Source organism: Panicum virgatum, chromosome 2K (assembly GCF_016808335.1).
Source record: "Panicum virgatum strain AP13 chromosome 2K, P.virgatum_v5, whole genome shotgun sequence".
Classification (NCBI taxonomy): Eukaryota; Viridiplantae; Streptophyta; class Magnoliopsida; order Poales; family Poaceae; genus Panicum; species Panicum virgatum.
In genome coordinates, this window is record NC_053137.1 from 1,264,412 (window position 1) to 1,334,881 (window position 70,470).

The window sequence follows — 70,470 nt, forward strand, 5'->3', positions numbered from 1 at the left end:
ACTCTACTCTTGTGCGGGTTGCTTCTAGTTTGAATTTCGTTGGCTCTTGGATATTTATAGAAGTCTGATGCGTTGTCATCGGCTTTTTGGAAAGTAAACAGATGTACACGGAATTAGAGAAAATTCGATTTCATTAATAAAAGGTCATTACAAGGAAAGCCGATTGTTACAAAGGAATTAATCTTTCGGCTTTGTGATTCTACCCCTACGATGCTACCTACATCTACCAATAGTAGGTATCTGAGTGCCTACGGCGCTTGGGGCTTCGTGCTGATGCTTCCCCGCCATCGTCATCGTCGTCGTCGCTGCCGCTGTTGCCGCCGTCATCGGCACTGCTGCTGCTTCGTCTGCCGCCGCCGCTGCTTCCTTCTTCGCTCCCCTCCATGGGGGTTTGAGGAATTGGTGGGGGTTTCCTCCTGCCGCCGTGTCGTCGCTGGAAGAGGAGTCGATCTCTTCGGAGGAGTCGGCTCCCTCCCAGGAGAAGGCGTCGTCTTCGTTGCTCTCCAGTTCCTCTTGGAACAGGAACTGGAGGTCTTCTTCTCCTTCAGTTTCGGGCTCGTCCTCCTCAGAGGCAAACCCGAAGTCGAACTCCTCTGCATCCTAGTGCAGAGGAGCCAGTGCCTCGTAGGCTGTTGTTGGGTCCCATTCAAGAGTCGGCTCTCGGCTCTCTGAAATAGGATCAATGGAGGAGGCGGAAAGGGAAGAAGAAGAAGAGGGGGAAGAGGAAGAAGAGGAATCTCCGAAGGAGTTGGAGCCAGAGGAAGAAGAGATTGCCATGGCTGGCAGAGGAGTGGGGTTTTCTGCACTACTTGCTTTGGGAGGAAGAAGGAGTTTTGCCGTGAAGAAGAGCCGATTCGGGGTGAGATTAAATAGTGAAAAGATGGAAGACCGATCGGCAGTTTCACATTCTACGAGGAGCCAGTTGCAGAGACATTGCGTCTTCCTTGGTGGTTGCAGTGTGTTTACTGAGTATTAACGGGAAGATGAAGTGACGGAGTGATTTTGGAACTATCATTGTCAAAACCAAGGGGGCATGTGTTATCGCCATAAATTAACAGGATTAATTTATGGGCCGAAAGCAAGATGGGCTCAAAGCAGAAGATTAAGAAGGCTTGTAAATCGGCTCCTGCGTGAGCATCTGGGCCACATGGGCCGTGTATCCTTAGATTTAGTTCAAGATTAGAGATAGAGTCCGATCGGGACAAGATTAGTTTAGATTGTTTCCCAAGTCTCCGGACTATAAATATGTACCCTATGTTATTCATAAAGAAGAACGTCATCACGTCTCACAAACAACAATCTCGGCGCATCGCCACCCCTAATCCTAGGGTTTCATCCAAGTAAGCGCCATGCTGCCCTGATCGCTTCTTGCGATCAGGGCAGCGTTGTTCTTGCTTTTACCTTGGTATTACTCGTACTGAAGCGTTTTTGATGGAGAGTAATGCTAGTTATCCTGATGTTCGTAGCATGGCTTTTAGTAGATTTTTTGTGCTTTTGTTGCTAATTGTCTACGAATATCATGTTGCCTTTACGCGATCATGTTATCATCTTATACTAGCTCTCGTTGCATAGAGTTAGCTGCGTGAAGGCAACACCCTGCTTTTTTTATGTTTAGTAGATCTAATCTATTATGGTTTGCTCTTACCCTTAGGAGTTGGTGTAATATCTGTTAGATTAGGCCTTGCAAACGGGTTAGATGATCCGGTGGCGTACTAGATGCTTTATTTTAGCCTTGATAGGGATTGTTCCGGGAATCGGCTCTTGCTAGTTCTTAGGCCTCTGTTTTGGGTTATGGTTTAGCTATCTGCTACGTTCATTAGGCCCAATCACGTGTAGGATGTTCCGATCTAACAGTGAAGCTTTTACCGTCGTGGATTAGATTAGTTAGATTTAATTGAAGCAGCTTTATAGTTATTTGCTTTATTCAACAATATCCGGATGCAAACAGATCCAATCTGACACCGGGACTCGATCGGCTCTTTAAATCCGATGCAAGAGTCGTCTCGGGGAGCCGACCACGGCTCGGACTTTTGTTTACACGTGTCTTTGTACGCAGGAAACTGTTTGGAGCACGTTCGCACCCTCCTGATCGGGTATAGGTCAGGTGGCACGCTCGGCTTTCTATGAAATCTCCGGGCGCGTGACGGAATTGCGGGCCGTCGACGAGGGAGCAGTGCCTGCCAGCGCCCCGGCGACCTCCCGGCTCTTCGTGTTGCCTGTCGCTGCTCGTTTCGACCGACAACAGTAACACATTGCGCCGCCGCACAGTTCCCGGCATCCCGTCCTCCCGTCGAGACGGTGGTCGCTACTAATCCGCGCTCCGTCCACTGCCTGATGTCGCCACGACGCGCCGCCACGTTGCGCCATCGCGTTGCCGCGCAGTTCCGGCATCCCGTCATCACATTGTGTTGGAGGACCGCCGGACCCGATTGCCAGCACAACGTCACCCTCTGAGGTAACATCCACGGCCAGTTCTACGACCTCATCGAGCTCCTCTGCATCGGCGGCGACACGCCTGACACCAACTACGTTGGTCAGTCCCCCCTGCCTCTTCTAGCTTCCTGCGACCTGTGCTGGGTTCTCGTCAATCTATTAATTTGTCAGGTGGTTCGATCTAGTTCTCGTCAATCTATTGATCCTGCTGGGGAACTGAGGCACTCGGGCTTTGGGGCTGGGAGCACCTGCGATGAGCTTACTGACCCTAAATGGATTGTTGAAGCTGATTATTTCTTTGTTACTATTGCTTCATAGATCAATAACTGTTTCATGTTGTTATTATGCTTTGGATTAGTCGATTTGACGGCATATTGTATTTTACATCCATAGCCATCATTTGAGCTCATACTGAACTTCAATAATTGCAGCTAATGTTTATCATGGTGACTTGAAGCCCAAGAATATTTTAGCCAACTCTAACTACAAACTAAAAATATGTGACTTTGGACTAGCACGAGTTGCATTCATAGATACCCCAATAACAGTATTTGGGATGGTATGTAGGGGGAAAATCTGTTCTTTTGTTTATTGGATTGAATTATAATGGATATCAAATTTGATACATATGCCCTGCAGGATTATATTGCAACAAGATGATACAAAGATCCCGAGCTTTTTGAATCCTCCTCCATGGTGAGCCCTATAGTTATATCATACAAATGCTCACTATATTGACAGAGGAATTCAGTTAGCAATTACGATTCTTTGAGCATATTATTCACCCCCCCTCCCCCCCCCCCCCCCGGACAATGAGTTCTATAGTGGCATGTTACTACATTTCACCATTGTCTTGTTAAACTATGTATATATTTAGGTGGAGATATAAATGCTTGTCTTTGTTGTTCTGTATTTAATTTTTTAATTCCTTTTCAAATTCGGAATGAGAAAAGCAAGAAGATACTTGAGCAGCATGAGAAAGAAAGACCCAGTTCCATTTTCTCGGAAGATTCCCAATGCAGATCCTTTGGCACTTAAACTATTGGAAAAGCTATTAGCGTTTGACCCAAAGGACGTCCAAGTGCAAAAGAGGTAATCCTCTCTGCTACATTAATTTTTTCTGCTGCCTCAGTTCATTTTCCTCTATGAAATTGGGCATGTGATGTTGCTTGCAACCGTACTTAGTAATCCTAAGTGTTTGTGAGGTTCTTTAAATACCTTTTTGTGTCAGGCATTGCGTGATCCATACTTCAAAGGTCTTGCCAGGGTTGAAAGAGAGCCATCCTGTCAGCCAATCAAAAAAGTGGAATTTGACTTTGAGCACAAAAGAATGTCAAAGGAAGAGATAAGGGAGTTGATATTCCGTAGAAACTAGAATATCTCACCCACAATTGCTGAATAGCTACATGAACGGCAGAGAGAGGACAACCTTTCTCTACCCAAGGTTTTAGCTTTTCTGTATTTGCACATGTATGGTGCTTTCTGCATGCATGTATTTACTCATGTATTCCTTCGTTTCAACTATCTCATGGGATATGGGAATACTCACAGGCTATGTTACACAGTGCTGTTGAACAATTTAAGAAGCAGTTTTCTGATCTTGAAGAAACGTGATGCTGAATCCCACAAGATAGCAGCAGGCTACTACCGCATTTGGAAAAAAAAGGGTGATGGCTTGTCCCAAAAAAGAGGCCCCTCGAAGGTACAAAATCTTTCTGGCCGCAATGCCTTTTCCCGCTGCTCTCTTGAGCTGTTCAGTTTAGTTGATCGAGACTAGACCTCCATGTTTTGAATACACACTTATTTGTTGCCTACAGCTATCCAATGCTAGCTGAAATGCTTCTCGATTCGTGATCCTCTTTCTTATTTGGTGATGTGATTCTGCTGGTCAACTGGATTAGTGTTGGGTATTTTAGTGTCACGAATAAATCCGCAAGCGCACGAATACTGTTGTAGCTTTCACCTTAGAGTATTACAAGAGTTATCGAATCCACAGGGGACATGTGTGCACTTTCTTCTATTCTAATCGGTCCAAGAACACACCAAGATAGGTAGAAGGGTAGAGAGGATTCATAAGATAGTGCTACTATTGAGTTAAAGGTCGATCTCTCGGGCACAATACTCGCTTCGGGCACCGGCTTACAACTGGTCTGCCAGTCGACTTCAGCCAACAGCTCTACGCTATATCCGAACGTGGAGGATTACGAAGGACCAATAGGGCTGTCACCACCTATGGCCTACCTCTACTAAACCGTGGGATATAAGGCAAACGAAGGATAACCCCTAGCCTAGACACCACATCTATGCTATTGATTGCTACTACAGTCTAACTACGTATGTCGTCCCGTAGCAAACTACAGCACTCTGTATGAATACAGAGCGACGAAACCGCGAGTAAGAGAACTGATCTCACTCAACTACAAGCATTACTAGCATACACTAAACCAAGTATAATACTAGAGATAGGAATCACGAATACTTACTAAACACTGAAGAATGTAACAGCATTCGTAGAGGTACAAGTTGGGAGCAGAGAGCCGACACCCCGGCACTTCTCCTGAACTACTCTCTTACTCTCGTAGAGGTACAAAATGGAGAAGAGCACCGAAGACCAGCGCCCCTCCTGAGTACCTCTACCCTCTCCCTAAGCTAACACAACTCTAAACGCAAGAGGAGGCTTGAAGTTGAGCACTTCGTGAATGTGAAACTCCACTTGGTGGTGTGAACTCCAACTTGGTGGTGTGTACTCCAACTTGATGGTGTGTCCTCATTTGGAACCCCTCCCACCATATATATATAGGAGGGAGCCACAGGCAGCACGGCGTCCTTCAGCAGCTAATCCTCCAAGAACCGACCTAGGAGACCTATGAGGAGGCGACACGTGGCTTGGATGAGGCGGTGGGGTCCACGGGCCAGGTCGGCCGACCTGTAGGTCGGTCGGCTTGCCCGAGGCTCCAACCGCCCCCAGCTTCGTCCAGCAGGCTGTCCTGGGCCTCCTTGTCCTAACCCCATGGGTCTTGGCCTATCCTAAGCTGGTTTGCTTGGGTGCATGGCCTTGTTTTGATCCAATTGAGCCTGACTCGTGTTCTCTGATTGGTTGCGCATTTTGCCTTGATCTGTGGAGTGTGTTTCCATGCTCTTGAAGTGTGTTTTCACCCTTATTTTCACCTGCATACAAATATTTACCAACACTCGTGGAAATGGTTAGTAATAAACCCCTACCACTATGTTGATGCTTATATTTTATGTATTTATACAGGAGTTGACGACCTAGATTTGGTACTTAAGAGCCGTCAACAACTCCCCCACACTTAGCCTTTGCTCGTCCTCGAGTAAAGCAGAAAGGACTAAGGTGGAACATGACTTCCAAAGGTATGAAGCGAGCATAAGAGATATTCCAACTCATACCTTGCACTTGTGAACTTTGAAGTGTCTATCATGCCATCTTGAATAGTTGAGGAATGGAATTGTATTGAATCAAGTCACTTCTGCTCGTCATGTCAAGTAGCTTCGGGTTTTTTAATAAGTTTTCAAAAGAAACCTTGCTTAGCTCCTCATTTGATTCTCTCAGATCACTCAATGTGTATATGTCCTTACCAAGGCATTTGACTTGCCTTTTCTTCATCCTACTTCTAGTGATGGCTATATGTGGAGCTCAAGGTAGGGTATGAGGGATAAGGCATACTTGTATTACATATATTGCAAAGTCAAAGACCGGACCCAAAGAGAAAAACAAGTCATACAATCAGATCAAGATATGCATGTGCATGGATTGTGATGGATAGAATGGAAACTCCTTCTGTATGATCTCTCTCCCTATATAAATTCTCTTGAGAGCATGGCTATCTTTTTTTTATGGACCTTCATGTGCCCATATTTTTTTTTCAATACTTGGACCTTCATGTGTCCATTTTTTTTCTTGATAGCCCATGCCTCTCTTTTTTTTAACAAAAACTAGAGAGAGAGACCAGCACATATAGTGGAGCGTTTATTTTGTGGAAGGAGTGGATGGTACAATGCTAACTTCTCAAAGAAGCATAGCAAGGGGGTATATAGTGTGCACGTGAATCTTGATCATGAAAGCATGAAAAGAATTCTCTAAGGGTCACAACAATTTGATAAAGCTCAATACAAAAACAAGCAGCATATGTGTATGTGGTTTTCAAGAAGTATCATCATATGGTTTTGGTAGGACTTTGGCATATCAAAGAGGAGCTTTGCAAAGGTTTTACAAATTTTTAAATAAATTTTCCAAGAACTTAAACAATAAAGAGCGAAGATCATATCATTCCAACCATATCTCAAACATCAACTACTTAGATAAGCATGTTTTCCTAAGGATTTTTGTTCACAAGCATCAAGGTGATAAGCAAGGAATAAAACATATGCAAGCCAACCATAGGAAACATGTAGAGCAGGTGCAAAACACTAATTCACTTTGAGTTTGATTTTAGTGAGTCAGAATTAAAAACCATTCAAACTCATGAATCAAGATAGTTGAGAGAAAGAGGATGCACATACTATCGCTCTTCAAGAAGGTGGGGATCAAGACAGCGGTAATTCAGCCAAACCACCAGGTGGCTGACTGACTTTGGTGTCCTTACCCTGTCCCTTGTCATGTTAGTACAGTCGATGTTGTGCGATAACTCTGTGGGAGATCTCGAATGTGTAGGGCATTGATGAACTTGCGAGATCTCCCTCACACTTGTGCTTGTACCTGGTGCTGTATTCAACGAGATAGTGGAAACAAAATAATAACTCTACTGGTTTTAAGAATCAAAGAGCTCCTAAAATTTATTCAAACTAAATATTAATCTCACCATGAGACTTACTCTGGTGATCCTCGGGAGACCTCCCGGCAGGGCTTTGTTTAATGTTAAAAGCAGGATATTGAGAGTACTTACCATAGTATTTTGTTGATGAAGACTTCAATGTTGCCGCCATGTCAATTCCTCTCAATTTTTTTTAATTATATATATATATATATATTAAGGAGCAAGATGCAAGGACTAGCACCAATTCAAAGACAAGATATGGATTGAGAAAGAACTTACTTCGGGGCATTCACATACCTCCCCCACACTTGGAGTTTGCAAAACTTCAAGTGTATGGAGTTCAAGTCTCCTTCTGTAGTTGTTCCTTCATCAAGGCCTATCGAGGGGTTGTAGTTGGTGTAGCTCTCATGTTCGTAGGTGTTGCTTTTCCGTCATTCTTCTTGATCTTCCCCTGGAAAGGTTAGCGACCAAAAATACCCGAAGAAAAAATACATCCTAGAACATGCTCTTGCTTTTATTGAAGGAAAATAAATAAGTAAATAAATAAATGATAATCCGGGCTATCTCCCGGCAGTGCTTTGTTTTGGTCATAAGCTCGACCATGGGAACATCCTCTTGCAGCTATTGTTGATGTGTTCCCCTTTTCATCACCAATTGTTGATGTGTCATGAAAGTTTAGCTGCAAGGTCAGCACCACAGAGCATCCACGAAATTTGCAATGTTCACGGTAAACATATGGATCTACAACTAGTCTTCTAAAGGTTTTGCAAGAGAGGACCTTAAGCCAGTTATAGTCTTCGTGTGTGCTCTGAGCACAATGCGCGCCTGACTCTGGAGAGGCATTGAAAGAGCATGGTTTTTGAGGTATCACTAGAATGAAGCTTCCATGCTCATATATGGAATCCTTTTCTACAGATTCTAGAGTCGGTGTCTCATAACATTCCGTGGCCCGTCGGTTCATCATATCAAGAGATTCATCGTGGGAAATCATAGTTGAATCTCGATCGTGGTCAAGAACAACTTCGTTGGGGCCAGAGGAAAGAGGCTCAAACTCGATCAAGAGGGATGATGATCGTTCATTTTCACAAAAGCGAAGGATTTCTTCCGAGTTGTTCTCTTCGGAAGTGGCCGATTTTGCAACTTCGGAGAGAATGGACTCGGGTGGTATGAACGGAGATTCATGCATCATTTCCTTGAGCGGGTTTGACTCGGGAAAATGCTTCGCCTTAGAATTTTCTAAGCAAAAGATAGTGGCAGAAGCGGTTTTTCTAAGCTTTTTATCTAGACTCCCTTGAGATGTGAGAAGTTTTTTCAAACGGGGAGCCTAGGAGAAGATCAAAATCAAGGATATCGAAGATATGGAAATCTAAGTTGACCTCAAATTTGTCTATTATGAGCGGCATGGCACTTGCAACCCCCCGACATTTAAGGATGTGTCCCGAGGGACAACTCTTTAAGAGCGTGTCGGATGGTGTTAGCGTAACATTGCCCAAAAAGTGTGTACGCTAAGTGTCATGGCAAAACATTAACCTCCATAATGGGGTTAATGTGGGCCTCTACGGTAGTTCCCCTTATAGAACAAGGAGTGATCATGGAGGGTGAACTAATCCGAACTGCTTCAGAAAAGTATTTCTCTCCATCTGACCGTTCCTCTTTCTTGGCTTCCTCGAGAATTGCTTTGTTAAGGATATCGAGAGGAGAAAGAGGTACCATAGGCCTAAAGGAAGGTTCTGTCAATAGATCACTAGATTGATCGGTGTGGACAGAGGAGGGTTACTTCCCTGAATGGGCATCTATGAGATTCGAGGTGTTTCTATGGTTTCCCTTTGATTCATCCTAGAATCTAGAAGAGAACTTCGGGGGGTGAATCTTTTCTCCCTCCGATGTTCCTGGTTCGGGCGAGGTTTCTACAGCTGAATCTGAGGATATGGGAAATGAAGGATTGGGTTCAGCAGCTAGAAGATCCTCATGGGTCAACTTGCACTCCCCTTGGAGAGGATCGGACTCGGCTGACAAGGAGGTATACTCGGCAATATAATCTAGGATTTTATTAGCCTTAGCCGGGAACATATGGAGGGGTACTCCTCCGGTGATTGAGTTGAGATGATCGGCGGATTCCTTATCGAGACTCCTCTTAAATTTCCAAAGGACTAAAAGATTGAGTGTCGACATGGTAGGGTCGGACTTCACTAGGAGCGAAAATCTGACCCAGATTGCGCCTAAAGTTTCCTTCTCATTCTGCTGGAAGAACATGATAGAGAATGTCTTCTTCAAGGCGTCCCAGCTGCCCTTTCCGGTATATGTATAGGACGTGTACCATTGCTCTGCCCTCCCTTTAAGAGAGAAGGGAAACAACATCCACCGGAGGACATCTTGTTTCATGCTTGCAGAGGCAAAGCGTGAACAAAGCTACTCGAACTCCCGCATATGGTAGTCTGGGTTCTCGCTACTTAACCCAGAGAAGGAAAGCTCTCGAACCATAGCGATAAGGTTGGGAGAAGGTTCATAGCCGGATGTGGAAGAGGATGGTGGCTCATTGAACTCGCCCCTTGAGGCAGAGAGGCTGTGAAAGGATGGCTTCTCCATGGGTAGTGGGGGTAAAGATAGCAGGAAGAAAACTAAAAATGATACGGGATAAATCCTGTGGGGTAGAGAAACTGTTAAAGGATAGCTCCTCTATGGGTAGTGGGGGTCAAGGTAGAAGAAAAGAAAAGCAAAGATACGAGGATGACTAGGTTCGAAGAAAGATACAGCAACCGTTCCCCGGCAATGGCACCAGAAAGCTTGTTGGGTATTTTAGCGTCACGAATAAATCCGCAAGCACACGGATACCGTTGTAGCTTTCACCTCAGAGTATTCCAAAGGTTATCGAATCCACAGGGAACGTGTGTGCACTTTCTTCTATTCTAATCGGTCCAAGGACACACCAAGATAGGTAGAAGGGTAAAGAGGATTCATAAGACAGTGCTGCTATTGAGTTAAAGGTCAATCTCTTGGGCACAATACTTGCTTCGGGCACCGGCTTACAACTGGTCTGCCAGTCGACTCCGGCCAACAGCTCTACGCTATATCCGAATGTGGAGGATTACGAAGGACCAATAGGGCTGTCGCCACCTACGGCCTACCTCTACTAAACCGTGGGATATAAGGCAAACTAAGGATAACCCCTAGCCTAGACACCACGTCTATGCTATTGATTACTACTGCAGTCTAACTACGTATTTCGTCCCGTAGCAAACTACAGCACTCTGTATGAATACAAAGCGACGAACCCGCGAGTAAGAGAATTGATCTCACTCAACTACAAGCACTACTAGCATACACTAAACCAAGTATAATACTAGAGATAGGAACCACGAATACTTACTAAACACTGAAGAATGTAGCAGCATCCGTAGAGGTACAAGCTGGGAGCAGAGAGCCGACACCCCGGCACTTCTCCCGAACTACTCTCTCACTCTCGTAGAGGTACAAAATGGAGAAGAGCGCCGAAGACCGGCGCCCCTCCTGAGTACCTCTACCCTCTCCCTAAGCTAACACAACTCTAAACACAAGAGGAGGCTTGAAGTTGAGCACTTCATGGATGTGAAACTCCACTTGGTGGTGTGAACTCCAACTTGGTGGTGTGTACTCCAACTTGATGGTGTGTCCTCATTTGGAACCCCTCCCTTCATATATATAGGAGGGAGCCACGGGCAGCACGGCGTCCTTCAGCAGCTAATCCTCCAAGAACCGACCTAGGGGACCTATGAGGAGGCGACACGTGGCTTGGATGAGGAGGTGGGGCCCACGGACTAGGTCGGCCGACCTGTAGGTCGGTCGGCCTGCCCGAGGCTCCAACCGCCCCCAGCTTCGTCTAGCAGGCTGTGCTGGGCCTCCTTGTCCTAACCCCATGGGTCTTGGCCTGTCCTAAGCTGGTTTGCTTGGGTGCATGGCCTTGTTTTGGTCCAATTGAGCCTAACTCGTATTCTCTGATTTGTTGCGCTTTTTGCCTTGATCTGTGGAGTGTGTTTCCATGCTCTTGAAGTGTGTTTTCACCTGCATACAAATATTTACCAACACTCATGAAAATAGTTAGTAATAAACCCCTACCACTATGTTGATGCTTACATTTTATGTATTTATGCAGGAGTTGACGGCCTAGATTTGGTACTTAAGAGCCGTCAACAACTAGATAAGTGGTTTCATATTTTTTTACTTTAATTTGGAGCAATCACTTGAAACAATCTGTATCTTCGGATTAATTATGTCTGGTTGAACAGGTATTGCTTTTCCTTCAATCCAGGCAGTTTCACAACTGATAAATGCTAAAAGCATCTTTGTTTTTTTTCTGGAAGATAAAAAGGTGCTCTGTATACAAACAGTCCACTGATAGGATCATTGGCACATTATTTCTGATCTCAATGAATAAATGCCAAAGCAAATACAAGGAGAATAGTTTGGCGAATCCAGCATAATTCTTAGGAGGGGCTTATTTCCACCTATAGATAACTTTAGCCTCGCAGTGCATCTATGACAAAAAATCGTAGAAGGGGCTTAGGAGGAGCTCCATGAGTCCAATGGCGGTAGGAGAGGCTGGAGCAGCTGTTTAAGTAGACTTAGCTGAAATTGTTAGGTACCAGACAAAAGAAATTTTGTATGGGGATGAAATAGTTTCAATTAAGCGTCCTGTACAAATTATGTACAATGGAGAAACTATATTTATGGCACCGTTTTAATTATGCGTTTGTGTTATTTGTTCATGCTTGGTTGACAATGTTACATAACATTGCTATTTTGGTGAATGATCTTTGTGCTGCAGTTATAATTTTTTTCCACCCGTAGCAATGCACGGGCATGAACCTAGTTAAGTATAGTTATGTAGATGTTTTAATTTAGTTGACTGTTGGCTCAATTTGTGGCAAAACGTGGTACAAATTGCTCTTGAAAGATAAACCATCGTAGGCGTATCGCTTACCACTTACTTTTGCACGGCACATTGCGCTTGCCAACTGCTATCGCTGGGTATTCATGATCCTACACTATGCCAAGAGCCCCAGTCTATTGTTTCGCACAGGGTCCCAGATTTGCCGGTATGGCCTTGAACCCACACACATACTAGAAGAGTAGATCTAGTTATCCTTTTTTGGAAAGATATCTAGCATGGTTCTAAATAGCGGGCTAAGGGGTTTAGCTGCTGAACTTGAAAAACAGCTAATAGCGGGTTAAATGAGGCTATAGCGGGCTATAGCGGCTAAATTATACATAAGTTCAAATAACGGAACATGTCTCAAATAGCTATAGCGGGCTATAGCGGGAGATTTAAAACCTTGATATCTAGTCATCTTGCATCATTAAATTGGAATTATTAGGTTACAATTGATATGAGTTTGCTAGACGCCCACCCATAGGCCACAGAAGCGAGAAGGCCGCGACAATTGTTGGCGGGCCTCTCCGCTTGCCCCCCCCCCCCAGGCGGCTCCAGCGGCCAACCCGGGCCGCCGCCGCTCCTCCCTTCCCCCTCCCTCCTCCACCTCGCCGTTGCCGGAGGGGCCGCCGGAAGTCCGTGCGGGCCTCGAGGAGGGCGGCGGCGAGGCTTCCCCCCATGGTGGCGCGCATGATCTCACATGGGCGGCGAGATCTCGTGGGCACCTCGGCTCGTCGGCGCGGGCAGCCCCCGCGGCGGCGGTGGTGCTGAGCCTCAGATCTGGCGCCGCCCTGGCCGGATCTGGGGGGCCTGCGTGGCGGGGGCCACCGGAAGTGGGTGGTGGAAGGCGGCGATCGGTGCAAGGCGGCGGCGGCTTCGGCGAGCACAGGATACGGCCGGTGCGGGGCGCGGGGTGCCGGTTGCGGACGGCGCCATGGAGACAGCATTGGCTGTGGACGGGACGCCGGTCTCTGCCTTCTCGGCCATGTTGGCCGGGAGATGGTAGGGCCGGGGGTGTGCGGTGCGCAGGCGACGGTTACTGCTGTGAGAGGATTGTGTTCCCCTTCTCCTTTCCTCGTCGGCGATGCTAGTCCGGCGCCACCTTGGTGGTGGGGCTGGGGGCTGGCTGGTGCTTGCTGGTGGCGTCGAGGTGGTGCTTTCGGGCTGCGCCGGGCTTCTTCTGGTACAGGCGGTGCAGAAGTGACGGGAAGCAGGCTACTGCCATGGCCATGTGTTTGCGGCAGGCATGGTGCTGAGTCGGGCGAAAGCCTTCACTGACATGTTGTCGGTGGGCATGGTGGCGGCGCCATTGGGGCGTCGTTTCCCTGCTGGGGGCACCATGGCGAGGCATCATGTTCTCTATAGCGTGGGGCTCTCAGGGTGAAAACCCTGTCCATCTATGGACGTGTGATGGCGGCGCCTTGGCGTCGTGCCCTCGTTGGAGGCACCGCATCTGGAGACCCGGAACGGCTTCTGGTAGTGGTGGTGGCGTTTTGGTTGGTGGTTTCGCCTGTGTGCTGCAGGATGTGCGCACGGTCCATGTTGGCAGGAAGGTGCAGAGGGCCCATGGGTGCTGGAGGACTTGAGCTGGAAAGCAAGGTGCAGTGGTGAGCTCGGTGATGGCTGGGCGGAGGTGGTGCTCTCTTTGCGGCTTCATATATCTGAGTCCTTGGTAGAGGAGTGTGAGGCGGTGGGAGAGGCGAGGCCCCCACGCAGAGTGGCCAGGATCAGTGGTGTTCACTGATGCTGTGACGGGAGTGTTTTACTGATGCACCACTCAAGCAGAGAGATCGACGATTGTGTTCGTGCGGCTTGAGGGTGATAGTCCCATGGTGGAGAAGTTCGGGTAACTGCTCGGGCTTGCAGCGGGCTGCAACTCTTGGTGTGGCAAGCATTAGCGATGACGGCACAGTTCGCGGCGGCTTCTTTCGCTTCCTCTCCCAGGTTGTGGTGATGTAGTGTTTTGTTGGGTGCATTATTTGTGTAGTGGTGGTGTTCGCTTCGGCGTGTTATGTACGAATATTTCTTCTTCTTATATGACTAGTTGAATGCCCGTGCGTTGCTACGGGAGTTACTTTTTTTTAACACGAACAAAATGAGTATACGGAGACAAATTGAGATGCAAATCAAACAACCCAAGTGGATATCCACATCAAAATTTCCAACCAAAATACAACATAGACATTCAGATTTGTGCTAGGACCATATCCAAAGTCGAGTCAGTTTTAAAGCAGTACAATGAGTACCTCTAAAGAGCAATTAAAAAATCATTGGCTATATTACATGTTAGACTGTCAGAGAATATAAATGCAGACATACAAATATATTATAATAGGCTGTCAGTAAATTATCATATTATCTACTACTAAGGAGAGCAATGGAAGCATATACATTGTACAAATTGTTTCAGTTTTTATTGGTTCTTTCTGAATAATAGAGATTACTTGCTAATCACATCAGGTTCTAATAAAAATAGGGTACTTGATCGGACATCATAGGGATTGGAGCAAGTATAGCTTGCTAATTCACAATTGACTAACAAAACCGAGTATTGCTAGCACCAGTATGAAGCCTTGTGAGACGATGGCAGGCTTGATTGTATGCAAAACACAAACCATACAACTTAGTTTTGCAAAAAAAAAAAAAAAAATCTGAAGTTGAGTATCCGTACCTGATACACAGAGCTACATCCTGCTGGCAGCTTGGCAGTAGACTCACGAATAACCTCATCTTTACTGAAATAGAATAATCAGCAAGCTTGGCAGAACAATGGCCCACAAAATCTCATTGGTAGAACCCCTTCCGTGGCTAACTGCACCCAAAACTCCCAACCAAAACTTCCAAAGGTATAAAGAAGCGTCATATATCACAGAACCACTATGAAAATAATGAATTGTTGATCATATGATACAAAACATAATGAGAAGATTACTGGAAACCCATTAAAACACATAACCAGTTAACTAATATCAGCAGGCGATAGCTTACTCACCATGCTTACCATTGGAGATGTGTTACAATGGTCACCATGACTTGCGCACCATTGGAGACTCGAACTACCCGAACTATCAGGACATAAAAGACGTGGACATTATGAGTGAATATCCTACCATTAATCTATTTGGTCAATCAGAAATTAGAAATTAGGAATGTGATGCCAACCATAATATCCGTTCATAAATGCAGATTTCAAACTAAAATTCAATTAATGTTATTGCATCATAGCACTTATATTCTTACCACTGCACTGTTGACTGAGTCTCTTTACCCTGGACTCTGCATGAATCAGTTGGATGAAACACATTCAGGAGCAAGGATAACATTAAAACAATCACATATATGCAGAAAATTAATAATTTATCCAACTAGTCTATCAACCCGTGCTCCCGCACGGGCTAGTTAGAGATATCTAATAATTATCTATCTCACACTCTCTTTAACTAATTAAATATTCTAATCTAGTACTGCAAAGATACATATTTATCATTATATAATTGTAATAAATGTGATAGGTTTAGTTACTAACAATTTTTCTCACTTTGCACACACCTCCATATATGTTTGATATGTGTTTAATTGAACACTTTGTTTGAGCTATGTGAACAACATGAAAATTGGTATTCTTATCTCTTCTCTTGTACATGAATATATGGTGACAGACACCTTATGGTTAGTATTTATGTTTATATAAATAATAACATAAATAATGTATTATAATGGTAGGAATAGTAATTTAGAATTTTATATTGATGCGCTTTAAGATTTTATTACAATAACATAATTTTGTTTCAGATTTGGGGTTGATTTTACTTTTATTATCTTATCATTGGATAATATATATGAAAATTTAGGAGTTATTTGATATTATTTTATAATGGTATAAGTGGGTAATTTACATGAAGATTAGGGGGTTACTTTAGATTATTTTTTGTAATGGCAGAGGTGGGTAATTTAGATACATATTTAGGGGGTTACTTTAGTCTATTTTCATAATGGCAAATGTGGGTAATTTATTAAAAAAAAGGTAACAGATCCAATGACTATTATGATTAGAGTTTCCGAATTGATGGCCAGATGTTTCTGATTTTTGTGAGAATTTGTAGGATTTCTCTATTTTTTTTTAGACTGTCCACCTAGGATCCTATGTGGCTTCACCTGGAGGCTTCAAAAGGAGTCTCCAATTAGTAATAGTAAGATTTAAACACACATCATGTGATGGGTCAGTCCTTCTCGAGAGCTGGAAATATCTGGCTATGATGTGAATACGTGATGGGTCAGTCCTTCCCAAGAGCTGCAAATATCATACATCTCATTTTCATGGAAAATTCACAGATTGTAGCAAATATCAAAGGAATACTTAAACCATGACAATTCATCGAGCCGCAAGCCGCATAAGCCACGAATTAAACAAATCAGATAAGCTCTGAATCAAATAACTAAGCACAAAGATCAATGTTGGCATACTCTGTAACTTGGTTAATTGCTGCTAATTGAATTAACAAAACTTGCACACAAGATCAAGTGCGTATCACAGTTAATTTTGCACCTTTGAATTCTTATCAGAATGAGGTTCATGTATGAAGGGAGTGTCGACAACAGTTAATTTTGCACCTTTGTTAGCAGCAGATGCTGCCAATGTCTTGTATCACTACACGTATGAGGGGAGCGTCGACATAGATGCAGTACGCGGTCCCACCATGAAGGCTTAAATACTGGCAGAAATCAACCATTTTGGTCAGACCCCAAAGCAGTTATTCCAAAAACTACACCCAAAGAGACAGATCCTATCCTACAACGATAAGATCCTAATTGTTGCAGATAACAGCTAGCTCCCGCCAGTAACTTACAGGGAATACATTTTCTGGGGATCCCCTGCCCTGCCTCATGTTCTAGTTATCTAAATCCCTGGTATTGCTCTCCTTGATAGGATGCAGTGTAAAAGGCCCTCACGAACTACTGCAACGCCAGATCATTTCCGGCAAGATCAGCCCTGATTACCAAACCTAGACGCAGGAGAAACAAAATTCGATATAATACCTGCCCGTTTCCGTGGAACCGGTACCTGCTAGGCAATGTTTAGGGACGACGACCGCGCGCACGGCGCGTGGTGGATCCGCGCCGGGAGCCCCTCCGCGCGGCGAGGTCGTCGAGCGCAGCGGAGATCGTAACCTCCTGCAGGGGCGGAGTCGAGGGACGGCAGCCGCGCACACCGCGCCTCGCGTGGTGGATCCGCGCTGGGAGGCGGTCTTCGAGCGCGGCGGCGACGGCGGCAGGCGGGGGCGAGGTGAGGGAGCGGCAAGAGCGTCTGCGTGAGGGCGAGGGAGCGGAGGAGGCAGGGGCGCGCAGAGGCGGAGGTCCGGTGCTCCGGTCCTGCAGTAACGCCGCCTGCGCTGAGAATCGGAGGACAGCGGAGTGGAGGGCCGGCGCTGCCCGAACGGCGAGACGGAGGTGGGTGGAGCGCGAGAGGGACGCAACTGGAGGAGCGTGCGGCGTGGAGGAGGTAGGGGCGCGCAAGGGGGAGGGAGGTGAGACACGAAGCGGATCGGGGACGATTGGAGGATCCGACGACTGAGATGCGATGTTGGCAGACCCAAATCCTCAAGTGCAACATTAGCACAAGGGAAATGCATATGATTCGCCTACCGCCTGCTTGCTGCTCAGACCGGCGCATTGTGCTCATGGCTATGCAAGACGGTGGCCTGGGATTCGCCACCGTGTCTGGTTCCAATCTCTGCCTGTGGTCGAGAGAGGGCGCTTCTGACAAAGATGCAGGATGGGTACAGAAGACAGCAATTGACCTGAAAACACTGCTCCCTGGTCGAGCCCTCGTAACGCCACCTGATGTCGCTGGCTTCGCGGAGGGCATTGGTTTCATTTTTGTGGAGACAAATTCTGGACACTTCAGAATTGATCTAAAGTCCAGCTATGTGAAGAAAGTCCGCCCTGTCAGTGGTGGCTCCATCATTTTCCCCTACATGAGCTTCCACACCCCAGGTACTACTACTAGCTAGCCTCATATCCCATGTCTATCTACTATCTTTAATTTAGCCCAGCACAGCTGTGTGCTTATTTGTGATCAAAATCAATGAGTTTATGAAACCAGAGTATCGCAATTTCAACAAAAACTGTGTTGCTCTGACCTAGATGATTTTTTGCTCCATATATATCAGCCTCCTGACAATCTTTAACCCTTTACATTCCTTCTCTTCGATTTATCGTTTTCACTTAACAAAAAAGGATTTTGATGCTTATATTTAACACAAACAGAAAGGTGTTAATGATCAGGTGTAGTTGTTACCAGTAGGAGAGATCTCTTTTCCTTTTTAAAGTCATAACCTACATGTGCTTCTACAGTACTGTATATATTAGCATCCATGATCTGTCATTGCCACTAGATAATATGGAAATATAGATAATTGTATTTGTACCGAACAGAGAGAGATGTTTGTTTCTTGAGTTCAGTCCAAATTCTCTTATTGATAAGTGTGGCTGCTGCCTGACAGCTTTGGATAATAAATTTTGTTTGCCTGTTCTGTAAGCCAATAATTCATTTGTACTGTATCTAGTTAGAATTTTGAAGCAAATATTCATTGAGGAGAAATTGGTTCCCAACAAGATAATGTCAAGTTCAAAATTTCTGTATTCCTGCAGTGCTGGGAGCAGCAGCAGCAGCCTCTACAGGTGAGGGACCAAGTACGGGTGCTTCAAGTGAAGAAAAAGCTTAAAGTGCTGATCTAGGCTTCTCAGTCCAAGCGGAACTTGGGTTGTGGACTTGTGGTAATGGCTACTAGTGTAAGCTTTATGATGTCAGAGTTATTTAACATCAGTAAAACTAGTTCAAGTCTTGGCCTTTTAGGGTTATATCTTTTCTTTAAGAAACTGGTATCTCCCAATCTTGTTAGCCTGTCCATTAGCTTTGCCAGTAAGCTGGCTATCCCAGCCCTGCGTGTACCTAATCTACGTGCATTTTCTGAACTTAATGAAAACCATATTGTTGCCTAGTGAGAAACATGTTGGTGCATTTATCAAAGAGGGGCAATCATCATTCAACATGCAGGTATAACTCTACCAAGCACAACTACATGATGTAAAAAAGAACGAAATAACCATTTCACATTCAGAAACCGCAATGAAGCTCCATTCCTAAAACCCAAATACTACTAGTGAGACATCAATTGCAAAAGGAGAGCAACTAGATGGTTGCAGTACAACCAGAAGCTCGAACAGACACATAGTGCATATACAAAAGCAAATTAGGACATAGACAAAGGCAAATAAGAACGCATACAAAGGCATTTTATAAAAAAAAAGCTGCAGCTTCAGATTTACTGATTTTCTACATAGATTAACAGAGGCTACAGCCCTATAACTTTCTCTTAGCTTGTGTAAACACCAGCGCTAATTGGCATATCCGGTTATTTTAAAACATTGGTGCATTCCAGTTTCAATTCAGCATCATATCATTCAGTATTGCAAGAAAAAAGACACGATCAGAACACAAAAGATATGAACTTAGTCAACACTGAACAATTTGGCAAACTCATATGAAACTCATATAGTACAAGTGCTATTGCGCAAAAAAAAACACCTCAAATGAAACTCAAAACAGACTGGAGTAGGTATTTCTATGCATGCAAAAGATTCTACAAACCCAAAACAGCAAAACTAAAGCTGGCATGGGTCCTATTGCAGGACCATGTATTCATAGGACACATCCTGTTGTTGATTCGTAGCCCCCCACCCACCCCCACACACAAAAACATTTCCCTGCTCATACAGAATTCTACAAACCAAAACACCAAAAACTAGAATTGAAGCAGGGCACCGGTACTACTGCAGGGCAATACACACAACCCCCCCCCCCCCCCCCCCCAATAATTCAGACCTGCACGTACATATTTCTGCAACCAGGCAGCAACCAGAAGAAAATGCTATCTTAATGGAGCACAAAAAATTCAGAGGGACGAGCAACTGCAAAAACAGAGGGCATGCACGGGAGTGGGTGAACTCACCTGATCCAGTATGCACCTTTCATTTCCCCTCCATCGGGACCAACGGATCCCTCGCCGGATTCCGAAATTGCACACCCATGACCTCTGCCAAACACAAAACACGAAACGAAATCAGGAATTGGTGAGAGAAAAATGTGCGGCACGCTGAAGGCTGAACGCATGGAGATTCATCTCACCTTGGCCTGGTTTCTGCGCTTCCACCCTCATCCCTTCCTCTCCGCTTCAATCCTGCAGATGCTTTCTCCAACCCTCGATGAGATCCAGGAATCGTTGGTGGATGCGAGATGAGAGATAGAACCCTAGAGAGAGAGTGAGGAGGGAAACGTGAAACGAAATCAGGAATCAGCGAGAGAAAATTGTGCAGCACCCTGAATGCATGGGGATTCATCTCACCTTGGCCTGGTTTCTACGCTCCCCCATCCCCTTCTCCCCCGGCCCCCTTCTTGAATCCCACATATCCTTCCTCCAACCCTCAACTGGATCCAGAAATCGCCGGTGGATGCGAATGAGAGAGGAACCTAGAGAGAGATAGGAGGGTATCGCGATGAAGAGGAACTCACCGTGCAAAATCCCGATGAAAATATGGAGGAGCGCCTGCGGGTGGAATGCGAGAGGGTAGAGAGAACCCTAGAGAGAGAGGGGGGAGATGAAATGAACAAACGGGAGGGAGAAGCAGCAGAAATTTTACTTCAATAAAAAAGAAGCAGCAGAAATCTAGAGAGAGAAAAGGGGAAGATGAAGTGAACCAATGGGAGGAGGGCAGTGCGCCTGTGCGGTGTGGTAGGAGGCGCGCCCTCTAATTAATGATGGAACACGAGATGGCCGTTTCAGCGAATAAAATTACGGCCGGCTGAAAAGAAGTCATTACCTTTCTATATATGTACTCAGGAGAATCAGTATATAGGAAACTAAAACATTTCAGTGCTTCAAAAAAGTATTTATCATACTGTGTGCATCTCTGGTGCTGCCACCACCATACCCTGAATTTAATTTTGCCATGTGTTCAAAAACTACAATTTTTTAAAAAAAAATTGGCAAATTTTACAGGAAATTAAAGAAAGTAATTTTCTCTTGATCAGAAGTCAGAGAAGCAAACCGTAGCCGATTCCAAATTCGAACCGCTGATGGACCCACCCACCCACATGGCCTCAAGCTGGTTCAACCGCCGCCGGCTGCGATCACCTCGACTGCCACCGGAGCTCCTTCCTGGTCGTCTTCATCGGCATCGTCCGACGACCTGACAGGATGTACGCCTGCATCTACGCGTCCGGCGATCGGGCAGCTACGGCGGCGTGGCGCGAGGTGGCCTCCGCCGCGCACCGCCACCTCTACGACCACTTCGACTCGGCGCCCGGCGTCCTCCTCGGCAACACACTCCACTTCCTGGTTCGTTACAGCATTGGCATCATCAAGTTCGACCTGATCACGCAGGCACTGTCTGTGGTTGACCTGCCATACACATTAAGATGTCAAGACAGCGCGCTCATCACCACGGACGAAGGTGGTATAGGGCTCGCCACCATGGATAGTAAGTACAAGCTCTACCTGTGGTCAAGTGAGGCTGCTGGTTCCATCAGGGATGCGGGATTCGTTCTCACCAGAGTCATTGATCTTGAGAAGCTGCTCCCCGCCGCCGCGCTCCGCGCCTCGCCTCATGTGACCTGTTTTGCGGATGGTGCCAGAGTCGTTTTCATGTGGACGTTTGACGGGTTGTACAGTATAGGTATGAAGACTGAGCAGATCAGAAGGGTGCCCGGCTGCTACGCTTTCGATGTTGTTCCTTACTCGAGCTTCTACATTCCAGGTAGGCAGGTACAGTCTGTCACTTTTGCTCCTTTATTTCAGCTCATGAGTGCTGTGCTAAACAAAGAGAGATGTTTAATTTGCCTGCAACAATTTAACTGTATCATATACTCCCTCCATTCACTTTTGATAGCTATATTTTAAAAACTCAAATGTTCACAAATGATAGCTATATTTGCTAATGGCATGGGCTGTGGCAATAAATAGCACTAGTAACGAGGAGTTTCCAGTTAAAGTATTGGAGGACCAATAAAAAAGTCCGTGTTGTATTTATTATATGATAAGTAAAGTTATTTTTCTTGGTCTTTGTGTCAAGATAAAATATAGCTATCAAAAATGAACGGAGGGAGTATGTTAGTGATTTTGATTAAAGTTTGTTAAAACTGGAGGAGCTGTGGGTAATTAATTAGTTGGTGTTTAATGGTGTAACTACGGCGGTTGTCGCAAATTTGTTGGTCACTGTTTGTTGCTGAGCAATGAATTTTCGTAGGGAAAATAAATTCCTCCAGACTGATATGTTCTTCAAAATTTCTGTTCTCGCAGCAATGGGAGCTGCCTCGTCTACAGGTGACGACGGACCAACCAACCAAGGGCTAGTTCTTCATACTGCTGCCACTCAAAAGCTGCAAATCTTCCAAATCAGAATGTAAAGTCAGTGTTGATCCTAGATGGGGTTGTGGTGGCTTAGTGATTTGGCTGCCGCCCTATGCACACGCTTTCCAGATCTTTAATTTGTGTTAGTAGGGATAGTTAGTTGTTTTTCTTATTAGATCTAAAGGAAGTAAGCAGATGGCCATGGAAGTAATCACTCTATTCTGCTGGCTGCGGCTGGTGGTTGGTGCTGGTTTGTTGTGAGAGAAAATTACTGCCGGCTGGTGCTAGTTTGGTGTGAGAGAAAAATATTGTTCGTTGACTATTTCAATTATGTACCTGCCCGGCGGCCCCCCAACAAGTACCCTCTTCTTGGCCCAGCTGATCTTTAATTCAACCGTGATGATCGATGTAACTTATCGAAATTAATGGCGTAAAGCACCGTGCCAGGACCAAGGCAGTTATCTACTTAAGCACCCGACGAAACTAAACGTCTGAACTTAACTGAAGAAACTGAGGAAAGGCCATATTCAGACTCTCTCTCTCTCTCTCTCTCTCTCTCTCTCTCTCTCTCGATAGGATATTCAGACTTTGTCAGAGGAGGAGGAGCAGAGTTCTGAAGTGAATACGTTCTCGTAGCAAAGTGACGTGTTCACGAGAAGCGATCTGTACCGTCCAATAGGACCAACACTGTTCAAGTGCGGGTGTTTATTACTTACATTTTAGATTTTACTGTGTAGTAGTGGTTAAGGACTTGAATCAGCTGTAACTTGGTTGTAAGGCTTCTTGCCGTGTTCTGAATAAAAAGGTCACGTCTACAGAGTTCTCTGTATATACTGGACATGCATGGAGTTTGTAACACGAATATAAATACTACACGAACTAGTAGTGTAATCTGAAACTTGCTGCCTGAATAAAAAGTCCAAACCACGCCGAATTCATGAGTTGGGAGACGAGACGACGGCGTGGAATTCGGCCTGGCCCAACAATAATTCGAATCAGAATCTCTGGGCCCACCTGGCAGTGGCAGCTGTTCGAACTTGAACCGGACCAGGAGGCAAGCAGATGCATCGCAACTCGTCCTTGTCCTTGTCGACCAAACCGGCAAACCCCTTGCTCCGCCGCCGCCGCCGGCCGGGGTCCGTCCGACCAAGTAGCCATGGAGCCGTCGCCGCCGGAGCTGTTGGAGGAGATCGTGGAAGAGGTCCTGCTCCGCTTCCCGCCGGACGACCCCGCGAGCCTGGTCCGCGCCGCCCTCGTCTGCCGGCTCTGGCGCCGCCTCGTCTCCGCGGCCACCTTCCGGCGCAGGTTCCGCGAGTTCCACTTCCACCGCACGGCACCCCTGCTGGGCGCCCTATGCCCCGGCAGAGCTGGCGCCGGAGACCTCCGGCCAACGTCGCGCTTCGTACCCACGTCCTCCTTCCGCCCGCCCCACGCCGCCCGCTACGGCTGGAACGCCGTCGACGCCCGCCGCGGCCGCGTCCTGCTGGAGCGCTGGCCCTGGGGCAGCGGCCCTCTCAGGACCGAGCTCGCCGTCTGGGACCCCGCCACCGGCGAGCAGCGAGAACTGCCCAGCTTGCCGATGGAGCTCAACGTGTACCCGCGCAGCTGGGCCGCGGCCGTGCTCTGCGCCGCCGCCGGCAACTGCGACCACCTCGACTGCCGCTGGGGATCCTTCCTGGTTGTCTTCGTGGAAATCGAGCACGACTCAAACAAGATCTGCTCGCGCATCTACTCGTCCGAGCTCGCCGCGTGGGGCGAGCAAACCTTTAGTGACCTTCGCTGTCGCCATGACCATGACCACTGCTTCAAGCCGGAGCCCGGTGTCCTCATGGGGAATGCGCTCTACTTCCTGTTCAATTCAAACCATGGAATCGTGAGGTACGACCTGACCACCCGGGAAGCATCTACGATCGACATGCGACCGGCATTCCATCCGCAGCATATTGTGCTCATGACCATGGATGATGGTAGGCTAGGATTCGCCGCCATGGAGGACAACAATTGCGGACTCAAACTCAACCTATGGTCGAGGGTGGTTGGTGGAGACGACGACAAAGATGCAAGATTTGTTCGATGCAGAGTCATTGATCTTCCCAAGGCGCTCAATGCACCCAAGGTCTCGCCTCATGCGAGCGGCTTTGCGCATGGTGCCGGGGTTCTTTTCATCTGGACGTTTGATGGTTTATACAGCATGGACATAAAGTCTGAAGAGCTCAGGGAGGTGCCGGGTACCAGGTACTGCCATGGCTTCGCAAACGTTGTTCCGTACTTGAGCTTCCACACTCCAGCAGGTACAGCTTTGCTCCTTTATGATAGATAGATTTTCCTTACACTCACAATTAACATACCGTGTTATTATTTCAGCTCTTGACATGAAAACATGGACAGTGAATAGATGTGATCCTACCTAATCTTTAATTTTGATGAACCATGGTTGAAAGTTGAAACGATCACAGGTCTTTGATTTAACAATTTATCTGAATCTAGGATGAGGTAGGAAGGTACCGATGGAGATGTGGATGATGGAAACTTTTCTAAACTAAAAGAGATGTGTCTCAGTAGTTTAAGGAGACATCTGTCAATGATTTATTTTGCTTACGTTTCTTAAGTGGGAGAGCTTCATTTGGGGAATAACTGGGTGTTTTATGATCAACTGTTAACAGCAAAATAGTGGTCTCAGTTATTGCTGACAACCAATAATAATTCCTCAAGGCTAGTATGTTTTTTCAAAATTTCTGTGTTTTCGCAGCACTGGGAGCAACCTCTAGAGTTGATGGACCAAGATCTAGTTCTTCAATTGCGTGCAAGACTCAAAACTTGCAAGTCTTCCAAACCAAGAATAAGTAATAATGTCAGGCTGTGTTTAGTTTGCGAAAAAGTTATTTTTGGTACTGTAGCATATTTCATTGTTATTTGACAATTATTAATGTCTAATTATAGACTAATTAAGCTTAAAAGATTCATCTCATATAAAATAGTTATACAGTGTAATTAGTTATTTTTTCATCTGCATTTAATGCTTTATGCATGTGTCCGAAGATTCAATGTGACGAATACTGTAGCGACATTTCTAGAAACTCAACTGCATTTAATGTTTCTTGCATTTAATCAATTCAGTCAGCATCCACCCCCACTCCGCTGACAAGCGCACCATCAGGGGCTTGGGAAACTCTGCTCCCACAACTTCAGCTCTTTTTTGTCTCGCCTTCTCAGGTCAGTCTCGGTGGCAGTGTTATAGAAGTGATGAACATTAAATTTGCTAACATGTACCAATAGTATGAGGAGAGAGAAGAGAAGAGTGTCATAAAATATAAGAGGAGTGTCATCACCATGACACTCCACTAGCACAGTTCTCAAGTTTTCAGTCTTGATAACTGTGTCGATGACACCCCACTGAAACTGGCCTCACACCTCCCGGACGATGCTTTCACAGTTAACATTTGGAACATTGCTGCTCCTCCTCGCTGCAAGTCATTCCTCTGGTTGGTACACCACAACAAAATCAACACAAATGCTCGCCTAAACTCTCGTGGTGCAGATAATGATGGACGCTGCCCCTTTTGTGGACTCCTTGACCTTGAGGATGTTCCTCATCTCTTCCTGGGCTGTTTTCGCGTTCAAGCTTTCGGGAGCTCTTTTGGTATCAGAGGCGGAGCTAGCAAAAAGTTCTAGGTGGGGCAGGCCGGCAAGGGGCCGCCGGCGGGGCGCGGCAGGTGAGTTCCCGGCGGCTAGCTGGGGCATATGCCCCACCCTGCGTGACGGGTGGCTCCGCCACTGTTTGGTATTACCTCCTCTTTCACTCAGGTTGAACAGCTGTGGAATGCTGATTTACCGGGCCCAGGACGCACCTCGGCAAGGATGCGCCTAATGTTGTGCCGAAACGCAAAGGTGTTTGATCTCGTCGATGAGCCTAATGTTGTGACTCTACGACGCTGCTCTTTGGATCTGCTACTTTGGAGAAGCCGAGCTTCTTCTCCTGTTGATAGTCTTTGCTTAGAACTCTGGAGCTCCTTTATCCTATGTAATCTTTAGACCTTGCGGAACGGTGTTGTTTTCCTTTTGGCCCTGTGCGGCTCCTGCAGGCTTCCTCTTTCTCTGCCCTCTTTGTAATTTGTGCTGGTTCGTGTCCCATCTGTAAACGCTTCCTTATATTCTTTAATTCGATGTTCAGGCTGGCTCCAAGGAGTCCGCCATAATTTGCGTCAAAAAAAAATTCTGGTCTGCTGAAACGTGGATATTGAATTTGTTTCAAGATTACTGCAAATCCATACATGCCAGCAAACTAAAAACCACTAAAAATTCGAGATTCTTTAAATATTTTTTTTTTCAAAAAACAATAAAACATGCACTGTTTTTCTTTGAACCCTCGATAAATCTGGTAGGAGCCAGATCCTTGCATTGTTCAATTCCAAATCCCTTCAAATCTTTTCTGAATCCTCACTCCAAAATATTTTGTGCCGTACGGTGTCTCCTCTGGTAGCTCCTCTCCAAAATATATATTTGGATGACCTAGACCACCACGCCCAAATAAACCCTTTTGCCATGGCGGCACACCCGCGCGCGCCGCCGCCGGAGCTCATCGGCGACGCCGTCGCGCAGATCCTCGTCCGCATCCCCCCGGACGAGTCCGCGCACCTCGCCCGCGCCTCCCTCGTATGCAAGCTCTGGCGCCGCATCATCTCGGACCCCGGCTTCACCCGCCTCTACCGCGAGTTCCACCACCGGACGCCTCCCCTCCTCGGCTTCCTCCACAACACCGAGCGGGGCAGCCTGTTCTTCCCCACCGCGGCGGCCTGCCCGTTCCCCCGGTCGCCGTGCGGCCGCTGGCGGGACCTTGACTACCGCCGGTGGTGGGCCTTGGACTGCCGGCACGGCCGCGTCCTCTTCCAGGATGCAGCAGACACGCGCAAGCTCATCGTCTGGGACCCCATCGGCGGCGGACAGGAGGAGCTGGACAAGCCCCACCACTTCCAGCACACGATGATGTGCACCGCCGCCAAGGTGCTCTGCGCGGCGGCCGCCGGCTGCGACCACGTCGGCTGCCCGTTCCTCGTCGCCTTGGTGGGCATCTACGGCGGATCGGCGCACGGCTGCGTGTACTCGTCCGAGGCCCGCGCGTGGGGCGAGCCTGCCGTCTCTCTTCACTTGGGCACAGCAGGTCGTCGGATTCTGAATTTGAGACGCGGTGCTCTCGTCGGAGACGACGCCTACTTCATCGCGTGCGACGGCGACGCCATCCTCAAGTACGATCTGCGCAGGAACCGCTTGTCTGCGATCAACCCGCCGGGCAGGCACGGCACTAACATCATCCTCATGCCGGCAGGGGATGATGGTGCTTCGCTGGGGCTCGCCGGCATTAAGGACACAAAGCTTCATCTCTGGTCCAGGAAGCAGGTGGATGATGAGGGAACAAGAAGAGTAGCAGTAGCAAGGTGGTGGGTGCAGTGCAGGGTTGTGGAGCTCGAGAGATTGCTCCACGTCGACTGTCGCAGAGCCATGGTGATCGGTTTTGCTGAGGGTGTCGGTGTACTGTTTGTGAGGGTAGATGCTAGCACCTTCATGATTGAGTTGAAATCAGGGCAGGTGAGCAAGGTGAGCGATTCTGGAGTATTTTACAGCGCCTTGCCCTTCATGAGCTTCCATGCTTCTGCTGCAGGTACGTACGTATATCAGCCATCTTATCTGCCAATCTTTTCGTTTAGAGGGCACATTTTTTATTAAGAGGCTCTTATATATCTGCCAATCTGAAACTGACATTACAAAACACGAGCCCTTTAAACTTAGGCCAGTCTCAATGGGGATTTCATGGAGAATTTCATGGCATTAAATATCATCAATTTTGCTGATGTGGCAAGGAGAGAGAATGATGGAGTTTCATGGGATGTGAGGAGAGTTTCATCACCATGAAATTCATCTGGCACGGTTACCTAGTTCTCAGTCTAGGTATCTGTGTCCATAAAACTCCCACTGAGACCGGCCTTAGGCTTTGTTTAGTTTCTAAAAAAATTCCTATAGTATTCGTCACATCGAATCTTTAAACACATGCATGAAGTATTAAATGCAATTAAAAAAATAACTAATTACACAGTCTAACTGATTAACATGACACGAATTTTTTAAGCTTAATTAGTTTATGATTTGACATTATTTGTCAAGTAACAACAAAATGTACTACAGTATCAAAACTCAAATTTTTTCACCAACGAAATGTGCTACAATACCAAAACCCAAATTTGAAAAAGTTCACTGCGATCGAGATGATTTGCTTGTGGCGCGGCCCCTTGTGTTGTAAACATTACCCAGCAGTCAGGCACTAATTAATTAATTATGCCTTCAACTATTCATCAGGTTTTGCTAGCAGTACCGTATCGGCATCGCCATTGCCAGCGGAGGGAAAGTAACCACACCTGAGCCCAAGTACGCTAGTTCATGGCCATTTGCAAATCCAACAAGTTGAATCTGCTGCTGACATGTTGCAGGCCTGATGCTTTGGGTGTCTATTAGTATTCTGTTGGAGAGTTGGTAGTTAAATTTCTTTGCCGTTTATGCCGCCGTGATCAGACACCAGTTATGGACCGGACCTTTTGTTCTTCCTCAGTAGTTGGTTATATATGATGATAATGACTATGAAGATTGAAGAGTGTGTTTGAGGTTTATGGTTCTCTGACGGTCGCCGATTTTGTGGTTCTTTTGACTGAAAAAAATGGATCTGATTTGTTCAGTTTAGTTTTTCATTTCCGGAACGAGAGGATTCAGCTTGGAACTGAAAAGATTGAAATCTACTATGAAAGGATGGTTGTCAGTGGCATCGTGTATGGAATGACTATGAACGTGTATGCAAGCTTCATTTTGTTGCCCCGTTCTTTGCTGGTGTGCCGCCTGCCGTGCTTTGTTCTGATAGGGGAAAATGGCCTGACGCTCTACATCTGGACATGCATTTGCCATTGATGTTGACAACTGACAACAGAAGAGACCGTGAACTCCTTCGCGCTGTTTGCCCCCCCCCCCCCCCCCCCCCCTCAACCTGGCGGTCTAACCAATTCTCTCAAGATTTGTGAACCATACATCTCAAACAGAAGATGAACACACACTTATCGGCCTAATAACCGCAAAAGGAAGAAAAAAAAAGAAGTCTATGGCACTGGCCATGCTAACTCTATGACCTGAATGTCTGAAACTTTTTTTTTTCTTTTGAAGAAACGAATGTCTGAAACTAACCATGCCTCTGTGTTACCTGAATGTCTAAAACTCTGAATCGATGGCTACAAATGTGTAGTGCCACTGCCTTCCGGGCCCCACATAAGAGGTCCACCGCCTCCCGCTCGGTCCAACGGAAAAAAAAAATTCCCCACCCCTGTCGCCTTCGCATTTCTCCCTTCACCGCCGCCGCCCGCCCGATCCCCAAATCCTCCCGCCGCCGCTCGCCGGGGTCCGGGTCCGGGTCCGGCCAAACAGGCAGCATGGCGGAGGCGCTGATGGACGAGCTCCTCGAGGAGATCCTCCTCCGCCTGCCGCCGGACGACCCCGGGAGCCTCGTCCGCGCCGCCACCGTGTGCAGGCGGTGGTGCCGCATCGTCTCCGCTCCCGGCTTCCGCCGCGGCTTCTCCGAGCGCCACCGCGCGCCCCCCATGCTCGGCTTCTTCGCCAACCTCACGGTCGGCGACGAGGACGCCGACTACGAGGACGACTTCGTCGCCCGCTTCGTCCCCGCCACCGCCTTCCGCCCGCGCCGCGCCGACCGCCTCGACCGCCGCGCGCTCGACGCCCACCACGGCCGCGTCCTCCTCACCACCGCGCCCTGGGGGTCCAACCTCGAGGTCTGGGACCCCGTCACGGACGAGCTGCGGGAGCTTCCCCGCCTCGCCCTGCCGTACTCGCCTTTCAGCTGGAACGCGGCGGTGGTCTGCGCCGCCCACGGCGAGTGCGACCACCTCGACTGCCGCCGCAGGCCCTTCCTCGTCGTCTTCCTGAACGACTCCGACCCTGAGGGTATGCACGTGTACGTTTACTCATCGGAGGTTGGCGCCTGGAGCCAGCCGATCTACGGCGCTCCCTCCACAACCTATGGGGTCGAGATGGTTCCTACTGCCCTTGTGGGGAATGCACTCTACTTCCTGATTGATGCGACCAACAGCATTCTGGAGTACGATCTGGCCAAGCGGAGCGTGTCTGTGCTTCACCTGCCTCTCGGTTTCGTTTCGGACTTTGCGGTGCTCACGACGTCGGAGGATGGCATGTTGGGATTCGCAAGGGTGGAGAAGTCCAGACTCTGGCTCTGGTCAATGGAGACAGGTCCTGAGGGGGATGCTACGTGGGCACCAAAAGGATCCATTGAGCTCTTGTCACCGCTTCAAGTTGACGCCGCTGCCATCGTAAATGATTATGTTGGTTTTGCACATGGCGCCAGGGTCTTTTTTGTGGGGACGGAGGATGCTTGGTTCAGTATTGATCTAGAGTCCGGACAGGTGAGGGAGGAGGACTGTGGTGATGGTCACGCCCACGGTGTCGTTCCATACACGAGCTTCTACACCCCAGGTATAACTTTGCTTTCTGTTGAGCACTTTGAGTGAGAATAATGTTACCCATCTGTGCCCAAATGTCGTTTGTCCTGTCAATTGCTTCGTACTTAAAGTGTCCACTTGGGACTGAATATACATATATTCACTCTTTTTCTCTTTTCTGCAGATTTTCATCAGTATGGATTAGCTCCTCTGTGAACCAAATAAGTGCTGAGCAAGCAGTAAGTTTTCATGCTCAATTATGGCTGCCTTGAAATTCCTTCTGCTCATTAATTGCGAACATATGTTTGGTCTTATTGGAGCTTCTGTTAAGATCAGCTTAGCAGGGTTCCTTGAATGATATGTGCTTTGCTTTCCTAAAATGACTCTGTAGTTCAGTTTTAGTTTTTTTTTAGCTAGTTCAGTTTGAGTTTGATGTGAGCAAAATTGCCAAAGAAGTACTTTGAACCTTTGATCAAGCATCTCCGAAACCTTATAGTTCAGTTGCAGTAAACAAGTCTGCATGCTAGATTATTTCACAAGAAAGCTTTCCTGTGTTCTGAACAAACTGATGAGCATCTTGAATAAAAGTGACATTTCCATGTTATGCAAAGCTATCTGATCTTTGTACTATTGTAGTAGTCATTTCATTGCAGTTATTACTACATTTTATTTACTAATATGAAACAGTGATTCTGCAAAAGTCTAGTAGAACTTTGCTACTCCTACCTATTTTTTGTTGTGGGTTCTTGAAACTGGTTATTGATTCATAGGAGTTCATTCATCTATTATACATGTAGTTGATGGATGATAAGATCTTGACAATTGATCTAAATTTAAGCCGAACCAGGAATATATCTGCTAAACCCAAGAAACACAGATATCTGGGTTTATTACCACTTATGCATTCTTCTGAGCATTTTGAGTGAGAATACTGGTACTCATATGGGTCAAAATATCGTTTATTTTGTCAAATTCTTCATGCACATATTGAATTATCATACTTAACATGGCCTCTTGGAACTGAATATACATGTGGTCACTCATTTCCTATGTTCTGCATATTCTCACTTGTATGGATTAGCTCTCTGAACTGAATAAGTGTTGACTAAGCAATAAGTTTTCATGCTCAATTATGGTTTGTTTTAAATTTCTCCCTAATCATGAATTGTGCACCTGGTCTTGTTGAGTGATTGTTGGCAAAGGCCCAAGTTTATGGGGTGTTGTGGGGTAATTTTGATAATGTGGAACAAAATTAAATGGAATAATCCATATGCAGAGGTCCATCGCACTGCTTGGATGGCAATGTTTTATGGAAACTGAGAGCCCCCTGGCTTCTTTTATGAACCTGGAACAGTGGTTTCTTCTATGAAGTCCACACATAATGCCGAGCACTACACTTGTTAATTCCACACGTTAAGAAGTTAGGTTGACTCTTTTTCGCTTGGTTATTGACTTCATGTGCACGGGGAGTGACACTAGGTTGCTCAGATTTTCAAATATTAAAAGTTCTTCATTTGTTTGATAGCCCAATGTTTTGTTATTTCAAAACTTATGTTAACATGCACTATTTGATCTCCTAGTCAGTCATCAACATATGCAATTGGGTATTGCGAGCTGGGAACCTGAGGGTACTAGCTGAACAGGTTTATAAGATGGAAAAAGAATTAATGTGTGGACTAGCTGATGTATGCTTGTTAAGGCCAAAACAATGCATGTTTTCAGAAAGTGGGCTGGACCTGCAGAAGATTGTTTGTTTAATCCAGTTGTCACTTGATAACTCACAGTTAACTGCTTTATCTGCAGGCAAACTACTCCTGGATGATGGAGGGAGGAGGAGGCTAACAGTTTCTGCAGCTTAAAATCTTCAGGTGGATCGGTTGGGATGATGTCTCACTGAAGCAGAGGGGTGAAACCAACGCAAAAACCACCTTTGACTGTCCTGTTCCCCTAGAGCTTAAGTGTGTAACCTGAATGCTGTCAGCATATGTACTTTTTCGTGCCTACATCCATGATCCATGGGCAGGCTTCCGATCATTTTTTCTTTTGTTTCTCTTGGTGAAGTGAAACTCTGAATCTGAATCTCAGGTTCGCTGCACATACTGCAGGTCACTGTAGTCTTATGCAAATCACAGTACTGTCAAGGCATGTTTGACAGGATTATAAACAGTTTCTGAATAGATGGGTCGCTTTCAGTTAACCAGAGTACTGCAGTAGAGTTCTCTGTGGCTTTACAGGTGCGAGGTGTAGCCGTTCAGCAAAGACTGGTAAATGGCTAAATGCAACAAGGAGCTAAACCAAGGTGTTACTGTTACAGCCTGGAATATGGGTTTGATATGCCAGCGCTGCGCAAGGGATTAAAGGAGACAGATATTTTTAGGGGTGCCAATGGGTGACCTTTAGGGGTACCTCGAATCCTCTTTGGTACAAAATATTGTACTAGTTTTCTAAAATGTAATATTATTTCGAAAAATTAGTATAATATTTTGAATTAAAGAGGGTTGGAGGTGCACCTAAGGTTGTCCATTTGCACCCCTAAATATTTTTGCTCAAATCCGTATTTATTTGACATGGTTTTGCTCAAAATTTGACGGAATTTGTGGAATCATAGAGTGCCACCGCCTACCGGAGCCCAAGCACGCTGGTATTTCTAGACGCATAGTTTTTATATTATGTAATTTCTAGATATAGCGTACCTATAATGGGACGGAGGAAGTAAATGTTACTAAGCAAACACACCGGCCAGAAGGGAAAGCAAGCTAAGCTGGAACTTGAGAAATATGCAGATATACCGTTCACAAAAAAAGAAAAGAAATTCGCAGATATAACATGGGATCAACACGACTGGTATTGATAACACGAATTCATTCCCAAATCTCATTGCAAGTTGCAAGCTGGTGTTCTGAAAGCAAATGGAGAGTAGCTAGGACGATGCCATTGCCGTTATCGCCTTAGAGATAGATCAACCCAAGAAAGCTACAAGAATTGGCAACCGCTACTAGCTATACGGCTGTGTAAAGAGTAAAGACCCCAACTTTTTTAATAAAACTTCCTTCAACCAAAAAATGCTAGTACTATCTATGTCATCCTTGTACTAATTAAAGATACAGAAAGCATGAGCCATATCCATGAAGTCAAAAGACCTCACATCAGCAATTTTTCAGTAGTTCATGCACCTGAATGACTAGCTTGTGGTCCCTCGCCTTCATTAGGATTTAGGAAGTGCCTCCAGTGCTGTGGAAAACACAAAAATTAAAAGTAACATCAGCTAAATGAGAATGAAATTGCAGCCATATGCATGTATATTGCTTCAGAAGTTTGCAAGCTGCAATCCAGACTACTTCACCAACGACAATTAACGACCTATAGCTAGGTGCCACTGCAGCATAATTTCGTGGACCGTCCAGTATTTTACTCGAACAAAATATATAATGTTAGTTGGATGGGAGGTACAAGATTGCATTCTTTTAGCTAAAATAAAATTGATCCTTATAAATCACACAAGTATCCTTTTGTGTTAGCATGGGGAGGTTGTATTATTTGTCATCATCAGTAATCATTGACAAATTTTTAAAACAACTACGGAATTGAAGCATATTATAGATAAATAATGTGTATGAAGCTAGCTAGCTCATACCGGGAGTGTAGAAGCTTTGGTAACAATACGTTGGTACCCTGTAATTTGCGGGGAAATTTGCGGAGACGACGGACGTCTTCTCGCCCACCCTCGTTACCCGTCCGGACTTTCGCCAAACAACGAAGATGCCAGCATTTGCTGCGCTTATGATGATGATGTCGGTGCCTTCCCCAAAACCAAGCACCTCCAAGTCACCGGTGGCAATGGATTCCACCGCATCCAGCTTGATGACCTGGTCCTTGACCCATCGCTGGACGCCGCCATTAGGACCAGCAGCAGCAGCAGCAGGCCGCCATGACCAGACGTGGAGGTAGTAGCCCTCCACATTCGCGACGGCGAGCCCGCCATCCTTGGCCTCCACGAGGGCCACCTTCCCTCGAGCGCGCAAGGACGACGACGGTAATGGCGGTTTGATCACAGACAGGGCATGACCGCCACCCAGGTCGTACTTGAGGATCCTGTGACCATTCCCATGGAAGAAGTAGATCGCATCACCGGCGACGAGGCTGGGCCTGAGCATGTCGTAGGGACGACCCAGCGCGGTGCCGAGGTGGATCGATGATGCCTCGCTCCATGCCGCGGCCTCCGACGAGTAGGTGTAGACGAACATGTCGTGCTTGTCATCGATGCCCGCAATGACGACGAGGAAGGGCCCGCCACGGCAGTCGAGGTGGTCGCAGGTGCCGCCGGTGGCGGCGGCGGCGCAGAGCACCAGCAGGTCATACAACATGTTAGGGTACAGTAATGGCGGCAGGGGCACCTCCCATTGCTCGTCCGTGACGGGATCCCAGACGTCGAGGACGGACACGTACGCGTGCCGCAGATCCTCGCCGACCGGAGGCATGCCGCGGAGGAGCACGCGGCCGTGGCGGCAGTCGAGCACGGCCGAGCCGCGGCGGTCGGCGCGGGGCGGGAAGGAGCCGGCGGCGCACGGCCTGAAGCGGGCGACGTAGGCGTCGCCGTCGACGTCGTTGTAGACGGCGGCTACGGTCGGCGGCGCGCGGTGGAACTCGCGGAACCTGCGACGGAAGCCGGCGTCGGAGATGGTGCTGCGCCAGCGCTTGCAGACGAGGGCGGCGCGGGCCAGGCACGCCGGCTCGGCCGCCGGCAGGCGGAGGAAGACCTCTTCGATGAGCTCGTCCATCAGCGCCGCCATCGCCATGGGTTCGAGTTCGACACGGCGGTCGTCCGATCCGATCCTCTGGCCTCTGGGACTTTGCATCACTTAGTTTGTTATACGTACAAAGATTCCATATATATAGATAGATAGATAGATAGATAGATAGAATCCTGAAGTTACAACGCCAGTAGCTATAAACCTAAAACAACACTTTTATTTACTCTTTTTTCTTTTCTAGAAAAAAAAATCTAAATTACTCCCCTAAACTATAGCCAAAGTTTGGATAACCCATAATCTATTGTTTGGTTGATTTTATCCCCAAACTATGCACTTTGGTTCAAATTACCCTCTAATATAATTTGTCTTTTTCATCCATGTGGTTTATTTGTATGAGATGATCACACTTCCTGAAAATTCGTACTTACATGGTTTCAACTTGGGCTGCTCAAGCCGGTTTAAGATGGTTTCAGGTGGTTTTGCAAACCAACTAGTATTTTACTGGAAAAATTCGCTGAATAAACAAACTAAATAGCGATGATTTTTTTTCTAATTTTCTTGTGAACTGCCCTACTAATGAAGATCACGCGAACTCGTCATGCGCCCAACATAATGACGCACAGTCAATATCAGATTTTATTGTGAACTGCCACCGCCCTCATGTACCTTCCTCACCTGGTCAGACTTCAGATCCATACTAAACGCCCTCGCAAAAAGGACTTTAACACCAGACGCAAAGCCCACAAAACAAGGTGAGAAGGAGGGATCAGCACCCTGAGCTCAATGGTTCTACGTCATGACCACTGATGACCATCGAGCGTCTCTGTCCGGACCTGACTCCCTAGAACACAAATAGAGTATGGAGCCCTTCCTGAAAAAGATGGCTCTGTACTTCAGCCAGTTTCAGACATTCAGTTTGATGTCAATAAGATTGCCCAAGCAATAGATTTGGCCATTCTTAGTACATCTTTGGAACTGAAAAGCAATAGCTAAAGGTTCAGTTTCAGAAAACGAGATAACCATATGCTGAATCTCCTTCCTCTGCACCAAACACCTGTGCACCTGACCAACAGTTGCCAACATTCAGTTCTGTTCATCAATGTTCAGAATTTGGAGATCGTTTGGATAATAATGCATTAGTATATCTGAAGTTCTGAAGTGCCTCAACGTAAGTCGTAGTTTGCTGCTGATTGTCTAACATGGAGAATTTACTGCTGATTGTCTAACATGACCACTGACACTGAATTCATGAACATTGACAGTTTGACACTATACAAGTTTTCAAGTTCAGCTGATAGAAGCAAGGCTTCCATCTATCATGTCACAATTGCTGAACACCTTCTTTCCACTAAGTAGAGTAATCGAAACAATTGCAAGCATTCATTTCACTTCATCAATGATCAGACTCAGAGCCTGTTCTTGGGGGGAAAAGAATTAAATTCTCTGAACTATGAAAGTCAAATGTTTCGGTGAATTTAATTTTTCCGAGAATTCCATGTACAGATTCATGCTTGCTCTTTGCTTTTGTTTAAAAAAATGAATGAATTCTAGCATATCAGGTTCATGCTGAGGAGTTGCAGATTAACAAAATACCCCTGGATCTGAAATCAGCCATCCTAAACTATCCTATTTATTCAACTGAACCTCCCTACATGTTGAGGAGTTGCACAAGTAACAGATATACTGTGGATGCTGTAGATGTTTACAATGGCTATTGCCATCTGCAATTGCAATGAAGCTCAGTGCCAATGCATCTTTTCACAGAGGAGGCAGGAGGATTTGGACTTGCTCCCGGCCATGGGCCATGGCTCATGCTTGCTTGGGATCTCTGAATCTCCGAATCTCAATCCCCGTCTCTGTCTCCGATTTGGATTTGGCCGGGGATACGACCGCCTGCAACGCGCCGAGGTGGAATCCGCACTGAGGGCAGTGCAGCTGCTGCGTCGCCAAGGCGCCAGCCATCCTCTTGCGCTCCGGCGCCGCGCCGGCGGTCTCGTCGTCCGCCGTCTTGGCCCTCTTGCGCTCAGGCGTCGATGCCGACGAGTCCTCGTCGTCCGCCGCCTTCTTTTCCTCCTCGTCCCCACGCGCCGCGGCCGTGGTCGCGCCAGAGGTCTCGTTCCCGTCGTCCGCCGTCTTCTCCTTGGGCCCAAGAACCGTCGCCGCGGCCGCGCCAGAGGTCTCGTCGTCCGCCGTGAGAAGCGGCGAGTCGGAGCTCCCGTCGTCCTCCGTGACGACGTTGCTATGGCGCCCAGCCGGCGCGGGCGCCGCCGCGGCCCCGCAAGACTCCTCCAGGTCGTCGCCGTCCGCGTGCCCCGGGTGGCGCGGGCTGCGGTACACCTTGCACAGGACGAGCCCCTCGAGCTGGTCCCCGATCCCGGCCGCGCCGTCGCCGTCGCCGTCGTCCTCGTCGTGGAGGCGGAGCTCCACCATGATCCAGCCGGTCCGGACGGGCGCGCCGTCGGGGCCCCGCCGCATGAAGGAGAAGCTCTGGCGGTGGCCGACCTTCCGACGGCCGTCGAGCGGGTCGAGCACGGGGCGGGGCCCCGCCTCGCCGTGCCACCACCCGGCGCCGCCGGCGACGGTGCGCGCCTTGCGGCGCCCGCGGGGGCTCTTGGTGCGGAGCGGCGAGAGGAAGTACCACGCGCGCTCGCCGTCCCGCGCCACGGCGGCGCGGTACCGCCGCGCGAGCTCGCCGGGCTCGGCGGCGTAGAGGTCCGCCGCGTGCACGAAGGCGCCGGGCGGCCGGACGCCCTGCGCGACCCAGGGCCGGAGGTAGGACCTGACGAGCACCAGGTCGGAGGGGTGCGAGTCGAAGGCCGGCGCCGGCGACGTCGCGAGCGGGGCGTGGAACATGGGGGGCCGCGGCGCCATCGTGCTGGTCGTCGGAGTCGGAGGCCGGCGGCGAGCGGTATGGAATGCACGCGGCGGGGCGAGGCGAGGCGGTTTATAGCGGCGGTTCGCTTTCCGTGTCGCGGTCGGACTCCGAGTTGGACTCGAAGAGGAGGCCACGTGGCGTGGACCCCACGCGGCCGAGGCGGTTGGGTTTGGACTCCGAGTCCGGGTCGGGGCAGGGGTGGAAATGTCGGATTTGCCCCTGGGGATGGACATTGATTGGGCTGAAGCAGGCCTGTTGCTGGGTCGGCCTGTTTCTATTTTTTTTTCTTTTTGGAAATTGCCTGCTTCCAAATTGTTTTACAAAATGCCATCGCGTTGCCGAAACAGCAGCGTCTGTGTGACTACGGTAGGTGTAAGACCGACCCACATGTTGTAGACGTAGACGACAGGGGCGGATTTACAGGGGGGCTAGGGGGGCTCTAGCCCCCCTACTGCCCAAACTTCCATTGAAATCAAAGGAAAAATATGAGAGAGAAAAGAAAAAAGGTGAAGAAATGAGTGGAGATAGAGAGGAAGAAGAACCCAGCCCCTCCTAAGTTGAAAATCTGCTTCCGCCACTGGTAGACGATGCTATATTTTGGCTACTAGATACTGCTTGCCTCAGAGTATTTTGGCAATCATCCGTTGCCAGCTTTGATGGTGCTATACGGAGAAAATTTTGCCACTTTTTTCAACATCTTCCTCTTTTGTTTTATATTCGAAAAAGATCTATAGTTAAGTTCGTCGAATTAATATTTTATAAATATTTTAGAAAAAGATTTGCTTCCATATGCTCCGGAATTCAGGTACTGGAATATGTTTCTTTTAATGGAGGAGTACTCCGGTGTTTAATCTGTTATACGAATCCGGCACCAAAAGCTTGGCCGGACAGCGTGGCCAGGTCGCGGTCTTACCGCTGCCGTCCGATCGGACGTGCAGATGGCCCAAACAGTATGATTCCCAGTCATTTTAAAAAAAGTTTTCTATCTTTAGCTAAATCAACCCGTAGAGCGGTCTTCTCTTTTAGTTAATTCGTGAAAAATCTCATTTTTTTTTCAAAATCAATCAGCAGTCCAACCTTCCCAATTCAAGGAATTTGCAAAGAAAATCTTATGTTTTCACAAAATCAAGATACCTCCTCTATCTGGATTTTTTTATAAAAACCCTCGGATTAATTTAAATCAAATCACAACCCGTTCCACCCCTTACTTTTACACGGGCAACATTATATGTACAATTTGAACATAAGTCGCGTTGAAATGAAAAGTTGTTCAATATAAATTTGATCAAAAATTGAAAAACTACACTTTAGTTATAGAAGAAATTTTAGAATTCAAATCGTTTTCACAAGTCGTTTCCACACATACTCCCTTCTGTTTCCTGAAAATCAATCCGATATCTTACACAACTAACCGCCCACAAACTGAGACCATGTTCTTGTGTTCAAGGAGAAGAACACATAGGACTACATGTACCAGAAAAAGAAAATGACAGATTCACGACATCGGTTTGCATGTGAACTTGCTTTATTTTTTGAAATAACAAGTGAACTTGCTATAATCAAATTGTCTTGGGTAAGGGGTCATAATCATGGTCGATTCAGATTCACCAAGATCCATCAAAGCATTACTGTATACTATATGTGCTATTTTTTTGGTAATATACTTTCTCCATTCTATTTTGATAGCTATATTTCACCTTGACACAATGATCAAGGAAAATAACCTTACTTATCATATAATAAATACAACATATTTTTTTATCGGTCCTCCAATGTTTGAACTAAGAACTCATTACTAGTGCTATTTATTGCCGCGGTCCATACCAATAGCAAATATAGCTATCATTTATGAACATCTGAGTTTTTGAAAGGAAAAATGGGCAAAATCGTCCCTAAACTCCTAGCAAAGGATCAAGTTCGTCCCTGTACTTTTGTTTGGGGCAATTTAGCCTCGAACTATGGTTTTCAGCTTCAATTACATTCTTCATCTAAACTGCCATAAGCAACACCGTGAAATCATCTAACGTGCAATAGGAAAAGATCCCTTGCTGCTCCTTCCAGCGCCCCTTCCCTTGCTGTTATTTAAAAAAAAAAGAACCCCCGCAGGCTGCGCAACGCCTCCATGCTGTAAATGACAATTTTTAATCTCTTTTGAGAAAGCATACATGTACATGTTAACATATTTTTTCTATTTCATCACATAATCTGTACGCAGGGCCGCATCCATTACAAATTAGCAGATAGTAAAACAAATATCTCATAATCAAATAAAAGCCATTACTTTCGCCAAAACAATAAAAAGCCATTACAAATCGAAAGACGCTACATGTCTCATGTTCAAAGTATCAGATAATAAAATACATATCTCATGTTCAACGTACCAGATAATAAAGCACACATCTTATGTTTAAACTAAAGCCATTATGAGAGTCGTCGCTGCGCAGCCTGCGTTTTTTTTAACAGCAGGAGAAGAGGCGTTGGAAGGAGGAGCGAGAGGTCTTTTCCTATTGTGTGTTAGATGATTTCACGGCCTTACTGATAGCAGTTTGGATGAAGGTAACCGAAGCTGAGAACTATAGTTGGAAGTACAGAGACGAACTTGACGCTTTGTCAAAAGTTCAAGAACGATTTTATCTATTTTGCATTTTTTGAAATATACTCCTATTGATGGTGATAACATTAAGAAAACAAGGATCTGTCTTCTCATCAAGTGACATAGATATTGCATTCCTGTAAATCACCTGTTTTACTTACAGGAACACATATTTTAACAACACGAATAAATAATTATTTTCTACAAAAAAAGTTAAACATGACGAACAAATAATAATGCAACGAACAAAATATTACACATCACGAATATTTAACTGTATATGATAAATAATAAAATATGAAATCACGAAAAAATAAATTAACATCATGGAACAATTTAGTCTACAAAATGAACAAATGTTTTGGCATTACGAACAAATTAGTTACACATAAAAAAATGCATTTGCATTGCAAAAATAGAAAAAAAGAAAAAGAATAAAAATAAAAACATCGGCGGACACAACATATGCAGATCAACACTGATGGCTTACGCAAATATAAAATCTAAGCCACCTTAAAAGGAGTAAATCTGAGAAACAAACCTTTCTTGAAAAGGAGAATTCCAATTCCAAACGGATGATGCACGCCAAGAGCTGAGCAGTCTCCTTGACTTTTCGGATTCCAGCAGCTCTCACTGTCCCTGGCCCCACCAGCCAGAGCTTCCCTTCACCGGCCTCGCGCCCTCTGCCGCCGCCGGGGCTGGGGCTCCCGCTCCCCACGAGTCCGTCCACCCGTCCGCCGACACTGATGGACTGGAGGAGCTCGTAGAGGAGGTGCTGCCCCGCTTCCCGCCCGACGACCCCGCGAGCCTCGTCCGCGCCGCGCTCGTCAGCAAGCGGTGGTGCCGCCTCATCTCCGGCCGCGGGTTCCGCCGCCGGTTACGTGAGTTCCACCGCTCGCCACCACTGTTAGGATTCATCTGCAACCAATTCAATTCCACCTCCAGCCGCTTCGTCCCCACATCCCCCTTCCGCCCGCCCGGCGCCGACCGCCTCTGGCAGCGGCGGCGAGCAGTCAGCTCAGCCCACGGGCGCGTCCTCCTCCACCATGCGTTCGGGTGCAAGCTCTTTGTCTGGGATCCCGTCACGGACGAGGAGCAGGAGCTGCCCCCACTGTACCCATACCGTTCCACTCTGAGCTGGAACGCCGCCGTGCTCTGTGCCGCGGCCGGCGGCGGCTGCGACCATCTTGACTGCCGCTACGGCCCCTTCCTCGTCGTCCTGGTGGGGACTGACTATGAGGGACAAACCTTCTCCCGTGTCTACTCATCCGAGACTGATGAGTGGAGCACTCCCATCTACGCTGAGCTCCCATCCGACATTGATACCTGCTGCTATTTTGAGCAAGGGAGATGTCTTGGATCCACCTACCAGATGCAGCCACCCCGCATAAAACTGTGCTGATGGCTACGGAGGATGGAAGAAGGCTGGGATTCGCCGTCGCGGATAGGTCCAGCCGGCTCTACCTGTGGTCAAGGGAGCACGGTCCGGATGAAGGTGAAAGATGGGTACAGAACAGTGTCGTTGAGCTTGGTACGCTGCTCCCGGCTCATGCCCTCTCATCCAGAGCTCAGGTGGCTGGCTTCTCTGGGAATGGAGTTGGAGTCATTTTCATACGGACTTGGGCTGACGGGGTCATTTTTTACTTTCGATCTCAAGTCTGGAAGATGCAAGAGGGCAGGGGACAGCCGTGCCTTCAATGGGAACATATCTAATCTAGTGCAAACCACAACTTCGTGAAAACTCGTGCAAACCACAGCTAAAAAGTCGTCTAAATTCACCAAAAAATCACACATATAGATGATATGATGATACACAACCTTATACAATATCTTGTCCAAACTCGACTTTATTTGTGAGATATAAAAATAACAAATTTTTAACAAATCATCTGGACAACTTCCTGGCTTGAAATTTGTTCTTTTTATATCTCACAGACGAAGTCGTGTTTGGACAGGATATTTTACAAAGTTGTGTATCATCATATCATCTAGATGTGTGATTTTTTTGTGAATTTAGACGACTTTTTTGCCATAATTTGCACGGATTTTCACGAAGTTATGGTTTGCACTAGATATGTCCCCGCCTTCAATACCATTGTTGTTCCCTACACGAGCTTCTGCGCTCCAGGTACAGATTTGATCAACGTTTACTTTTTTTTTTCCTTCCCATGCATGTGTAGAGCGAAGTAATATTTCAGTAACATGAAAATATAGCTGACTGCACATGCGCCTAAGGGCAATGATGAGTTTCTCTGTTTCCTTTTTAGCAGGGAAGAACAATGAGTTTATCCAAGTGTGTTATTTCAATCTCATGTAAAAACGGGATTACTTAATCATGTGCCTTAAAATTGGATGCATATGCAGAATCCTATTTACTGAACAAGCACTGTGTTGTTTAACATTTTATTAATTCTCTTCTAGCATAGAATGGCACATTTGTTCAGAGGTTATGAATTCTGAATCTTGACCTGAAATTTGAAACAATTGCCATTGTTCAGTTCGGTCTCATCAACTTCAACTTTATGAATTGATAACCTGTTCTTGAAAAATGCAAGTGTATGAACTGCCTGTATTCCTTATATGTTGAGTTTTGTTTATTTATTAATTGTGCTGCTGATCACTTAACATGGCAAATCTAAGCCTTAAAAGCAATTATTGAGGACTTCCATCTATAGAATATTTTGTGTATCAACAACTCCCCTGGATACTGAATTTCTCCAAGCACACCAGATTTGGCTCAAGCTTCAGTCTAGCTTCTCAAAGATTTTGTGCAAGTACACGTCGGTTAATTGATTGATAGTGTGGTTTGCATACTCATTAGTAACAATTTGTTGGTTGCTACAGTTGATGGGTAACAATTAAATGTTCATTCGGGGTAGATCAATTCCACAATTAGCTGACATAAATTTCAAATTTGTGTGTTTCTACAGCACTGCAAGTGGCCTCTGTTGCAGTGGAACCAAGTGCGGATGCGTCTGGTGCATGAAGAACTCAAGCTGCTGTAGGTCCGACCGAGAGCCAGGCTGCAAGGTCTTCTAAATGAAGAAGGAAATTACTACAATAGGCGCTTGGTTTGTGTTGGGATGATTTTGCTGCTGTTTTTTTTCCCGCAGTCCTAAATGCTCTATGGATCGTTGGTGTCAGGAATCATGTACTCGTTAGCTGTTGTGGGTGTTACGGAGGAAGTATGAATGGCTGGGAGGTGGACGTGGTTTAGGCGCGCGGCGGGAACGAGCGCTCGACGCCGTCCTGGACGCCATCCTGACGGCCGGCGGCGAGACTGCTGGAACGTGGAGAGCGGACGCAAGACGCCAGGGAGAAGAGATAACTCTATCTCTGGCTGCCCTCCTCATTCCTTGGATGATGGTTCTTATACAAAATATCTTAACAAACTTGAAGCCTAGCACTTCCTAGAATCTAGGGAACGAGTAACAAACGCGAGCAACAAACGCCAACAACGCAGCGCGCCATGCACGCTGCATCTAGCCACTAGCGACGCGCCTCCTGCGTTCGTAGACTTTACCAACCATAACATCTCTCCCGCCGTCGACAAACAGCTCGTCCTCGAGCTGGAACGTAGGATGCGCTTCATGGAAGGCCGCCAATGGCTCCCACGTAGCCTCAGCCGACGGCAGACCTGTCCACTGAACGAGGATGAACCACACGCCACGGCGAAGCTTGGCGCGCAGCACCTTCTCCGGCGCCTGAAGAGGACGACCATGCTGCAGAGGAGGAAGAGCCGGAGTCGATGTAGGCGGTGTTCCATGGAAGGGCTTCAGAACGCCGACATGGAAGACGTCGTGTATGCACGCCCCCTCCGGCAGTCGAAGACGATACGCCACATCGCCCACACGTTCCAGTACCTGGTACGGACCGGCATAGCGCGGGCTAAGCTTGCTCCGGCGTCCCGGAACCAGTGACTGAGCCGGCCGATGGAGCAGCCGATGCCACACCCAGTCCCCGACGTCGAAAGTCAGGTCCCGGTGGTTGGTGTCGTAGTGGCGCTTGGCGTACTCCTGTGCTTGCTGTAGGCGTTCCCGGACCTCGGTGATAAAGGCGTCGCGGTCCTGCAGGAGCGTGTCCACCGTCGAAGTCTGCGCCGAGTGCGCCGTATACTGAAGAAGCGCAGGAGGTGGACGGCCGTAGACCACCTGAAACGGAGTCGTACGCAGTGCGGAGTGGTAGGCGGTGTTGTAGCAGAACTCCGCCCACGGAAGCCAGTCGAGCCACGCGCGGGGTCGGTCGCCGGTGATGCAGCGCAAATACATGGCTATCGTCTTGTTGACAGCCTCCGACTGTCCATCTGTCTGCGGGTGGAAGGCCGTGCTCATCCGCAGCTGGACGCCCGCGCACTTGAACAGATCGCGCCACACATGACCCGTGAACACCGGATCACGATCACTGACGATCGAGGAGGGAAACCCATGGAGGCGCACCACTTCGGAGAAGAAAGCCCGTGCCACTGAAGCAGCCGTGTAAGGGTGGCCGAGGGCGATGAAATGGGCATACTTGGACAGGCGATCCACGACGGTGAGGATGACGCTCTTGCCATGTACCTTGGGGAGGCCTTCCACGAAGTCCATGGAGATGTCCGACCACACCAGCGCTGGGACGTCGAGTGGTTGTAGGAGGCCCGCAGGATGTAATGATTCTGTCTTGTTGCGCTGGCAGATAGAGCAGGCCCGGACATACTCACGGACCAGCCGGTGGTCGCCGTCGACGACGAAGTCTGCACGGAGTCGGTGCAGCATCTTCTGAATTCCCTCATGGGCGTTGGTGTGGGCGAGCTGGAGCACAGTGGCCAGCGTGGACGACGTCGCTGGGATGAAGACGCGCCGGCCGCAGAGGATGAGGCCCTCGTCGACTCGCCATGGGGCGCCACGGGTCTCGGTGATGGTGTCGCGGAGGCTGCGTAGGTCGGCGTCATTCTCCAGCTCGGCGCGAAGGTCGTTGTAGAAGCTGAACGTCGGACCCGAGAGCGCCGCGAGCTCGGGCTGGCCGACCTCCATCCTGGAAAGGGCGTCGGCGATGGTGTTCATGCGCCCGGGTCGGTACTCGACGGAGAAGTCGAAACCGAAAAGTTTGCTGATCCATTGGTGCTGCGGGACCGTAGATAGATGTTGATCGAGCATGAACTTGAGGGCGTAATGATCAGTACGGATGACAAACGGCCTGCCCCACAAGTAGGGCCTCCAATGGCGGATGGCCTGGACCAGGCCGATAAGTTCACGCTCGTAGGCCGCAATCTTGAGGTGGCGCGGCACGAACGGCTTGCTGTAGAAGGCTAGGGGACCAGCGCCTTGATGTAGTACCGCACCGAACCCCGTGCCCGAAGCATCGCAGTCGACCATGAACGACTGGGCGGAGTCCGGCATGTGCAGAACTGGTGCCGTGGACAGAGCGCGCTTGAGGGCGTCGAATGCGGTCGCGGCTGCGTCGGTCCACAGAAACGCGTCCTTCTTGAGGAGCTGCGTTAGCGGTGCCGCCAGGTTGCCGAAGTCCTTGATGAAGCGCCGGTAGTAGCCGGCCAAGCCCAGGAAGCCGCGCAGGGAGCGGACGGAGCGCGGCTGCGGCCAGGAGGTCACCGCGGCCACCTTGTCGCTATCCATGGCCACACCGTCAGCCGAGATCACGTGGCCGAGATAGGGCACTGATGAAGTTGCGAAGGCGCACTTGGAGCGCTTCACCTTGAGGTGGTGTGACCGCAGCGTGTCAAAAACGGCGCGCAGGTGCTGTAGGTGTTCACTCCAGGAACGGCTATAGATTAGAATGACGTCAAAAAAGACTAGAACGCACCTCCTGAGGAACGGATGCAGCACGGTGTTCATGAGGCGCTGGAACGTCGCCGGGGCGTTGGACAAGCCGAACGGCATGACCAAAAACTCGAAATGGCCTTGGTGCATTCTGAAGGCCGTCTTCTCGATGTCGGCCGGGTGCACGCGCACTTGATGGTAACCAGCGCGGAGGTCCAGCTTCGTGAAGAAGCGAGCGCCATGGAGTTCATCAATGAGTTCATCCACGACCAGAATGGGAAATTTGTCCTTGACTGTTCGGTCATTGAGCGCGCGATAGTCCACGCAAAAGTGCCACGAGCCATCCTGCTTCTTGACCAGGAGAACAGGGGCTGAGAATGGAGACACGCTCGGTCGGATGATGCCTTGAGCGAGCATGGCGGCGCATTGCTTCTCCAGTTCATCCTTCTGGAGCTGCGGGTAGCGATATGGCCGAACGGACACCGGAGGAGTACCAGGAACGAGATGTATCCGGTGGTCACAGTGTCGCGGCGGCGGTAGACCCGTCTGCTCGGCGAAGAGGTCATTGTAGTCATCGAGGAGCAGCGCCAGGAGATCCGGCTCGGCAGCACGAACGCCATGGAGGCGACTGGCGGCTGCTGAAGACGTCCAGGACGAATCCAGTCCGTGCCAGAGGACGCGACGGCCGTGGCGCCAGAATGCCAAGCACATGTCGTCAAAGTCCCAGAGGATGGGTCCCAGAGTTCGCAGCCAACGAACGCCAATGACCATGTCGTAGCAATCCAACGGAATGGTGTAGCAGTCGATGGAGAAGTGCTCGTCAACAATCCGGATGTCGACGTCGCGCGTGAGGCCGGCGCACGGCACTCGGTCGCCGTTGGCCACGATCACGGTCATGCCCGCACTGTCGCCAAAGCGGAGACCCGCCCGCACGGCCGCTGCGGGGCTGATGAAGTTGTGGGCCGAGCCGGTGTCCAGGAGCGCCGTCATCACGTAGTTGCCCACCGACACACGCACACGCATCGTGTCCGCGGTGCGGATCCCGGCAATGGTGTGCAATGAAATTAGGGGCTCCTCTGGCGCAGTCGGGGTGGCGTCTTGCGGGGGCTCGTCGTCGTCAACGAAGTCCGAGACTTCGAGGTAGAAGAGGCGCTGGCACTTATGGCCGCGCGCATACTGCTCATCGCAGTTATAGCACAGGCCTTGACGCCGGCGGTCCGCCATCTCCGTTGGCGTGAGGCGACGGAACGGCCTGGGTGGGGGCGGCGGCACGGGCGCCGGCGCCGCGGTGGCCGCAGAAGTGGATGCCGGGTTTGCGCCCGCGGCCGGATGGTGAGGGCGGGCCGGAACGCGCCGGAACGCCGGAGCGGTGACCGCGGCCGCGGCACGACGCTCATATGCGCGCGCTAGGCACATGGTGTGCTGAAGGTCCTGTGGCATCTGCAGCTCCACGTCGACCCTGATGTGGTCGGGGAGGCCCCCGGAGAATAGCTGCACTTGTTGTTCCTGGGTGAGGGACCCGGCGTGAGCCAAGCGCTGCTGGAACGCGTCGATGAAGCCGTCGACGGTGCCCGGAAACGGAAGGCACGCCAGGTCAGAGAGGTGGTTTGTTCCCAGGGCCGGCCCAAAGCGCTGCTGACATAGAGCGCGAAAGGTCGGCCACGGAATGTTGTGGACACCTCCCGCATCGCGCTCGAGCATGTCGTACCACTGCTGGGCGCCATCCGTCAAATGGAACGAGGCGAGCCAAACCTTAGTGTTCTCATGGGTGTGCTGACCGCGGAAGAATTGCTCGCACTTGTTCAACCAACCCAAGGGGTCGGTCTTGCCGTCGAACGTCGGGAACGTGAGTTTGTGGAAGCGCGGCACCTCCAGATTGTCGGCGGTCTCCATGGCTTCAAACGGCGGCGTCGACGACGGAAGCGAGTGCGGCGGCCCGTTCAGGTTCGGGATCGGCGAGGGCGAGTGTGGAAAGTTGATCTGGTGGATGGGTAGTGGATGGGAGGCAGCGGTGGTATGCACGATGGGCGACGCCGTGGAAGGTACCGGCTGCGGCGGCGCGCCGTATCCCGGCATTCCGAAAGGCGACAGCTGGGGTGCAAACGAAGATCCCGCAGCAGATGGGGACCCGCGACCTTCTATGGATGACAAACGAGTTGCGAAGGATCCCATCTGGCGCTGAAGCCCGTAGATGGCCGTCGTCAGAGTGTCGAGAGCGCTTGACTCCGTGGCCGTAGCCGGAAGAACGGACGCTGTGGAGATGGCGGTGCTCGGCGCGGCGGAAGGAGTTGGTGCGATGGACATGGGTAGGGACGGCGCGGTGGAGACGCCAGGAACGATGTCTGACATCCCTGATACCAGAGTGTTGTGGGTGTTATGGAGGAAGTATGAATGGCTGGGAGGTGGACGTGGTTTAGGCGCGCGGCGGGAACGAGCGCTCGACGCCGTCCTGACGGCCGGCGGCGAGACTGCTGGAACGTGGAGAGCGGACGCAAGACGCCAGGGAGAAGAGATAACTCTATCTCTGGCTGCCCTCCTCATTCCTTGGATGATGGTTCTTATACAAAATATCTTAACAAACTTGAAGCCTAGCACTTCCTAGAATCTAGGGAACGAGTAACAAACGCGAGCAACAAACGCCAACAACGCAGCGCGTCATGCACGCTGCATCTAGCCACTAGCGACGCGCCTCCTGCGTTCGTAGACTTTACCAACCATAACATTAGCAGTCTCTTTTTGCTCTAAATTAAATCTAGTAGCTTGCTGCTCAGTGTCAGGCTCTCTTGGGCCGTTTGGAAGATGGTGGTAATTGAAGCAGGATCTCACTCTTTGTGCTTAATTGGGAACTCGAATTTGCAATCACCACTGTTGGTTAGTGACCCCAGTATGCTCTGAAGTTTATAGACTGCGTAGTAAAACGTACGAACATGCTCTCCGTGATTCCACAAAACATCAAGGAAACCACCTGAAGATATAAGCGCGTGGTTTGTGACGGTACAGCTCTCCGTGTTGTTATTGCTGGAATTCTGATCTTGGATCGTTCGTGTTGCTCCTTTGGATCCAAGTTTTTTAGACAGAGACGGACAATGGATCCGACAGTAAGGTTTTTGGAGGGAGGGGCAATAGTAGACGACGGCAAAGAAAGAGGGAATAATGGCTCCGTGTTCTTAATGGATCGTTCTCAATTAAGAACAATGATCGAGTTTATCTCTCCTTTTCTTTTGCGGGGAGGCAATGAGTTTACTCCATTATCCAATTATCGTATTATCTGAATCTCATTTGAAGCAGGATTACTCCTATCTATGATTTTTTTTGAGGTCTTTTGAGGTGCACAATACTACTAGTTTGTTTAACTTGTTGAAATAAATTCAAAGTGCTGTTGATTTGCAGGCCCTGTAAGGGGCTATATATGTTCAATCCTTTTGGGCTCTGCTGAACAACTCGTTTCATCTTTCATGCACCCCCATGCCAAGATTAATTAGTATGTTTCTTGCATTGGCCATATTCATAGCAGTAGTACTACTAAGCATGCATGTTTCCACAAGCTAGCTGATCATCACTTCCTGTTTGAATTGGACATACGTAAACCGTTTGAATATAAATACGCTCTTCACAGAGCCACAACTATTAGATTTGTTTATAAATAATGTCAACCACAGTACACAGAGACAAGATTACTTGTGCTTTCAGTTGTAAACATAAAATTGTACTTGACAAAAAGTTGAACACAAGATATTGGACAAAAATAGGTTTTTGAAGGTTTTGAGTTTGCACGGGGGGCCCACATATACTGTACAACATGCATATATGCTCCACGTACTCCATTAATATAATGCTGCTTATCTTTTTCCCAGCAAAAAAACATCTCACAAAAAAAAGTTGGTCAAAAAAACATTTCACAAAAGATGGGAGCGAGTAACAGTAGCCGACGCGTTCGCTAGCTGTTGAGCTCCGATCCACTTTCCCCGCCCTTCAAGTAGCAGATTATCTGTCGTCTGTCTCGCAGCCGCTTCACCTGACCACACCCAAGTAGCAGATCGATCCTCATGCCGCCGCCGCCGCCGCTGCCGGAGGAGATCGTGGAGGAGGTCCTCGTTCGCTTCCCGCCGGACGACCCCGCGAGCCTCGTCCACGCCGCCCTCGTCAGCAAGCAGTGGTGCCGCATCATCTGCGGCGCTCGCCGCGGCTTCAGCCGCAGGTTCCGCGAGCTCCACCTCTCGCCCCCGCTGCTAGGCTTCCTCTGCAACCGCTTCGATGGCGCCCTCGGCGCCCGCTTCGACGCCACCGCCGCCGCCCGCTTCGTCCCCACATCGTCTTCCTTCCGCCCGCCCAATGCTATTATTGCTGACCGCCGCCGCCGCGGCTGGCGAGCCGTCCACTCGGGCCACGGCCGCGTCCTCCTCCACCATGCGCGCACCTGGGACGACGATCGCCTCGTCGTCTGGGATCCCATCACCGGCGAGCAGCGCCAGCTTCCCGAGTCGCCGCTGCACGGCGTGCTCATGTGGAGCTGGAACGCGGCTGTGCTCTGTCATGCTGCAGCTGCAGGCGGCGGCTGCAACCATCTCGACTGCCACCGCGGCCCTTTCGTCGTCATCTTCGTGGGGAATTTCATTGCCAACAGACAGACATTCTCCTGCGTCTACTCATCCGAGACTGATGGGTGGAGCGAGCCTCTCTTTGATGATCGCCTTCCCCACCAGGGTCTCCATCATGGCAGCGTCGCCGCTCTCGTGGGGAATTCGCTCTACTTCATGTATGACAGCCACCAGGGAATCCTCAAGTATGATCTGCTGACACAGGAGATGTCTGCGATCCCTGTACCAGCTAGAGGCACTGTGCTCATGGCTACGGAGGATGGCAGGCTGGGCCTCGCCACTGTGCCCGAGTCCAGGCTCTGCATGTGGTCGAGAGAGCAGGGTCCCAATGGAGATGCAGGATGGACACAGAGCAGGGTCATTGAGCTCGATACGCTACTCCCCATTCACAGGCTTTCAGGGGCTCTGGTCGCTGGGTTTGCAGATAATGGAGCCGGTGGGGTCATTTTCGTAAGGACAGCTGCTGCGTTTTTCTCGTTTGATCTCAAGTCTGGCAGGGTCGACAAGGTAGGAGAGAGCCATGGCTTCAATCATCTTGTTGTCCCCTACATGAGCTTCTGCACTCCAGGTACAGAATTGATCCATCTTTAATTTCTTTTTTTTTTCCAATTTTCAGCATGAGTAATGTTTCAGTTATTAGTAACATAAAAGTAACAGTGAGTTCTTCAAAGTGGGATATCCGAATGTCATTAGAAACTGGAATACTAAGCTCTTGCCTCAATTGGAAATTTGTGCACTCATCTTTAATTATGTTGTAGGTTCCATATCTCTGGTATGCTAGTGTCACTTCAGCAGCATATATAGTAGATTGTAAGTAGGGAATCGTCGAGATCAGGACCACAATGATGGCGCAAGCAACATAAGGTTTAAACAAGTTTGGCTTGCGTGTTGCGTAATACCATACGTCCTGTGTAAGTTTGGCTTGCGTGTTGCGTAATACCATACGTCCTGTGTAGTGGTTTGTATTGTCTGAGATTGTGAATGATTTTGAGGGGCCCTTGCCCTCTCTTCTATTGATAGAGCCTAGGAAATGTACCCGAGTACTTTACATGACGTCAGGGTATGTGATAAACATGTACCACATAAGCTATCATGTGGCCCCGGGTCTGATATAGTTGCCAGACGATTTCGGTATTTAACGACAATCAATAGCTATCACTTATCCGATTCATCTCAGTTGTCATAACCTAGATAATTCTACAAGCATGAGCTCACAAACTTGTTAGTCCCTTTGGCTATGTTGTCACTAAATCACCGAAAATCACAATAATGATCTAATGGAGCTATTTCCTTACACATAGCAATACAAAAGAGAATTCCTCACTTCGTCTGCAGTAATAGCACCCATCTTCTCTTAATCATGTTGTGGATATGGGACCATTAGTTGGATGGTGACTTAGTGTTGTTTGGTTGTTCACCATTAGTGCCAGTGCCAATCGCTCTTTGTGCGATTGACGATGATCGTATGTCCGTTGTTGCCATTTGATCCCTCATGTTTAGTTTGGTAAAAAAAAACCCTGCAGCACTAGGAGCGGTCTCTACAGATGAGGGGCCCGGAGCTGGTGTTTCAAGTGCATAAGCAGCTCAAATTACCAGTGCAAGGTCTTCGAAGTCAAGAAGGAAATTACCAGAGCGGGCACGTGGGTTTTTGGTGGGATGACTCAACGTGATCTTGCGGCTCGTCTTGTTCCGCAGTCCTAATGTTTAATGGATCTTTGGTGTTTTTTTTTAGAGCAATGGATCTTTGGTGTTTGGGAACTTGAGTTTGCAAACAAATTATGAGAACATACTAATTCTTGTACATATGAAAGTATGACATTTGGAATTTAAAACGCTGCAATTTTACTCCAATATCGTTTGGTTCAACTTGTTGAAATCAGTTTGGTATGGCGAAACCTGTGTTTGCTTTCTTTTTTATACTGATGTGAGCATGGAAACTGGGAAGGAAATTAGCCAACTCCAATTTATACTGCCTCTGTCTTAAAATATAAGCATTTTTAGATTTGATCATAGTCAAACTTGTTCAACTTTGACCATCAATATCTTGTGAATCAATTATTTTAAATATAAACACTTATATATTATTATAATTGCTTTCATAATAAATCTACTAATATTATTTTTTTATCTTATACTCTGATATTTATAAATTATTTACTATTTATAGTCAAAATTGAACAAAGTTAACTTTGATCAAATACAGGTACAACTAAGGAAAGATACAGAGCACAACTGTGACGACCAAGCTGTGTTTTTCTTTCAGGTTATCATCAAGTTGGTATTTCCAAAAGGAAACCTGAACATAACCCACGCACTGCAAATTGGACAGGATCTGAACAATTCCGGTCAAACATGGGCCGTCTGCACTCAATTTCCACCAGCCAGCAGCATCGACGGCCCACATGAAACCTCTTTCCAGGCCCATTAACAGCCAGAGCAATGAGCCAGAGCTCGTCGCATGGCTGCGCTCCGACCAAGCCGCATGGCGCCGGTGATGGACGAGCTCGTCGGTCCATTGCAAGCGTCGGTGCTGCATCCTCGCCGCCGCCAGTTTCGCGAGCTCCACCGCACGCCCCCGATGCTGGGAGTTTTCCACCGCCCCTCCGTTCCCACTTGGCTCTCCCGCCGGCGCCCAGTGCGGGCGGCTTCACGCCCACCTCCTCCTTCCACGGCCGCGTCCTGCTCGACAGCTTGCCTCTGCCCGGCCGGGGACCCCTCGGATACCAGAATGGTTGATTGGTTGGGATGTGCGTGCCATTGATCATCCCTGGTCTGATCTGGATATTCATGAACTGAACTCAACGTTGGCAACCGTTTGTCAGGTGTACAGGTGATTGGTGATCTCGGTGCCCCTGGAAAATCATAGGAACAGGGAGATTCAGCATATGGTGATCTCGTTTTCTGAAACTGAACCTGTAGCTACTGCTTTCCAGTTCCAAAGATGCAGTCAAACTTTGAGCCAAACCGTGTCAAAGAAACACGGAATTTGAGCAAGTATCTGTCTCCTTCAATGCTCTTTCATCTAATGCTATAGCCGAGCTCAACTCACTCTCTCCTCCCCTACAGCAGCGCTGGCATAGCAAACCCATATTCCAGGCTGTAACAGTAACGCCTGAGTTCGGCTCCTTGTTGCATTTAGCCATTTAACAGTCTTTGCTCAACGGCTGCACCTCACGCCTGTAAAGCAACAGAAAATGCTAGTGCAGAAATTCAAGTTAACTGAATGCAAATCCTTGTTCAGTTCAGACATTCATACTGATGAAAATTGCAGAACAGAGGAAATGCGTGACCACATGTATATTCAGTTCCAAGAGGCCATGTTAAGTATGTGTGCATGAAGAATGTGACAAGATAAAGGATGTTCTGACCCAGATGAGTACCGCTATTCTCACTCAAAATTCTAAGAAGAATGCATAAGTGGAAATAAACCCAGATATCTGTGCTTCTTGGGTTTAGCAGATATATTCCTTGCTCGGCAGAAATTTAGATCAATTTTCAAGATCTTATCATGCATCAATAACATGTATAACAGATGAATAAACTTGTATGCATCAATCGCCAGTTTCAAGGACCCACAGCAAAATTAGGTAGGACTAGGAAAGTTATACATTTACTAGACTTTCATATAGATCCACAGTTTCATATTACTAAATAAACATGTGGTAGTAACTGCAATGAAACGACTGCTACAAAAGTACACAGATCAGAAAGCTTTGCACAAACAATAACATGGGAATTATCACTTTTATTCAAGATGCTCTTCAGTTTGTTCAGAACACAGACAAGCTATCTTCTAAAACAATCTAGCATGCAAGCAGACTTGTTTACTGCAACTGAATCATAAGTTGATTGATGCACTACTACAAAAATAATTTGTAAGAATGCCCCAATTTTTTTAGGAGCGGACCAAAATTACACCCGTTCCTACAAATGGATCTGGTGCACTATACCTCCCAAACTGCCCCTGGAAATTCATTTGCAAGGGCGGTTCACCCCCTCAACCGCCCCTACAAATGGATGTCATTTTCAGAGGCGGCTCATATGAAAGGTTCAAATTATGCTTGAGCAACTTTGCTCATATCAGACTCAAACTGAACTACAGAGTCCTTTTTTCGGAAAGCAAAGCACATATCCGATATAACATCATTCAAGGAACCCTGCTAAGCATGAACTTATCAAAAGCTCCCAGTATGACCAAACATATGTTTATAATTCATGAGCAGGAGGAATTTAAGAGAACCATAATGGAGCACAAAACTTACTGTTTCTTCAGAATTTATCCAGTTTAGGGAGGAGCTACTCCATACTTTGGGAACTCAGCAGAAAAGAGAAACAAAGTAATATTAGTCTCACTCAATGCTCACCAGAAGGCATAAATGATAATAAACCCATCCATAACCTGCACAATAGATGAATGAATTCCTAGAACCTCTAACAAGTTTCAATGACCCCCACAATGAAAACAGGTAGCAGTAGCAAAGTGTACCAGGGGTGAAGAAACTACTAAACGGAATAAGGCCATTGGACCGACAATCACCGCATTCAACTCTGGTGACTTGAGTAGAATGACCGGTGCTGAAGGTCGACCTCCCATTCAGAGTGACGACGAAAGGCCCCACTGGCATGCTCAAACCCTAGATAATCCTCTGATATGATATGGAGCGGGAGCAATTCGTTGACGCCTATGACTCTGTCGTCGTTCCATTCAACACCAGACTCTTTGACTATCTACCATTGGAGTATCCTTGAGTTTGCAATCCGAGCTAACCCAACCCACTGCTCTTCATCGTTGTTGTGAGAACCCCCATTGTTTGTGCTGTGAGATCGTACCCTAAAGCTCCCCGCCGGGCATCGATCACAAACTAGACCATATTCCCGATATGGGTAGGGGCACCGACTCAACACCCATCAGCAGGGACAGAGAACCATAAGCTGGCATGCTCCAAGTATAGACGTGAATGACATTGCACTTGCCTAAAATTGCAAATCACAGAAACGCAACCTGAATTGGGGCTTGAAACTGACGATCATAATCAAAACAACAACACAAGAAAAACTTAAAAATCTAGATAGAGATGGTATTTATATATATGATATTCTGAATGATGCAGTGTGTAAAGATAGATTTCACGTTGTATTGTATTATATTGATATCTAACAAACGACCATTAACAAAGTCTCTGAGCTAGCTAAAGCAGGTACCACATGATAGACCTCGGAATTAGTTAACTAATATGCCGGACACGACATAGAAGATCAACTTCTTCTCTAGAAAGATGTCGTTGTGTAAGAATCCGGAGACGACGGCGCTCAACTTCTTCTCTAGCATGACGTTGTTGTCTAAGAATCTCCTCTCGGTGGAGATTGACGTAGCGACCGCGAAAGCCGGGGTCGGAGAGGATTCGGTGCCAAGACTTGCAGACGAGGGACGCACGCTTGCACCACCGCCCTCGATTTTCTGGCGAGAGGCGGAGGAGGATCTCCATGATCAAGTCGTCCGTCAGATCGGACAGAGCAGCACCATCGTGCTTGGGGGTGACGCCGGCGATGTTGCCACCGACGACGACGTCCTTGTCCCCCATGGCCATGGCGTGGGGGGTTGACCCGCTTGGCAGAGCTAGGGTTTAATTTGGACTCGATCAGTTATTATAGTACTTGTTAGGCAGGAGATGCGGCGGAGGCCTATACATGGATAGATGGGAGAGCGCTGCTACTTTTTGTTAGGCATGAGATGCGGGAGGGCCTGTACAGGTCAGACTTGCCTGTTCCGCATTGAAATCTATATATCGCACTACCGGAAAACCCACATATGCCGAGTGTCAGGATCTTTGCCGAGTGCAGAATCTCGAGCACTCGGCAAAGCTACTATTTGCCGAGTGCCAAAAAACATGCACTCGGCGAACAACTGGCACTCGGCGGCCTATCTCTTTGCCGAGTGCCAGCCAGATGGCACTCGGCAAAGACACACTTTGCCGAGTGCCAGTCAGTTGACACTCGGCAAAGAGCGTCACGTGCACCGCACCCACCCGCAGACGACCGTTACGGTGGGGGATGCTTTTGTTTGCCGAGTGACTACATGGGGACACTCGGCAAACAAATCTTTGTCGAGTGCCCCACAGTCGACACTCGGCAAACACTGTCACGTGCACCGCACACGCCAGCTCCCCAAGGCCGTTACGCTGTTACCACGAACGTTCCCATTTTTCCACGACCGTTACCGTTATGCTTCGCCGAGTGCCAAATTGAGGCACTCGGCAAACATATTGTAATGCCGAGTGTAATGGAACAGGCACTCGGCATTTACTAAACTTTGCCGAGTGTCGTCTTTGCCACTCGGCAAACAAATACAAAAACTTTCTCCAACAACCTCCAAACTTTTTCCTCCGTTCTCATACTATGTGAAAGACATCATATTTAAATTTGGCAAATTATGCTTTATGTTTACTATATTTAGATTATTTATTTGATTACAAGAATATTTTGTGTATAATTCAAATTTGAACTGCCAAATGTTGTCAAAAGTGTTGATAATTAATGGAAAAATTATATTCATGTTATTGAGTCAAATTTGAGGGTTTGTACAAGAATTTAAAGAAAAAAATCAAATATCTTATTCAGGAAACATAGCAATGAATTTGTGGCCGAATAGATTTTAAATTCTATAAAACACAAATGAAGTCCGAAAATTATGAAATTTGTAGTGAAAGCATGATATCATAAGTAGAGGTTGTGGAAAAAATTTGAGAAGATTTCAAAAAAGTTATCACATACGTTGGTTACAGGATGAGGAATCCCGAAGAAGATCCAAAGACATTTGAATGAGTCAGTTAAGTTTTTGAGTCCAACGGACCATCCAATTGAGTTTTGACTTCAAAATTTTTTGTGTAGACAATGGTCATGATGGATAGGTTTATGGTAAATATTCATTATATTTTGAGCCCATTTGATAATATTAAAGTTTTTTTAGTACTATGTAAATTGAATTTGAACTTATACTGCATGAAATAATGGAATTTTTTTGGATAAAGTATGTTAAATTTTTTATATACGCAATAGACCTCATAAATTGGTTTATGTTAAAGTTTGGTTATTTTTTGAAATGTTTTCGTATTTTTTAATGTTTTTGAAAAATTTAGTGAATTAGTTCATACAAATTGAAATATAGCTAAAAGTGATTGAAATAATATATTTTTTTATCATTGAAGCATGATATATTTGTCTGAAATATAAGTTTAGTAATGAAATGTTAAATTATAATCAAAGAAATATGTTTAAATAAATTTTGAATTGAAGGATTTTGAAATGAAATGCTGGCTTTGCCGAGTGCTGCCAGCATGGCACTCGGCAAAGGTCGCGGCTTTGCCGAGTGCCAGATCAGGGCACTCGGCAAAGCGGTCGTGTCTTTGCCGAGTGCCGTGATCTGGCACTCGGCAAAGTTTCTGCCCCCGCCCCCAGCTAAGTGACCGACCCGCACACACGCGCACTCACTCACGCTGCACACACCCGTACTCACCCCGCCGCCTCCACGCCCCGGCTCGCCATCCCCGGAGCGCCGCCCCGCCCTGGCGCCCCGACCTCGGAGCGCCGCCGCGTCCACTCCGCCGCGCCGCCGCCTCCACGCCGCCGCCCCGGCGCGCGGCGTCCCGCCCCGGCGCGCCGTCCCCGGAGCACCGCGCCCCGCCCCGCCGCCTCCACGCCCCGGCGCGCCGTCCCCGGAGCGCCGCCCCTCCCTGGCGCCCTGCCCTCGGAGCGCTGCCGCGTCCACTCTGCCGCGCCGCCGCCTCCACGCCGCCGCCCCGGCGCGCCGCGCCCTGCCCCGCCTCCTCCACGCCCCGGCGCGCCGTCCCCGGAGCGCCGCCCCTCCCTGGCGCCCTGCCCTCGGAGCGCCGCCGCGTCCACTCCGCCGCGCCGCCGCCTCCACGCCGCCGCGCCGCCGCCTCCACGCCGCCGCGCCGCCTGCTCCACACCCGGTGCGCCGCGCCGCTCCCTGCCGCCTCCACGCCCCGGAGCGCTGCTGCCTCCGCGCCGCCGCCAAGCCAGATAAGGTGGGCCTCGGCCCGGTCCCCTTCCCCCTCCCCGCCATTGGAGGAGGAGCGAGTCGCCCCCGAGCGCCGCCGGAGGAGGAGGAGCTCGGCCCGGCCCCCGCGCCCAACTCCCCGCCCCCGAAGCGCCCTACCCCGCCCCCGGAGCGGCCGGTCCCCACCCCCGCCCCCGGTGAGCCGTGACCCCGCCCCGGTGCGGCCGTTCCCACCCCCGGTGCCGCCCGTGACGTGTTCGGCCAGAAGCCGGAACCGCGAGTCCACTCCACGCCGGCCACGACTACACCGCCGACCCTCGGTAAGCAATGCAACCGCCCCTGTTATTGATAATGTTCGTAGATTATGGAACCACAACCTAGTTAGGCGTCTCCCGTTCGGAAGAGATACAATTGAGATATGCGGATCTTTGCATATCTGTAATTGTATCTCTTTCGAATTGTCCACGTTATTTGGACAGCCCGAGGATGCATAGATACGGATAGTTACCATGATCAACTCCCATCAGAGACATAGTCTCGGCATCACCTCCCCGTTGTTCTCCGGATACACAATCTCCCTTTCGGGACGTGTATCTGGAGAACAGCGGGGAGGTGCTGCCAAAATTTTGTCTCGGATGGTAGTGGACCATGAAAACTGACCATATGTACGCATCCTCGGGTGGGATTAGGACCTACCTTCACCTATTAGAATGTAGGGACAACTAGGGATGAAAGCGGGAACGGGAAAATCCCGTACCGACCGACATCGTATCCCGATTTTCCCGATCGAATGTCGTATTTTCGGGAAAAAACGAAATCAGGAAAAAATTCGGGAAAATTCGGCGAAATCGGGATCGAAATCGGTTGGGGACTTTTCCCGACCGAATTAGCGGATCCCGTTTTTAACTCGGTATTTCCCGCGGTATTCCCGAATTAACAGCCCACACACACCAGCCAAAAGTCATCGCACCTCAACCTCACGGCCAAAGCCCATTCGCGCGCCCACCCTCCACCAAACCCTAACCTCCCGACTTCCTGAGTCCCACCCTCACCCTCCCAGAGTCCCAGTCCCAGCCGCACGCCCCCCATCCCCATCGGCATCGGCCGCATCGCCCCCATCCCCATCGGCCATCGCCCAGCGCCCCAGCCGCACGCCCCCATCGCGCCTCGCCGCCTCCGCCCTCCGGCCTCTCCACCTCGCGCATCGCCCAGCGCCCCAGCCCGCCAGCCGCACGCCTGACGCCCCATCCGGCCATCCCCATCGCGCCTCGCCGAGTCGCCGCCTCCCCACCTCGCGCATCCTCCCTTCCCTCACCCGCCCGCCGGGGCCTACCTCCACCGACGCCGTCCTTCCCTCGCCTCGCCTCGCCCCGCCTCCAAATCCGGCCGCACGGGACCTCCACCTCGCCCTTCCTCCCGCTCAGGCTCGCCGGCGCGCATCCCCTCTCCCGCTCAGGTCACCGGCGCGTGGCCCCCCTCCCGCTCAAACGCACCGGCGAGCGGCACCTCCTCACACTCGGGCTCGCTTGGAGGTGGCCAGGGGTTGGGCTCCGGGTGGAGCGGCGGCTTGGAGATGGCCACGGACGGGGCTTCGGGTGGAGCAGCAGCTTGGAGGTGACCGGCACCTCCTCACCCCGCACAGGACCAAGACTCCAAGAGCCCAGCCAGGCAGCAAGCACAGCAGGTCAGCAGTAGTGCAGCACGCCAGGTCGCCAGCACCTCCTCCCCATCGCACATCGCCCTGCCGACCTCCACTTGCTGCCCGCACAGGACCAAGACTCCAAGAGCCCAGGAGTAGAGGAGCCAGCAGCACCTCCTCGTCCTCGCCAAAGCGCGCGCCACGGCCGAGTCCTCGTCGTCCTGTGCCCCTGTCCCTGGCGCTCAGGATGTCAGGACCCATGAAGCCGCGGACCGAACAAGGGCCATCTTCCGGTTCAACTTCTGCATCGCTCGCCACAAGGCATCTCTTCCAGGAGCCGGCGCCGCCGGTGAACAGCAGCACACTAGCTCCTTTTCCAGCACCAGGTAATATACGAATTTGATCAATGTACATGTTTTCATGTTGATGTGGTTCTGTAGAGTGTAGTCAACAAGTTAATTAGTTTACTAGATGCAAGAGGTCTAGATCAGCATGTTTATAGGCAGCAGCGTCTCTGTAGAGTGTTGCAATCATCTTATACATTTCAGCATTTCTTATCTTTATAGGATGCAAGAGGTCTAGGTCAGCAAGTGGAAGCCCTAGTCAGGATCTAGGTCTGTGTCTATCTTCAGCATCTGCAAATGGGACTCCTGCATCTAGCCCGCCATCAGCCTCTTTGCCAAGGGACACAAATGGTAGTGGAGATGGTAGTGGAGATGGTAGTGGAACTCAAATGCAGGGACAACAAGGGACACAAGTGCAGGGACAGCAAGGAAGAAACACTACAGATGCCATAATTATTGAGGGTGATGAGCTTGTGCAAGATGTAGATGTAGATGAACCTCTTGTTGGTGGAAAGAGGCGAAAGAGATGCACATCAAATGTGTGGGAATATTTCACAAAGAAGCAGGTGATCAAAGAGGATAATGGAAAGACATATCTCCAAGTGTGGGCACATTGCAAACAACCTGGTTGCAAACACAGTGCCAGGGCCGAGGGCAATTATGGGACAACAGGTTTTTGGACCCATCTAAGAACAGCACACAGCATAGTGAAGGGTCAGTTACAGCTCAAATGTGAAAAAGATGGTGAAAAGAACATCACTACTGTGCAGCCCTATAGGTATGATGAAGAAGCAAGTTTGAAGAAGTTTTACTTGGCAATAATCATGCATGAGTATCCATTTAACATATCCGAGCATGAGTACTTTGTTGATTTCATTAAATCCCTGCGTCCCAGTTTTCCCATTAAGTCTCGTGTTACCGTAAGGAAGGAAATTCTGAACATGTTCTTGCAAGAGAAGGAGAAGTTGTACACTTATTTCAAATCTGTCCCATGCCGCTTTAGTGCCACAATGGATATGTGGACATCAAATCAAAATAAGTCATATATGTGTGTCACCATACATTGGATAGATGACAATTGGTGCATACAGAAAAGGATTGTGAATTTTGTGCATGTAGAGGGCCGCCACACAGGTAGCAAGTTATCTGAGACCTTCACTGAGCTCATGGTTAAGTGGTACATTGATAAGAAAATGTTTGCCCTCACTTTGGACAATGCAGCAGCAAATGAAGTAGCAGTAAGAGACATTGTGGCTGATCTCAAGGCCAATGGTTCATCTTCATTGGTATGTGATGGCCTATTCTTTCATGTGCGGTGTGCATGCCACATTTTGAACCTAGTTGCTAGAGATGGTTTGAGTGTCATTGCCCACACAATTGAGAATATTAGACAACTTGTACTAGCTGTTAAAGGATCTCCATTGCAGTGGGAAGAGCTTATGAAGCGTGCAACTGAGTGTGGATTGGATACAACAAAAGGTCTTTGTCTTGATGTCTCAACTAGATGGAATTCGACTTACATGATGCTGCGAGATGCTTTATACTACAAGGCTGCATTCATGAGGTTGAAATCATCAGATCGACGTAGGTATGAGAAAATCACTCCATCTCCTAATGAATGGTCCATGGCATTGAAACTCTTTCAATGCTTAAAGAAATTTTTTGATCTCACTGAACTTCTCTCTAGTACTTTATATCCAACTGCAAATCTATTCTATAGAGGGTTTTGTGAGATAAAGATCTTACTTGATGATTGGTGTGATAGTCAAGATACCACTATTAGTGCAATGGCTACTTCTATGAGCAAAAAGTTTGAAAAATATTGGAAAAAGTCCAGCACCACCCTTGATGTTGCATGCTTCCTAGATCCTAGGTATAAGAAAAGGCTAATAGAATTCTACATGAGAAAATTTCATGGTCATGCATATCAGTCCCATGTTGATGAACTTGTGGATGTTATCAAGAATTTGTATCAGTTTTATTGTGCTTCACAACCATCAACTTCAAGGGCTAGATCGGGGAGTGAACATATGCCTAGTGATACAATAGATATGTTAGTGGATAATGATGATGAGGAGCTTGAAAACTACTTATATGAGTCAAGTAGACCAGATGGGGCTGAATTGAGTGAGCTGGATAAATATATGGCAGATGCACCTTTGAGAATTAGTGGTCAGTTTGATATTTTGGCATGGTGGAAGAATCAGGTGGATGAGTATCCTATTTTGTCCCAAATAGCACGAGATTTGCTGGCTGTTCAAGTATCAACTGTTGCATCTAAATCTGCATTTAGTGCTGGTGGCCGTGTAATTGATCCATTTCGCAGCCGTCTGGATCCTGAGATGGTCGAAGCTTTAGTATGCACAAAAGACTGGGTTGCTGCAACAAAAAGGGGTAACAATTACTCCTTAAATTTAGTTCTTGTACATGAATTTTTCATAATTGTCCTTTGCTGATTTTTATCTTTGTTTATCAGATAAAAAGAGTTGGTTCAATTGTTGCTGATTTAGAAGTTATAGAAGCCCTTGCTGCGAAATTGACAATTCAGGTTTACTGATTTACTATATTGAATATATTATACTACTTATGCTACTGAAGTATTGATATAGATTTTGTAATTGCAATATTATAGGATGATGAAGTCGCAGATAGTGATGAGGAGGCCCATGCAGACGACTTGGACTTTGGCTTGGACATCTAGGTTTTTGGATTGGCTCATAAGATGTCTTGCTACTGCTGTTCAAGCTAAATGGTGTATTCAGTGTTTTTGTGTTTGTGTTTGTGTGTGTCGGTGTGTGACTGTTTGTGGACAGTGGACCTATTCACCTATTATTTGTATGAGTGTGGACAGTATGAGACTATGGCATGTTATTTGTTATGTGAAGGCTTAATGTTATGTCGTGGTGCTATTCACCTATCTACGGATTATAGTTTTGCTTCCCTATGTATTATGTATCATGGTTGAATCTATTGCGTCGAGTTCTACGTTTGAAGTGGTTACATGCATTGATGTTCCCGCTTTTAAATACCGCTTCCCGACCGTTATCGACATGCTTCCGATCGAATTATTTCGATTTTGTTTTCCCGTGTATTCGATTTCGTTTTCCCGACCGAGCTCTCCCGTTCCCGTATCCGTTACCGCATAAAAATATGAAACGAAAGTGGTTAGAGTATTTTCCCGATCGTTTCCGACCGCTTTCATCCCTAGGGACAACACGTAGATGCATTTGATTTTTATTCTCACTCCGGTTTAGAGGATGGATGACCGTCATTGGATGTACACGGGCCGTCCAAGTCAGGCTACCATGACCGATGAATGGATTCGAAAGACCAATGATTTTTTGGAAGCCGCGTGGAGTCAGGCTGAAGGATCGAGTTTCTTGTGGTGTCCGTGCAACATATGTGGAAATAAGAAACGGAAAACGAAGAAGGTTATGGGCCAACATCTTTGCAAGTATGGATTTACGCCGGACTATACCCGGTGGATCTTTCATGGTGAAGGCCATCGTATGAGGGATGAGGTCGTGAGGCAACGCATCGATGATTGTGATGCTGATGGTGGGGTTGGAGACATGTTACATGACTATCTTGAAGCACATTTCGGTGAAGGACTGCAGGAGGAGGAGCCAGAGGCATCCGCAAAGGCATATTTCGAGATGTTGGAGGCTGCACAGAAACCACTCCACGGTCATACAAAGGTTTCTCAGCTGGACGGCATCGGACGGCTAATGGCCTTGAAGTCTCAGTTTAGCCTGAGCCGAGACGCCTTCGACAGTCTGTTGACCGTGTTTGGAAGCATGCTTCCAGAAAATCACATTATCCCAAAGTCAATGTATCAGGCACAGAAAATTCTCGGTGCACTTAAGATGCCATATGAGCAGATACATTCTTTTCCAAATGGGTGTATCTTATTTAGGAAGGAGCATGAGAAAGATGCTTACTGTCCGAAATGTAAAGCCTCTAGGTTCCTCGAAGTGGACTCTGGTGATGGTCAGCCTAAGAAGCAGCTCACGATTCCCGTGAAAATCCTACGCTACCTTCCTTTCATTCCGAGGATCCAACGACTATTCATGACCGAGGAATCCGTGCAACAGATGACCTGGCACAAGAAAGGTGTTCGATACAACCCTGACAAGATGGTGCATCCATCCGATGGTGAGCCATGGAAGAATTTTGATAGGATTCATCGTGACAAGGCTAATGAAGCTCGTAATGTACGTATTGCGCTTGCAACAGATGGGTTCAATCCTTATGGGATGGTGGCCGCCTCGTACTCATGCTGGCCTGTGTTTGTTATCCCTCTGAATCTCCCTCCAGGGGTCCTATTTCAACGACAGTCCATATTCATGTCGTTGATTATTCCAGAGCACCCGGGGAATAAAATGAGTGTTTACATGGAGCCTCTGATTGATGATTTGGTCAAGGCATGGGACGAAGGGGTGTGGACCTATGATCGAGCAACAAAGACAAATTTTAGAATGTATGTTTGGTACCAATTCTCCCTGCATGACTTACCCGCGTATGGCATATTCTGCGGCTGGTGTACTCACGGGAAGTTCCCATGTCCCACATGCAAGGCAGCTCTGCAGTTCATCTAGTTGAGGAAGGGGGGTAAGTATTCGTCGTTTGACAAACATCGACAATTCCTCCCCGCTGACCATCCTTTTAGACAAGACGTTAAGAACTTCACGAAAGGTGTAAAAATTACAGAAATTGCACCGCCGATCATGACGGGTGCTGCGATTCATGCTCAGATAGACGCTCTCCGAGTCAACGATGGCGGTGGTTTTGTTGGGTACGGTGAGGAACATGCTTGGACTCAGAAGTCTGGGCTGTGGAGGCTCCCTTATATTGATGATATTCTACTTCCACACAACATTGATGTGATGCATACTGAAAAGAATTGGGGGGAGGCACTTTTTGGAACAGTCATGGATATTTCTGATAAGACAAAGGACAACGTAAAGGCAAGAGTGGATCTGACAATGTTGTGCGATAGACCAAGATACGAAATGAGGACTCCTGGACCCGGGAGGAAATGGAAGAAGACACAGGCCGACTTCGTCCTCACGAGGGCCCAGAAGAAAGAAGCACTAGAGTGGATCCAAAAGTTACAATTTCCCGATGGATATGCAGCGAATCTTAGGAGGGGTGTGAACTTGACTACTATGCGAATCAACGGGCTAAAGAGTCATGACTACCATATATGGATTGAGCGGCTTCTTCCGGTGATGGTTCGAGGCTACTTACCTGATGTGGAAAAAAGGAAGGTCGGCAAGGACGTAGCAAGAAATATGTTTCTCACGCGGGAACAATACTTGAGGGTAAATGACGAAATCACTAATTTCTTTTGAATTTCATTTTCGGAAATGTCATCCACTTTGCTTCATTACGTGTAGGTGCCTCCGAACTGGTGTGCTGGCAAGGGCGCGTGCTGGGAAATGATGGTGGACATGTGGCTTAGCGAGGAGTGGATTCAGCGGCACAACTTATGCCGGGAGCGCCGCTTGTTGATGCAAGGTGCGCCACACCATCAAGGCAGCCGAGGCCTTCCCGAGTACAGGGATGCTTGGGTAAGTCATTACACTTTTTGGTACTTTCAAACTCTAAATTCTGCATTCTCACTAATCATTGTATTCTTTCGCTTTGCTTGCAGTCGGGGTCACATGAAGACCAGGAATGCAACGACTTCCAGGCATACTGTACGGCGCACAAGGGCAGGGCGACGTCCGACGTCTCCTACAACCCGGCGGATCCACCCGAGGCGTACAGCAACCCGAGCGTCCACACGCGCATCACTGAGTACACGGAGATGGGAAAGGCACTCCATGGGGACACATGGGATCCGGCCACCCAGCCCCTTTCTGGAGAAGCCATCATGAGGGCAGGAGGAGGGAAGAAGCACGGCCGTTACTGGATCGCCAACAGCCTTGTCGACACAGCCAGTACGCCGACTCTCTCCCAGCTTCGGGCACGGACCACCGACTCGACTCCGCCAATACGCCCACGGCCTGAGACTTCAGTGGCCAGCGTGCGTGCAATCCAGGTTATTTCTGCTCCATTTGTCGTTCGTTGCTTTTAGTTATATTTTGTTCGCATTGTAACATTTGGGTGAAATCTTATAGGCCCGGATGGACGAAGAGACGAAGAGGCGGGAGGAGATCGAGGCGAGGCTGGAGGAGGAGCGGACGCTAAGGCAGGAGCAAGAGCGCAGGTGGCAGGAAGAGCGGATGCAGGAGCGGCAGAGGATGGAGCAGGCGCTTCTTGCTGAGCGACAGGCCGCGCAACAACAGATGCAGACCATGTTCTCATATCTCCAAGGCCTTGGCGCGACAATCAACTATCAACCGCCGCCAACGATGCCCTGGCCTCCACCACCGCTGCCACCGCTAGGCATTCCGTCTATCTTTCCTCCATCTGGCGCTACAGGCACTCCTGTGAGTATGATATATAGATTTACTTTGCTTGCACATATATATTCAAATTTTGAGATACTTTATGTCAATATATCATGTGCTATATCTGAAAGAACATCTAGACTCACTTAGGAGGCACCAGGACTGATCTTTCAGCCACACATTGTATATTAGTGGAAGTTTAGAACGATCGTACATGATGGACAAGTAGTGAGTAGTGACAGGGTTCAAGCGTTCTTGCATATTTGCCCAATTCTGAATTATTGTATTTTGTGCAAATAATAGAAACACATTAAATACGAATCTGCAGTATTTGCGCTTTAGTGCTCGAGTTTTAGTTGTAGTATAATCTCAGTACTCCTTTTAATTTTTTCCTTCTTTTATCAAGCTAATACTGGTTCAGATGCATTGCAAATAATACTTGTGTTTGATGCAATATATATAGCCTCAGATAGTGGCTCTATGCATCACCATGCCAAAAGTTAATTTTTTTTTTGCAGAATCAATCGATTGGAGGGTCAAATGAGCCTCCGGACGAGCATTCACCGGCACCGGCAGCGTCGCAGTGGCCACCTAGCTGATTTAGAGTTGTTTATGATATTTGTTCTACAGACTTGTTGTTGTTGGACTAGACTTGTCTAATTAGTTGGACTTGTGCTTGTTGAACGTTACACTTTATGCATCGATGTTGGACTTATGCTATTTGTGATATTCTTGCGACGCAGCGTGAGATATTTGTGTTATTATGTGATGGATGTGCCATATATATACTGTATCGCTTGTCTGGAATGTATATATGCTTTCTTTGTGATGATGGATGTGTTTTTTACATTAAAAACAGACAAAATACAAAAAAACAGCAAGGTTTGCCGAGTGTTTTTACCCTGACACTCGGCAAAGCAACCATTTTTCTATTTCTTGGAAAACATATTTGCCGAGTGTAATTACCTAGGCACTCGGCGAAGTTTGAAACTTCGCCGAGTGCCAGACGTGTGGCACTCGGCGAAGATCCAAACTTCGCCGAGTGCCAGAAGCGTGGCACTCGGCGAAGATCGAAACTTCGCCGAGTGTTGTATATCTGGCACTCGGCGAACTTTGGATCTTTGCCGAGTGCCACGAGTCCAGCACTCGGCGAAGTTCCGCTCCCATCCCGTCCCATCCGTTTCGTTCGCCGTTCGGCCGTCCCGTTTCATTTTTTTTTGCTGAGTGCGGCGTGGCACACGGCAAAAATTTGCCGAGTGCTCGAGAAAAGGCACTCGGCATTGCCGTTTTTGCCGGTAGAAGAAAGGCCGTGTGCGCTTCGTCGAGTGCTACACTCGGCGACTTCTTTGCCGAGTGTTTTCCTGCCTTTGCCGAGTGTCTCTGGCACTCGGCAAAGTAGGCGAGTCCGGTAGTGTCGGTTCTACTTTTGCTGCTCATCGCCACGCCTGCATGCATGGCGAATTTCAGAAACATGAAAGCATCAATGACTGCTGGATTCATGGATTGCCGATCTAGCTACTCACAAGGTCGGTCACAAGTTTACCAGAGATACAAATGGCGATCAGACTTATAATGTGATGGGAGGCAAAAAGGACAACCCGCCCTCAAAACCCTCTTTTCTAGAGATGGGAGCACCCTCCATGCCAAACATCCGATCCAACGTGCTCCAACTCCACCCAAAACTAGCTCCGGCCTGTTTTCTCTGGAGCCGTACTCCACCAACTCCAACTAATTTTGTAGCCAAACACCTCAGCTCCAAGCATCCTCAGCTCTGGAGTTTTGGAGCACCTCTTTTGCAGCTCTAGAACCCTCAAATAATTTCTTGAGTCAACTTAGAATAAATTTAATAGTCTAAATAGACAAAGTTAATATTAGTATACTATAAACCATGAGTTTTTATTCCAAACGGATATCCATGGAGTATCCACAGGTGAAAATTCAAATTCGAAACCGAACCCGATAGGTTTCGGAGCCCCGAACCTGAAGACCTGGGTGAGAAATCATCTCCGAACCCGAAACCGGCTAGACTCTGCGGATATTCGACCCGAAACCGAACCATTACCATCCTTATGCATGTTCAGGACTATCTCCGTTTTGATGTACTATTTGAGCCTAGCACCGCGGGGATAGATACCACAAATATATACCTTTACAACCCAATAAAGCCCAATTAGCAAGAATATGTATGGCCCAGCACATTGTACATAACCATGTTCTTACCCAATATTTTTTTTGCGGGTCACGTTCTTATCAAGCACGTATCTTGCATCGAAGTCCAATTTAAGTACAATTAGTATGCCACTCTGCTATAAAATTTAATGGACTTTATTCAAGCAGGTTTTCATGTTTTTTATGACAATTTGTATGCACCCGTTCATCATATCATAGTAGAAAAGAAAAAAGAAAAAAAAATGGAACCAGGTCATGGCCAGCACCATTGGGCTGGAAAACCATGGTACACGCACAGGCACAGAGGCT

The 70,470-nt window shown here is 48.1% G+C and overlaps 7 protein-coding genes across 7 annotated transcripts; 6 read left to right on the forward strand and 1 right to left on the reverse strand.

Annotated features, from left to right (window-relative positions):
• Window positions 1-14,368: 14,368 nt before the first annotated feature.
• LOC120659255 lies at window positions 14,369-21,352 on the reverse strand. The gene is made up of 8 exons (XM_039937339.1): window positions 21,309-21,352; window positions 20,687-20,813; window positions 20,520-20,602; window positions 20,303-20,425; window positions 20,127-20,210; window positions 15,355-15,390; window positions 15,107-15,179; window positions 14,369-14,951 (listed from the first exon to the last, which is right to left on the reverse strand). Exons 1-8 carry the CDS (start codon window positions 21,350-21,352, stop codon window positions 14,847-14,849), a joined length of 675 nt encoding a protein of 224 aa, XP_039793273.1. The 3' UTR covers window positions 14,369-14,846.
• LOC120660495 lies at window positions 17,687-18,890 on the forward strand. Its single transcript, XM_039939041.1, has 2 exons — window positions 17,687-18,108; window positions 18,766-18,890. The coding sequence occupies exons 1-2, from the start codon at window positions 17,688-17,690 to the stop codon at window positions 18,837-18,839; spliced, it is 495 nt and encodes a 164-aa protein (XP_039794975.1). The 5' UTR covers window position 17,687; the 3' UTR covers window positions 18,840-18,890.
• Window positions 21,353-21,371: 19 nt separating the features above from the next.
• LOC120659264 lies at window positions 21,372-22,526 on the forward strand. Its single transcript, XM_039937348.1, has 2 exons — window positions 21,372-21,938; window positions 22,473-22,526. The coding sequence occupies exons 1-2, from the start codon at window positions 21,372-21,374 to the stop codon at window positions 22,524-22,526; spliced, it is 621 nt and encodes a 206-aa protein (XP_039793282.1).
• A 1,153-nt stretch (window positions 22,527-23,679) lies between these two features.
• LOC120659276 lies at window positions 23,680-24,843 on the forward strand. Its single transcript, XM_039937359.1, has one exon. The coding sequence runs from the start codon at window positions 23,680-23,682 to the stop codon at window positions 24,841-24,843; it is 1,164 nt and encodes a 387-aa protein (XP_039793293.1).
• A 5,011-nt stretch (window positions 24,844-29,854) lies between these two features.
• LOC120660503 lies at window positions 29,855-33,224 on the forward strand. The gene is made up of 3 exons (XM_039939052.1): window positions 29,855-31,058; window positions 31,209-31,263; window positions 32,828-33,224. The coding sequence occupies exons 1-2, from the start codon at window positions 29,984-29,986 to the stop codon at window positions 31,238-31,240; spliced, it is 1,107 nt and encodes a 368-aa protein (XP_039794986.1). The 5' UTR covers window positions 29,855-29,983; the 3' UTR covers window positions 31,241-31,263; window positions 32,828-33,224.
• Window positions 33,225-41,200: 7,976 nt separating this feature from the next.
• Window positions 41,201-43,037, forward strand: LOC120659287. Its single transcript, XM_039937368.1, has 2 exons — window positions 41,201-41,206; window positions 41,896-43,037. Exons 1-2 carry the CDS (start codon window positions 41,201-41,203, stop codon window positions 42,643-42,645), a joined length of 756 nt encoding a protein of 251 aa, XP_039793302.1. The 3' UTR covers window positions 42,646-43,037.
• Window positions 43,038-51,042: 8,005 nt separating this feature from the next.
• LOC120659306 lies at window positions 51,043-52,219 on the forward strand. Its single transcript, XM_039937388.1, has 2 exons — window positions 51,043-52,101; window positions 52,211-52,219. Exons 1-2 carry the CDS (start codon window positions 51,043-51,045, stop codon window positions 52,217-52,219), a joined length of 1,068 nt encoding a protein of 355 aa, XP_039793322.1.
• The last annotated feature ends 18,251 nt before the right edge of the window (window positions 52,220-70,470 follow it).

What these genes read in the sequence shown, in the direction of transcription:
- LOC120659306 (XM_039937388.1), top strand. Translation starts at nt 51,043, where the DNA reads ATGCCGCCGCCGCCGCCGCTGCCGGAGGAGATCGTGGAGGAGGTCCTC.
- LOC120659276 (XM_039937359.1), top strand. Translation starts at nt 23,680, where the DNA reads ATGGAGCCGTCGCCGCCGGAGCTGTTGGAGGAGATCGTGGAAGAGGTC.
- LOC120660495 (XM_039939041.1), top strand. Translation starts at nt 17,688, where the DNA reads ATGCGATGTTGGCAGACCCAAATCCTCAAGTGCAACATTAGCACAAGG. An exon ending in CATGAGCTTCCACACCCCAG is followed by an intron (nt 18,109 to 18,765) that starts GTACTACTACTA and finishes GTATTCCTGCAG; the next exon opens with TGCTGGGAGCAGCAGCAGCA.
- LOC120660503 (XM_039939052.1), top strand. Translation starts at nt 29,984, where the DNA reads ATGGCGGAGGCGCTGATGGACGAGCTCCTCGAGGAGATCCTCCTCCGC. An exon ending in CACGAGCTTCTACACCCCAG is followed by an intron (nt 31,059 to 31,208) that starts GTATAACTTTGC and finishes TCTTTTCTGCAG; the next exon opens with ATTTTCATCAGTATGGATTA.
- LOC120659264 (XM_039937348.1), top strand. Translation starts at nt 21,372, where the DNA reads ATGTACGCCTGCATCTACGCGTCCGGCGATCGGGCAGCTACGGCGGCG. An exon ending in TCTACATTCCAGGTAGGCAG is followed by an intron (nt 21,939 to 22,472) that starts GTACAGTCTGTC and finishes CTGTTCTCGCAG; the next exon opens with CAATGGGAGCTGCCTCGTCT.
- LOC120659255 (XM_039937339.1), bottom strand. Translation starts at nt 21,352, where the DNA reads ATGCCGATGAAGACGACCAGGAAGGAGCTCCGGTGGCAGTCGAG. An exon ending in AGCGTAGAAACCAGGCCAAG is followed by an intron (nt 20,426 to 20,519) that starts GTGAGATGAATC and finishes CTCTCTCTCTAG; the next exon opens with GGTTCTATCTCTCATCTCGC. An exon ending in ACTCAGTCAACAGTGCAGTG is followed by an intron (nt 15,180 to 15,354) that starts GTAAGAATATAA and finishes ATGTCCTGATAG; the next exon opens with TTCGGGTAGTTCGAGTCTCC.